The sequence below is a fragment of the Erythrolamprus reginae genome, chromosome Z (assembly GCF_031021105.1).
Source record: "Erythrolamprus reginae isolate rEryReg1 chromosome Z, rEryReg1.hap1, whole genome shotgun sequence".
Lineage (NCBI taxonomy): Eukaryota > Metazoa > Chordata > Lepidosauria > Squamata > Dipsadidae > Erythrolamprus > Erythrolamprus reginae.
Window position 1 is genome coordinate 125,123,437 of NC_091963.1, and position 60,948 is coordinate 125,184,384.

The 60,948-nt window shown below is 40.7% G+C and overlaps 1 protein-coding gene across 7 annotated transcripts; it reads left to right on the forward strand.

Moving 5' to 3' along the window:
• The first annotated feature begins 4,628 nt into the window (after window positions 1–4,628).
• Window positions 4,629–60,149, forward strand: ARHGEF40 (Rho guanine nucleotide exchange factor 40). 7 transcript variants are annotated; one of them, XM_070726584.1, is made up of 20 exons: window positions 9,430–9,489; window positions 14,198–14,395; window positions 15,984–17,751; window positions 29,048–29,168; window positions 32,140–32,245; window positions 32,859–32,957; window positions 34,236–34,352; window positions 34,644–34,742; window positions 41,670–41,797; window positions 46,092–46,209; window positions 47,344–47,942; window positions 51,671–51,917; window positions 53,922–54,008; window positions 54,367–54,591; window positions 55,109–55,270; window positions 55,840–56,002; window positions 56,814–56,966; window positions 57,055–57,161; window positions 57,713–57,766; window positions 58,575–60,149. In XM_070726584.1, the coding sequence occupies exons 1-19, from the start codon at window positions 9,436–9,438 to the stop codon at window positions 57,749–57,751; spliced, it is 4,590 nt and encodes a 1,529-aa protein (XP_070582685.1). In that variant the 5' UTR covers window positions 9,430–9,435; the 3' UTR covers window positions 57,752–57,766; window positions 58,575–60,149. The 7 variants fall into 7 exon arrangements, with proteins under 7 accessions (XP_070582684.1, XP_070582685.1, XP_070582683.1 ...); XM_070726583.1 differs by lacking the exons at window positions 9,430–9,489; window positions 57,713–57,766 and adding an exon at window positions 4,629–4,709; XM_070726582.1 differs by lacking the exon at window positions 57,713–57,766.
• The last annotated feature ends 799 nt before the right edge of the window (window positions 60,150–60,948 follow it).

Here is a 60,948-nt window from a genome sequence, read left to right on the forward strand (position 1 = left end):
TAAATGTTGATTAAACATGAAACTATGGCCTAAATCAGGGTTTTCAAACTTGCGGATATGTTATACAAAAAGATATTAACAAAATTGAACGGGTCCAAAGACGGGCTACAAGAATGGTGGAAGGTCTTAAGCATAAAACGTATCAGGAAAGACTTAATGAACTCAATCTGTATAGTCTGGAGGACAGAAGGAAAAGGGGGGACATGATTGAAACATTTAAATATGTTAAAGGGTTAAATAAGGTTCAGGAGGGAAGTGTTTTTAATAGGAAAGTGAACACAAGAACAAGGGGACACAATCTGAAGTTAGTTGGGGGAAAGATCAAAAGCAACATGAGAAAATATTATTTTACTGAAAGAGTAGTAGATCCTTGGAACAAACTTCCAGCAGACATGGTTGGTAAATCCACAGTAACTGAATTTCAACATGCCTGGGATAAACATATATCCATCCTAAGATAAAAATACAGGAAATAGTATAAGGGCAGACTAGATGGATCATGAGGTCTTTTTCTGCCGTCAGTCTTCTGTGTTTCTATGTTATATGCTGGCCATGCCTACACCCAGTTTAGCAAAGGGAAAATATTGTGAAACATCATGTGACACTGCTGTGATGACATGAGTTTGACACCTCTGATCTAAATAAACATTTAACAAAATTGGGTTTCAGCCCATTGAACACCACCCCACTTTTTGGCCTTTAAGGGTACCCTCCCCAAAATAACTAATGATTATGATTGCCTTTGTGCATTTCTTTCCAATCCTTCAATTTTTAAAGACCCTTTAAAACTGAATCATTCCTTGAAATTGTTTATTTAGTGACTGAATTATTTGTACTTTATGCCATAATAAATGATAACTCTTAACACAGACTTGTTAGCTGCAGTGCAAAAGACCTTGGGGAAGAGATCCTCGTTCCTCATGCAAACCCATTTTTAGATGTCTATCATGATATCTCCTATATTTTCTTTTGAAGATTATTGTACGGGATTACACTTGGGACAACACGTACAGATTCACATTTAAGATCTGCTCAGTACTTCAGTTTTATATCTGTTAATATTTTAACTACTAGCACTGCTCTATTTCAATGAGCCACTTTTAAAACAACGATCCATTTTCCACAAACCCTGGGCGCTTGGGGAAATAGAGACTGAGAGGTCTTTAGGGGTGATCCAAAAATCTACATGGTGATTGCAAATGCACTACTGAATACCACCGGTATGTAGCTAAAAGCAAGGCAGGGCTTTGACTGGAATCTTGTGTTTTTTTGATCCCGACACTCTTGTGAATGGGTCTTATCCAGATGCCTCTTAGCATGTGCAAAGAGTGATGAGTAAAGGAACTAGTGAGCAAGCCAACCATCTGGCTGACTTTCCCTGATCCCTGGTTCCTGATTACTCTCTAGGAATCACTGTTTTCCTTCATTGTCCAAAACTATCTCTTTTTACCCAATGTAGATAAAATGCTTTAAGTCAGTTTAAATGTCCCTGTTATGATTAGGTTTGAATATGATCACCCAAAGGAAATAATCCTTCCCCCCAGTGATGGATAATTTACCCAGATTTGAGAACCACTAGCTTGAAGTATAACAGACAGGCTTAATGCAGGTAGTCAAATTACAACTGCAATTGAGCCCAAAATTTCTGTTGCTAAGTGAGAAATTTGTTAAGTAAGTTTTGCCCCACTTTATGACTTGTAAACTTGTTAAGTGAATTACTGAAGTTGTTAAATTAATAACATGGTTATTGAGCGAATTTGGCTTTCCCATTGACTTTGCTTGTCAGAGGTTGCAAAAGCAGATTGTACGATGCCAAGACATTGCAGCCGTCATAAATATGAATCAAGCATCTGAATGTAAATCATGTGACTATGGGGATGCTACAATGGTCATGTCACATTTTTCAGTGCTGTTGTAACTTTGAATGGTGACTAAATGAACTGTCGTAAATCAAAGACTAGCTATACAGTGATCCCTCGAGTTTCGCGACCTCGATGTTCGCTAAACGCTATATCGCGAGTTTTCAACCCGGAAGTAAACAACACCATCTGCGCATGCGTGGCCTTTTTTTTCTATGGCCACGCATGCGTAGATGGTGGAGTTTCCCCACCGGGCTGAGCGGCTTCCCCTGGGTCTTCCCCCTCTTGCCCCGGTAAGTGGCGCGAGCAAAGGCGTGGGCACGCGCGCGGGGCCCGCTTCCCAGCTGGGAAGCAACAACACGAACCGGGTGGGTGGGGGAAGCCCCGGCGGCGCGCGCGCGAGGCCCGCTTCCCAGCTGGGAAGCAACAACACGAACCGGGTGGGTGGGGGAAGCCCCGGCGGCGCGCGCGCGAGGCCCGCTTCCCAGCTGGGAAGCAACAACACGAACCGGGTGGGTGGGGGAAGCCCCGGCGGCGCGCGCGCGAGGCCCGCTTCCCAGCTGGGAAGCAACAACATGAACCGGGTGGGTGGGGGAAGCCCCGGCGGCGCGCGCGCGGATAAGCGGCAGCAGCGAGGCGGCGGGGAAACCCCAATCTTCGGCTCCTCGCTGCTGCGGTGGAAGTAAAAACACCATCTGCGCATGCGCAGATGGTGTTTTTACTTCCGCACCGCTACTTCGCGAAAAATCGATCATCGCGAGGGGTCCTGGAACGGAACCCTCGCGATGATCGAGGGACCACTGTATTTGAGTTAGGTGAAAAGTCTCTGACTCCAATAGAAATTGAATTAGGGATGTAACTTCCCAAAGTACCCACAAACATTAGTCAGTCCTCAATTTATGACCACAATTGACCCCAAAATTTCTGGTATTAAGTGAAACATTTGTTACATGAATTTTGCTACATTTTACGATCTTTCTTGCCACAATTGTTAAGTGAACCAATGCAGTTGTCAAGTTAATCACATGGTTATTAAGTGAATCTGACTTCCCCTTTGATTGTGCTTGGCAGAAGTTCACAAAAACTGATCACGCCAGGGTCCTGCAACATAAGTATGAGTTAGTTGCCAAATGTTTGAATTTTGGTCACATGACCATGGGGATGCTACAACTGTTATAAGTGTGGAAAACCATCATAAGCCACCTCTTTATTGCCATTGTAACTTTGGACAGTCACTAAATGAATATTTTAACTCGAGGATTAGTTGTATTTGCCCAGTTTTAGTAATGAAAATGATAAATGGGATTAGAGATTAAATAATCCTGGTTGTAGTCATATAACTGATACTGAAGACAAATTATATTGTTGTTTAAGTGGATGTTCCCTAGCATGCATCTTGTTGCTTAGAAGTAAACCCTGGCTTGAACACTCTGGCATGAACCTTATTTAGCATGCGTGTTAAGGTGTTCCTAATTTTGCTTTTACACAACTATTAAAGGTGGAGTAACCTGTCCTTTTTTTACATGCTGCCCAGTCTTCTAACAACGGTAACCAAGGAGACGGCCACCTCTGGCATACAGTAATTCAAACACTACCTAAAAGCAACACGAACCAGCAATTTTCAAAGTAGCTCCACTTAAGAACATTTCTTTATGATTACATTTATATTTCATCTCTCTTTTAAGAACTAAATACAGAGTACACAATTCTGCTCTCTGCTATATCCTCCCAACATCTTTGCAAAATACAATATATTAGATTGAGAGATATTGGTTTTATTACACAATAATCTAAATTATGGTTTTGCTGGTATTCACACACACACACACACACACGGAATATATATATATTCCTTTTCATTTATCAACAAAAATAGGTTACATGATGTGCAGAGATTATATATATGTATATGTGTATGTATATGTACATGTATATGTAATATATATAGAATCTTCACATCACGTATCTTAATAGTAATTTAGAAACCAGAAAGATTGAATTCATAGAAAGGTCCCAATAACAGAATCATAATTTGTCCTCAGGGTTTTGCTCACAATCAGCTGATGTTTCAATTACTAAGGCTAGGTTTGGCTTGAGTTAATTTACCATTCATTGCAGAAATCCACAAAATGAATTAAGTAACTAGGTTAAGTTGTGAGAACCCAATCACTGGCTGCAATAAGGTGGAGATCTGCTTTTTCCTTTTAATTCAATCCTCTAATTACTGTACTGCACCACGCCGACTCTCCAAAGATATGGTTTACTTAACATTTTTAAATATTTCTTTCACAGAGAAAACCAAATTTGGGTTTCAAAAAATTGCCAGAACGTAATCCACTTGTCATGAACCAGGTCTTTGGATCTTGCTTGCCGAACACGGAAGTGTGGATCATAATTTTCTCTGATCTGCGAGAAATGCACTCTGCACGAGCTCAGAGACACACCCCTAACTACTTCCGAGCAACATAAAGTGCCGAGTGAACCGTCTGGAGGGTAGACTCGCAATCGAGCTGAAATCTTTTCGAAGGATTCGCGGCTCTCCTTCTCAAGGGTACTTGGAGGCGGAGAACAGAAGCGACGTCCGAGTCTGGTTCCCCCTCCTCTCCTTTCCCCATTCACTCAGTGCTGCCGCAGTCGCGTCTCCACGTGCCCTTGCCCGGGCTTCGGGAGGGACTGCAGCTGTAGGCAGCCGCGGCGTCGGGGGCCAGGATTTTTGCCAGGGGGTGGCTCCAGGCTGGGCTAGCAGGCTGAGGCGGGGAGGGGGGCGCAACGCGCGGAATCTCGACTGGAGGCGGCAGCCACAGATCAGGCGAGTTCGTCCCGTCTACGCGTCCGCCTGACTGCGCCATGGTGAGTTGATCTTTTGCGCGATTTTCCCGGGCAGAGTGGGAGTACAGGGGGGCGGGTGGGAAGGTAACGCTGTCTGCTGGCTATCGCAAAGGGGTGGGCATTGTGATACCTTGTTGTGGGGAGTGCAGCTATGGGAAAGGAATTCCGCCTGGTCACCTTCAAGGACTGAGGCGAGCCCTGGACAAGAGCTGTGGAACCTCGATGGTGTGGAAAGGAGACCCGGGGCGGGTGTTCTAGGGTCGGGCTGTTGTAAGAAACCTTTAACTCAAGAGAATTGGAGGGAGTTATTATCTTGGCGCAGTATATCGCCGAACATTAATTAATTATGTTTAATCGTAAGTAAAGGCTAATGATAGAACAGACTCAAGCGGATGGTAGCAATTCTGCTCTTTCATCAAAATAGTCAAAGAATTGGGTTCCCCCCTCCCCCCGAACAGGCTTATATGAATGAAAAGATGAAGCCCAGACTGTATTTTGTAGTTCTGAATAGGGAGCTAGAAATGACCACGGAATAATTAACGCAGAATACAAAAGTATAATTTTTGAGCCGGTTTGAAGCTCTTTCTTCACATTCCGGTGATTAGCAACTAATATCTCTTTGTGTTTCTACATCTTAATATCAGATAAAATCTCATATAACTTGTACAGTATTTATTATTTGTCTGTTGCCTCTATATTCTGCCTATACTTTGGAAGCTCAAGATAGCATGCTTTATAGCTTTTCTTCTTTTTACCCACCCCAACAACAACCCTATGAGGTAGATTGAACAGAAAGATAATGACTGGCTTCAGACTGCAGTGAGCTCATGGATCTTGAGCCTGCCCCCCCCCCCTTAAACACCACACTATCTGATTTGATTTAATGCTGGCATTTGCTTTGTTTTTTATTTGGCTTTGTGTTTTTATTGATTACATTCATGAAGGAAAAAATACTTTTCTGTTTTGGAAGAGTGGGGTAAATCAAGCATTTGAAAAGCTGGATTTTACTCTGGTGATCTCACCACCAAGTCTTGACCGGGCTATTATTTTAGTTGAACTAAAGTTTGGATGGTTTAAACAGAATAGTTTTAAGCCCTTCAGGATGTAGATAAAACTCTATATGATTCAGGGGAAGGTGAAAAACTGAAGTTGAAAAAAAAAATACAAGAAGATTGATCCGGAGATGGAGTTAGTTTTCATTCAGTATTTTTAAAAAGAACAAATTGCTGAAAAAGACATACGTATATTGTCTCACATGAATACTTTGGAAGCAAAACAGAAACATTTTTTCTTCCCCCTCATTTCTACTTCTTTATTATAGATCCCCACCAGCTGTTTCCCCAGTTCTGGGAACTGGAATGCATGGGTGAGATAATCTTGGGGCCTAATAGTGATGGGAAAGAAAATATTTTGGGGGGAAAGCTAGAACCCCAGAAATGGTTGGTGTGAATTGGATCAAAAATGTATTTAGGCGGCTTCGTTTCCAGTTTATACTCCTTTCACCTCAATATGCATAGACCAAACTGCCTGACTATTGAAGAAAGGCTTCAAGTTTCTTGCACATGTTTGGTAGAGCTTCAATTGTGGTCTTAACTAGCCAAATTCTTTTTGGTTAACTAGGCACACTGACAGTACGACTATCTATATTGTGACTTCTGTGCTTACGCTGTGCTCATAGACTTTTTTTTTTAAAGGACTGCACCTTTTTTCAATGCTTGAGGTGTCAAAAACAAAACCACAGCTTATGGCAGAGCATAGGTCTTGAAAGGAGAAAGGGCAAAGTTGCAACCAAGGCAAAAAGGAACAGACAATAGCACATAGAAAAAGCAATATGTATAACTGAAGATTGAGAATGCTATTTCAAGTCAGAAAAGACAACACTGAGTAAACTAATAAATAATCTGGGTTAACACATATTTAGCTAAAATGTGATTCGCTTGTTGCATAAGTACAATCATTGGTTTGCTATACCATGATATACTGGAGCCTGTCTATTTTGTAAACCACAGGGACTGAGTTTATCCAGAATGGTATTAAGCCCAAACTAAACAAAACCTATTATGGCTTAGCCTTAGTGTAATGCACGAACCCACTCTATATTTGGCCAAATATAAAATAATTTTCAATAATTTTGTGCATATTTTGTCTGTTATGGTGACAATTCTTAACTTCAACCCAAAGTATCTAAGGGATTAAATTTATTGTGGAGATTCATAAAGGAAAAAAGCACTACAATTATTCAACCAGGCCAGTTCATAGGTAATTTTTCAAGGTTTCTTTTTCACTATGGAAACCACTTCTAGGTATGCAAACGTTTGCAGAAGTGTAATCATGATAACCAATGATGCATGAATATCCCAACCACAATTTTGAGTTTAAGGTGATGCTTTCCAAAGATGAGTGAGCCAGAAATATATTTGGAAAGAAAGAATAATTTAAAGGAAAAATAACAAATCCTGTAACCTAGATTACTGTTGCATTAATAGCAAAGATATTCTTCATTGGGGATATATTTTTGATAATATATTAATAATTAAAAATAAACAGGATTTTAGATTTGTAAAATTTATTGCCTTATAAGAAACATTTGCAAAGCAAATTCATGAAATCAAATATGATTTACCAGCAGTACTTCTAGCATTCGTAAGACTGGAAAGGAATTGTTTTTACCTGGACATCTGTCTGACAGCCTACAGTGTTTTTGAGCTCCAAGCCAGTGGGGATAAGCAATTTAAATAATTTCTGTTTAGAACAGCAGACAGTATTTATGAGTAAGAAGAAAGTTGTCTAAAGTCTGGCCAGGAAGCTAAATCAGCTCTAGTCTGATTTATAAAAAGAGTAGTTTGCAACTTTTAAATTAAATGAAAGATATCCCCCTTTTTTGGTAATAATACAAATAAAAAGTAAGATACCCACTTGCTCATTTTACTGTCACTCACTGGGCTTAAGATCTTATTGCTTTTAAGAACAAAATGCAAGCATTGATTCCTGATCTGATTAAACCAGGCAGTTCTTAGAAAAGATCATGGTTATTGTTCATATCTAAGGAGAAGGGAGCAAAAGATAATCTGAGAAATGAAGGATCATCATGCTTTGAGCAGTTTTGCACCATCCAACAAAGTTTATAATGCTTTGCCCCACTGAAAACTGTTACTGTGCTTGAAAAGACCCTGCGCTTGAGAAATGGGTGGTTGAAATGGACCTATGAGAGAGAATTTCTGATTTGCAGAAACAAAATTGACTCCACGTATAATTTAAACTATAGTGAACAAAGTTGGAAATAATCAGAAACACATTTTTGGGGAGTACGTATCATGTATGTGGAAGGAAGTCAAAGCAAATTCAGTTCTGCAATCAATTTGTGAACACAAAATTCTTTTTAAGTACACGTGATTTGTACTTGGGTCTTGGGTATTTTCTTAAAAAAAACAAGTCCAAAGTAAACTGCAAATCTGAAGTAATCTCTATATTTCTTTAGAAAACAAGCAGTGCAATTTTTCAATGGTTATGTATGTGAGTTTTCATCAGTTTCAAATGAATGCACTATGTGGAGTCACTGAGAGAGGAGATAAAGTGGTGAACGATAATATGTCCATAATTCATGTACCGGTAAGTTCACTAGCAAGCCATTTTAATTAAGAGGCTTTCAGCCTCTCCTCTTTGTGGGTCCTGGGAATAATAATTGAAAAGACTTCTTGTGAAGATTGTTGAGGTAATGAGTTTGAATATTCTGAGAACCACACTAAAGATGTATCCCTCCCCCTTTTAATCTAGTAAAGGGGAAGTTGGTTGCAGTAATCCTTGATTTATGACCACAAGTGGGAGATGAACTCCCATTGCTAAATGAGGTGGCTGTTAAATGAATCACATCTGATTTTATGACTATTTTTTCCTCAGTTGTTAAGTGAATCCAGCTTTCCCCTTTGACTTTGCTTTTGGAAACTGCCTGGGAACATCACAAAGGCAATCCCATGACCCCATGATGGTCATAAGTATATGTTGATAGCCAAGCACCTGAATTTTGATCCCATAACCATGAGAATTGAGTGATAGCTTTAAGTACAGGGATTTGTCATTAGTAAGCTTAATCACCAGTATACAGAGACAGTAATAGTCTACTAACAATTGATAACTTTCATTATTATGGGAAAGATTAGCCCTGATGTCTCGGAATCATTGCTGGAGAAGGACAAAGTATTGGTTAACATTGGTTGGCTAACATTGACTGGTTCAAGGTTGACTCAGCTTTTACGAGTTCGGTAAAATGAGGACCCAGATTGTTGGGACAGTATGCTGACTCTGTAAACTGCTTAGAGAGGGGCTGTTAAACACTGTGAAGTGGCATATAAGTCTAAGTGCTATTATTGTTGTTATTGGGAACTAGTGGCTAGCCAGAAGATACTGAACAGCATCTTTCAATATTTATTACAGTAGATATGTTTCAGTGACATTTGGAAAACAGCAAATATCATACAATGGTTAAGTGCCATATGGTTAGCTGTAACCATTCCATTATAAAAGTATAAAAGACATTGCATTATAGCATTTAGTATAAAATAATTGCATTATAGCATTTAGGTTGGCTTTTAGATTAGAGGAGAACTAGTTTAAAAACATGCTGCTTGGCTTTGGAGCATTTTGTGGCTGTGCATAGCACACTGAGCTGTATAAATACAAAGCATCCATAGTTTAACCTAGCAGATTGTGCAATGACAATCTGTATGATTACTTTCCAGACAAGCATGTTATGGAAATCCGGTCCTTTGAATCGGTGAGCAAAGCATGGATAAGCTCAGCATGGGTAAATATATTGTGCAAACTCAGCGATTGTTTTTCTCTTTAATAAAAGTGCCTCCCAGGATGGCTATCAAAGAATGTCTGTATGTGGAATGAGGAAAATGTCTTTTTGTCCTTCATTTCAAACAGTAAAATGTCTTTGAACAATCTCCCAACAATTAGGAATCAAACTTGCAAGTTAAACTATTTGACTTCAGATCTGTCCTCGTGTCGCAGGGGTGTGTGGAGAAGCTAATTTTACTTACATTAATAATCATACTGACAGAAATATGTATGCCTGTGTGTGGCCATGATTCCAGTATAATTATTCTAAAATAAGACAGTTGCTTTCGGCAAAAGCTTCCCCCCCCCCCATCAATCCTTTCATTTAGTATTTTGTAGCTGCCCGTTTTGTATTTTGTAGTGGCCTTCCTTTCTTCCAGGAAGGTAGACAGGAGGATTCTGTGTCATTCAAAAGCTAGCTGTTACTATGACACTGTGTTACTCTAATAAAAAAATAAAGTTCTGTGTTAGCAAATACTTCAGAAGAAAAGGATTTAGGGGTAGTGATTTCTGACAGTCTCAAAATGGGTGAACAGTGCAGTCAGGCGGTAGGGAAAGCAAGTAGGATGCTTGGCTGCATAGCTAGAGGTATAACAAGCAGGAAGAGGGAGATTATGATCCCGCTATATAGAATGCTGGTGAGACCGCATTTGGAATACAGTACTGTGTTCAGTTCTGGAGACCTCACCTACAAAAAGATATTGACAAAATTGAACGGGTCCAAAGACGGGCTACAAGAATGGTGGAAGGTCTTAAGCATAAAATGTATCAGGAAAGACTTAATGAACTCAATCTGTATAGTCTGGAGGACAGAAGGGAAAGGGGGGACATGATCGAAACATTTAAATACTGTATATTAAAGGGTTAAATAAGGTCCAGGAGGGAAGTGTTTTTAATAGGAAAGTGAACACAAGAACAAGGGGACACAATCTGAAGTTGGGGGAAAGATCAAAAGCAACATGAGAAAATATTATTTTACTGAAAGAGTAGTAGATCCTTGGAACAAACTTCCAGCAGACGTGGTAGATAAATCCACAGTAACTGAATTTAAACATGCCTGGGATAAACACATATCCATCCTAAGATAAAATACAGAAAATAGTATAAGGGCAGACTAGATGGACCAGGAGGTCTTTTTCTGCCGTCAGACTTCTATGTTTCTATGTTTCTAAAGTGAGGTATAGTGGGCTATGTCTTGAGCAACTGCAGAGAAACCCAGGTTCTATTCTCCTTCTCCAACTTTCCGTCTCCTATCAATAATTCACCAACATTTGGGACGACTGAGCATATTTAGTCCTAATATGTTCCCTCCCCACATATACCCTCACCAAAAATTTAATCCCGCACATCTTGGGGTTTCACAGAACTTTTTTCCTCTGCAGGGGTAGCATCTTTTGCCTGCCAAGATATTCACTAGGGGGAATAATCACTGGTAATAGTAGATGGAAATATAAATAATCTGTTTTCTCTGTGTCTGAGTGAATGGGGGCTGGATATTGGCAGTAATGCTTGGGGAAGATCTGTCTGTGTTTCCATCAGCCACGCTTCTCACGTGGATCTGTCTGCCTTGCACACACTCCAGGACCCCTGAGCCAAGAAGGGGCCCCCCCACTCTTCCTGCCAGTGTCTGGGTCTGAAGGGGAGGGGAATTGCCTCTTCCTGTCAGGGATATAAAACTCAAGCTTGGCTGACTTCAAGTCTGTATTTTCCTTCCCCTTTGCCAGAAAGTGGCGAGAGAGAGAGAAGTTTGCGTGTGCATTGGGTTGGGTGGTGGTGATAGAATTTGGGACCTTTGTGCCTCCACCTTTTTTACAAAATAGTTTCTTTCAACTCAAGTTTCAATTAGGGGCGGGAGAGTCCCAGGAAAGCAACCAGATTCTTGACTTTAAACTTCTTTGTGGGAAAAGGACCACTTTCCTCTCTCTCTCTCTGTGTGTGTGTGTGTGTGTGTGTGTGTATGGAGGGGAGGGCTCTTGGGAAAGGACTTCCATCCCCCCAGGGCACAACACCTATTTTGCATGTAAAAGTGCTGGAGTACTGCCTTGCCTTTCAGTTAAACAATCTGAAATAGCAGAAGGTTCTTTAAGAACTTTCTATATGAAGAACTGCGCTGTCTTAATTGGGAACAGCAGTGTCTGCCTCAGGCAAATACAGTGTTGACAAAATACATTCAGTCCCTGACTTAACAACCATTCATTTCGCCATTGTTTGAAGTTTTTACAGTGGCACCAAAAAAAAAAAGACTGGTCCTCATACTTACAACTATGGCAGCATTCTCACAGACACATGATCCCAATTGGGGTCCTTGGCGACCATAATATATTTATGAAGGTTCCAGCATCCCTGGGTTATGTGACTGCCATTTTGAACCTTTCCAAATGGCTTTTGACAAGCAAAGTCAATGGGGGAAGCTGAATTCACTTAATGACCTCATGCTCAGTGGCAGCATGATTCATTTAATTGATCCCAATGGGATTTGTAAGTTAAGGACTGCCTGTAGTGTAGAAATTCTCAGATTCTTCATCATTGTGTTAAAACACAAGGACACCAATAGACACTGGAAGAAAACCTATAGCTGATTATGCTTAATCCATGCCAAAATTAGGTTATTCTCAGGCTGCATTAAATATCTTCCTGTGTAGACATGGTTTAACCATTGGCCATACTGTTACCTCCATTGTTTTTTAATCACTCTGCCCGATGAAAAAGTTCTTGAAGTTTCAAAGCTACCCCATGATTTCCGAACATTGAGTTGGCTCAAACATGCTAGTTTGTACAGATTCAGTTGGTTTAATAATAAAACATTTCTTTATTACAGATTCCCCCCCCCTTACAACCAGCATGACTGCATTTGTTTTTGGAATATTACTGGGTTTTCCAGATATCTGAATTATTGGCTTGAATCCACTAAATGCTGTTTTTATTTCTGTATATCACCGATAATACTGCATATACTTATCTTTAATTTTGTAAGTAGAGGTCTTCAAACTTGGCAACTTTAAGTCTTGTGGACTTCAACTCCCAGAATTCTCCAGCCAGTATAGCTTCAAGTTGAAGTCTACAAGTCTTAAAATTACCAATTTTGAAGATCTCTGTGTTAAGGAGCATCAATTTATCTCTCATAGATGAAAGGGCATTCAGACTGAATTTCAGTTCAACAATCCTTATTTTGGAAAGTGTTGGTATTAAAAAATATTCCAGTCTCTCATACAAGGCTGGACCTTGCAGCCTAAGACATAATAATGTTGCTTTCTCCTTTAACCAAATAGGATGTTTAGTTACCCAAAAGTGGTTGTGTTATTTCTAAAAACATGGCAAAATAATAACAAGCTTTCATTCCTCCCCCAAACAAAACAGTCCATAACAAAAATAAATGAGCTGATTTTAAAAACAAATTTCAAATCAGTTTCTTGAAGTTGCTCTCCTACTATTTCCTAATGGCGAAACTAGTTCTTCTACTAGAATAAAAGTTCTTTTATTTATGTTTTTGTAATTTTTAAAAAAACCTTGCTGATATTATGTAAGGTGTTGAAATAATGGACATAAAGAAAAGACTGCTGCTACAAAATGACTCCATATCTTGCCTTCTATTCACCATCAGGCAGTTTCGCCAGATAGCTGTAAAAAGGACAAAGTAAATTAAGTTTAACAGTGGTTTTGCTTCTCTCTTTCAAATGAGCATTTGGAAGTGTAACTGCTATAAAATACAACCACACATTTTCATGCCCTAAGTTTAATAAGATTTTCTTTGTCTAATCATCACATCAAGGTCCAGGCTAGCCGTAGATTTTGCAGTGTTCAAGAACAAAGAAACAATCAGGAAAGACTAAATAAAATTATTTAATTATTATTACTTATTAAAATAATAGAAGCATGGCAAGGATACACAGATTTCCCTGCAGCGCCTTTCTGTGTGGGAGTTGAATCCAGGGAATGCCTGTGAAAAAAATGCTAGGTTTAAGGCACAATGGTTGTTTCTCTTGCTGTTGCCCCCTTCTTCTTTTACTCTCTCTCTCTCTCTCACACACACACACACTCCCCCTCTGCCTCCCCCCTCCCTCTCTGTATTCCCCCTCTCTCCTCCCCCCAATTTCCTTTGCTGGGTGGAGCTGCGGAAGGAATGAGCTCACAGCTGCTAATGTATTCCAGATGGAACCTCCGCTCTCCATATTCCTTGGCGCCTTTCCAAGCCGTTTTCATTCTTGCTGCCCCCTCATGCCCTCTGCTCTTTTTACACACTGCCGGTCTCTATGCACATTGCCCTGAGCAATTTCCTGGCTGCCCCTTGTTCCTTTTGACACATCACTAGGGGGCAGTGGTCTTCCTCCAGGCATAAAATGTGACCAGCAGTTCCTTGCTGCAGGTAACCATAACAACCTGGCTCTTCCCTTTAATTGGCTGAGCGAGGCAATGAAAGGACATCAAATAGAAAAGGTGGAAGGCAAGAGGTCCTAGTGCTAGGGCAGCATCACGAGGTATGAGATACACAGAAATAACAAAACTACGAGGGGCGTTCATTGCATTGGGGCAAGAAGGGAACAGTTGCAATTATTTAGGCATAGATAAAGGAAACAGCACTTGTTTCATGGCATAGTTTCAGGGAGATTGAGCTGGTAAAAGGCTCCTAAAGGTTCATGCTCCCCCCACTTACATATTCTTTGTTTTTTCAGGAACCTGAGCCTGTGGAAGAATGTGTCCAGAGCACACTGGCCGCCTTGTACCCTCCTTTCGAAGCCACGGCCCCTACCCTTCTGAGTCAAGTCTTCGAAGTGCTGGAGCGGACGTACCAACATGATGCACTGCGCTACACCCTTGACTTCCTTGTTCCTGCCAAGCACATATTGGCCCGCATCCAGAGTGAAGCCTGTGTGAGCTCCTGCTTTGGTTTGGCTCTCTGTTTGTCTGGAGTACTTCTGAACAGGAAATCTAGCTTGCCAGTGTGGGGCAATAGAGAAACAATCCGTGCTGGTGCCAAATCCCATAGTGGCTCTGTGTGAGAGTTAGCTAGGCCATCGGTGGCCCTCCAGAGGGTGTTGAAATTCATCCCCCATCAATTTCCATAAACGTTATCCAATACTTGGAGGGCCACAGCTTCTCTAATCTAAATTTAAGTACAGTATAGGAAAATTTTATTTAATTCCTGGTTATTTTAAAAATTATAGGTATGCTCTATTTATTGCCACAGTTGAGCCCAGAATTTTGTTTTCTAAATTGTGGCCATAACTTGAGTCACCATGCCATTAGATTTGATTTTATGATCATTTTTATGATGGTCAGTAAGTGAGTCACCATAATTGTTACATGACTCAAGTAAATCCAGCTTATCCAACGGTTGCTTTGTTGTTGTTTTTGCTGTAAACAGCAAAAAGAAAAAAATTGGAAAATGTGATCATGTGCCACTGTGACTGGTTGTAAATATGAGCCGATTGCTAAGTGCCTAAAATGAAGTCACAAGAACAGAGGTGGTGTAGCAGTCATAACTGTCAGGACAGTTGTGAATAACATTTTTAGAATTTGTCATAGCTTGCTAAAGGACTGGTAGGAAGTTAAGAACTACCTGTATTATATTCCCACGTTTTCTTACAGTAACTCCTTCATAAGTAAACTTATACGGCAAGCAAGTATTAGCAAAGTGGATTTTGGGTGGCATATAGATGTCAACATTCTTTGATTGGAGAATCTTAAAAAAATGTTATGCAAAGCAGCTTTCCCCCTCTCCCGTATCCCCTTATGCACTCCTGTCCTTCTGTTATTTGGCAATTTTAGTTTCTGTGCAGAATTATAATCGAGTTCCTCATCATGGTGAAAAGGCCAGAAATGAGCTAAGCTAGGAGATGCTTGTTGTTTCTACATGGTGGGAAGAAAAAGAATTATATACTACCCATTAATGCAATATTGGTAATTGTATACAGGCAGTCCTTGACTTATGACCATATTGAGCCCAAAGATTTTGTTGCTAAGTGAGAAATAGGTTAAGTGAGTTTTGGCCTATTTTATGACTTTTGTTTAAGTGAATTACTGCAGTTGCCAAATTACTAATTAGTAATCCGGTTGTTAAGTATATCTGGGTTCCCCATTGACTTGGCTTATCAAAAGGTCACAAAAGATGATCACATGACCCTGGGACACTGCAATCATCATAAACATGAAGCAGTTATCTACCATCCAAATGTAAATCACATGATCCTAGGACACTGCAGTTGTCATATACATCAAGCAATTGTCAATCATCCAAATGTAAATCACGTGACTCTGAGGATGCTGCAACAGTCATAAGTGTGAAAAATGATCATAAGTCATTTTTTTTGGTGCTGTTGTAACTTCGAACGGTCACTAAATGAACTGTTGTAAATCAAGCATTACCTGTACAGTATATAGATTCCTGGATTCTGTATTTCTTAATGTAACATCTAGCTGACTTCCTTTTCTCCTCTTCTCTCTTTCTCTCTTCCTCAGGCTCAGTATAGTGGCTTTGTCTTTTGCCACGAAGGTTGGCCCCTGTGCCTTCATGAAAAAGTCCTTGTCCAGCTGGGCTCCTTGCCATGGCAACACTTGAGTCCCGGGGATTTCTACTTGCAAGTGGTGCCTCACCGGGAATGTGCTCCTCGCCTTGTCCTGAAATGCCTCTCGCTGGAGGGCCGGGGAGTGCAGGAGTTGCCTGTGTCTCCTGACTCCTATCGATTCCTGTTCACCATTGAATGGCTTAATGGCATCAACAAAGAACGTAGAGTAGGGCGTCTGGAACGCTGCTTGCTGGCAGCTGGAGAAAAAGTGCTGAGCTTGCCCTGGGCTGAGCTTGTGTATCCTCAGTTTGTGCACAAAGATGGATTTATCGTGGGGCATCACTGCCCTGCAGATTTGACTCCCGAGGTCCTGGGGGCAAGGAGTCCTGGTGACGGACGTCATTCTGGTGGAGAGAACCGGGAATCTGAGGGAGAGTACGTTCATCTCTTGGACGTCAGCCCTACCTTGCATCAAGCACCTAGAATCCCACAACCTTGTACTGCCCAGATTCAGACAATGCCTGCTCGAAAGGGACATAACAAAAATAGGAACCGGCGCCACCGAGCCTGGCTCCATCATAAGTCAGGCTGTGGGGAAAACTTCGCTTTGCGACATGCTTGCAAAACTGAGGAGGCAGAGAAGTCTAGCCAGGAGAAAGGAATCCAGGATGAGAAGGTAGCTCAGCTTACATCAAATCCTAGCCCAGCTTTGGACCCAGTCTTAGAAAGTCCCGGAGCAGTTGGGAATTTGTTTCCTAAACAACTGGAGGAAAACCTAGATCCCATTGAAACAAAACCATCACCCATTCTGATTAGTAGTGATGCCGTTGCTGAAGATACAGTTCTAGGGAAAGAAGAATTGCTTGAATCCATTCACCAAGATCCAACTCCTCCTAAGGAGGACAGCAAGGAAAGCCATTGTCCAGCTTTAGCAACTCCAAAACGTACCGGCAAGGGAAACCGGAGGAAAAAGAAAGGGGCTGGGAAAGGGGCTGGTGGTCGGATTAAACAGGGGTCAGATTCTGCTAACCAAGAAATAGAAAGTTCTGATCTTAAAACAGGTGCTGAAAAGGAGGAGGCCTGCACTGGTCCAGGAGAACAGGATTCTGGGACCAGAAGTGTTTATATTGGTACCACAGATCCAGACAACATTGAAGTATCCTGTGTTGATATCACAGAGTGCGACAATGCTCCAAATGGCGATGACACCCAAGAGAAAGGTAGAATCGCAGGAGACCAAAGCTTTGAAACTGGAGGGGAAGGAGCCAACAATGCTGACTTAGCTGCCAGCACCGGAGACTGTATTGCTAGTGCTACAGAGCAAGAAGACAGCACAGAAAAATGTACCATTGGTGACAATGAAGGCAGCTGTGGAGAAGGAAACATGGAAGGCCCAAAATGTAACAATGAAGAGCCAAATGCTAAACCCGACACTAGTGAACCAAGAATTGGTACGGAGGAGGTGAGTGTCCAAGAAAAAGAAGTGGAGATTTCTGAAGACCAATGTATCGTGGAACAGGGTCTCGACAGCAAAGAACCAGGACTTACTGACTTGCCAAGTAACAATGAATTAGCAAGTGTCGATAGGAAAGAAGAGGCCGTAGGCATAGCAGCTGATCAGGGTCCTGGGGAAATACAAAATTCCCTTTTACCCACGGTGGCTCGTCTTGGGGAATCTGTAAACTGGAATCTTCTTCAATCGGGAGTTTTTGCTCTGACAGGTAAGTCATCAAGTGATAATCATCTGGAGATGTTGAAGTTGATTTGTTTTCCCCTTCTAATAAATCTTCAAAAAGAAGTATTAGAAAATTGAATCTCTAATCTGGCATTCCCTGATCTGGATGTCTCAATTGTTGGATTACTCTCCCAAAAGAGTATTTCTAACCAATGTGGCCAATAATTATCTGATTAGGAATTCTCAAAATCCAATACACATGGAGAGCTGCAGATTGATTAATGCTTTTCTAGTGCTTTGATGGTTATCCACAACAGTATGGCAATGTAGAATCAGAGTAAATTAACTTGATTTCATTGAGGGTTGTGTTTGACCTAGGGGGGCTGGGATGGGCGTGACTGGGTTGAGTGTGGCAAGCTCACTCATGTCGGGGGCACCTGTAGTGGCCTGAGCACTCTGGCAGTGAAAATGGACTCACGAGCTCCGTTTTTGGCTGCGGTGGCCGACTGCAACCCTCTGCCAGCGAAAATGGATCTTGGAAGGGCCGTATGAGGTTTCCAGGGTGGCTCTGCAGGCAAAATCGAAGCACCCAGCAGACTCATCCGGCCCATGGACCTTGAATTTGACATCCCTGGTCTAGAGCATCTCTACTCTAAATAGCACAGTATTTGCATTTGCTGTTTAGAAAATATTAACTGCCTCTTCCTAAAAAGTATCTGCACTTTTTTCGTTATATTTTTCCCACTTTGGATTTTGTGTATTTCAAAATACTGAGGTTGGAATAACCTTTGTCCCCAACATGCTTATTTTCTTTGACTTTTCAAGGCAAAGCAGCTCTTTGCTGCCTGCCCCTCTGCTCCACTACGTAGGATTGAACTAGATGTCACAATTAAGAAACATTGACCAGCTGGAGTGAAGTTAGTGGGATAACTTCATGAGATAATGGGTAAAGACAATGGAGAAAAAGATTTTGGATGCCATTAATCATAGATGGTTTGCTTTTGGAGAAGGGGCATAAAATGGCACTGATAGAAATATATTTTACTGATACTGTATTATGAAGGCTGATGGGTAAATGCATTATTCAGTTTTAATTCCTGTCAGTGGAGTTTGTGCAGGATGACACTCTAATGGATTGTTCATTTTATTCCTGGGGATGTTGTGAGCAGTGACTCCAAACAGCATAACCAGAAGTGAAGGATGTTGGGAATTATAGTTCAGGTACATCATATAGAGGGTAATTATTTATTTAGTGGTGCAGTCAACCTTTTGTACTTGTGAGCAGTAAAATAACTTGGGGCAATCCAGATTGCAATTCCAGCAACACGACTTAACTGAAAAATTACATATATAGTTTATGTAACTATATATTTATATATATATATATATATAGTTTATATAAACTTTACGAATTGTGTATTTAGCTCAACAAACCATAGCTTCAGATTGCAGCCCAAAACTTTCCTGTGAATATCAACATTATAAAATGAGTCTCTGCAGGCTCTTCCAACAACTTGTCCTTTAACCAACATTTTTGCCATCTTACTAAACATCACGAGGACTGAGTGAGGCAAGCCTGGGTCCTCGCCACATCACAACAGTCTGCAGAAACCACTCTCTTGCCTCAAGCACCAAATACAACCCAGAATGACACCAGGGCCTGATCATGTTACTGAAGGCCTCTGGCTTTCAAAACAGGAGGCAGGCCTCCCTGAGGGGGTACTGCATAGAAAGTGTAAACAAAGAGAGATTTGGAAATAAGGGGAAAATAAACAAGAATGAAGAAAACTTGAAAAGGAAGCACCAGACTGATGACTCCATTTCCCAAAAAGTCAATTAATGTCACTTACTAGAATCCTTTAGTTTTGTGAACATCACCCTAAAACCTGGATATACATGTGGTCCTCACTTCAAGAACAGTAATTGAGGTCAGAATTTCCATCCCTAAGTGACAGAATCATAAAGAGTAACAACATTGCCATGCTGCTTGGCTGTGGAAATTCTAGCACTTCTGATTGGCATCATTAAGCAAATATTTAAGTTGTTATGCAATGATGTTAAGATTTTTGTAATTTCTTACTGGCATCCCCATTGACTCTGCTTGTAAGAAGTTGGCAAAGACCATTGCAAATGTGAGCAGGTAACCATGGGGTTCACCATGGCATAAATATGAAGATTGGTTGTAACTACCACTCTTTCAACACTGTTCTGAGTTCAGATGTGGTTGTTAAATAAAGATAATCTGTAGTAACATTCAGTATGTCATCCCTAGATGGTCCGCAAACAAGAGTTGAACAGATAGCCATTCATGTTCATTGCTCCCTCAACCAACTTGCCAGAGAGGCCATGCTTTTTAAATAAGGAGATTTTTTTAAATAAGTTTTTTTTTTAACAAACGTATCAATGTGTGAACATTTTAATACAAATAAAATAGATTCTAATAGCCGTTATGTTCTGCAGAATTTTCCAATTTTCATCCTATCAATTTTGGTCTGGGAGATGCTGCAGTAATACTAAAAACAGCCCAGTTGGAGCAAACTAATACTTGATTTGGTTCAGTGTCCTGTTGCCAGTATTCCAATCATATGGATGCCTCATTAACTAGTGGAATGACTTTTCTTCAGAAGTTGTGGATGCTTCGTCATTGGAGGTTTTTAAGAGACTGGACAGAAACATAGAAACATAGAAGTCTGACGGCAGAAAAAGACCTCATGGTCCATCTAGTCTGCCCTTATACTATTTTCTGTATTTTATCTTAGGATGGATATATGTTTATCCCAGGCATGCTTAAATTCAGTTACTGTGGATTTATCTACCACGTCTGCTGGAAGTTTGTTCCAAGGATCCACTACTCTTTCAGTAAAATAATATTTTCTCATGTTGCTTTTGATCTTTCCCCCAACTAACTTCAGATTGGTTGTCTGGAACAATACAGGATCTACTTGTCTGGAACAATACAGGATCTACTGCATCAGCAGAGGGTTGGACTAGAAGACTTTCCAACTCTGTTATTCTGTTAAGTCAGTGATGGCGAACCTTTTTCCCCTCGGGTGCCAAAAGGGCATGTGTACGCACTGTTGAGAATGCGCTAGTGTCCACGCCCATAATTCAATGCCTGGGGAAGGTGGAAACCGTTTCCTCTACCCCCCAGAGGCCATCTGGAGACTGGAAACAGCCTGTTTCCCAACTTCTGGTGGGCTCAGTAGGCTTGTGTTTCGCCCTCCCCTGGCTCCAAAGGCATCCCTGGAGCTGGGGGAGGGTAAAATGTCCTCTCCCATCCCCCTGGAAGCCAAAAACACCTTCCCAGAGCCTCTATGCAAGCCAAAAATCTGCTGGCTGTCAAACACATGCACATTGGAGCCAAGCTAGGGCAACCCCTACCATATTTATTTACTTGGAGTATAAGACACATCTTTCCCCCCTCTAAAAGAGGGGGGAAATGTTAGTGCGTCTTGTACACCGAATACAGCCATTTTTGCTGTCTCAAAGCCCCGGCCCCTGCCTGCAGAGAGCTTTTAGGGAATGGCAAAAATGCCCCTTTTTAAAAAAACAAATGGGCCATTTTTCACAAAAATGGGGTGGGCAAAGGCTCTGGGGAGCCTGCAGAGAGGTCCTGGGGAGTGGGGGAAGGCAAAAATGCCTCCTCTTTTGCAAAAAAACAGGTAAAATCCACCTTGTTTATCACAAAAATGGGGGCATTTTTGCCATTTTCCAGCGCCCAGGAACTCCCTGCAGGATTCGCAGATCCTTTGCCCACGCAAATTTTGCAAAAAAAAAAAAAAAAGGGTGAAGAATGACCATTTTTTTGCAAAAATGGGGCTGTTTTTGCTTTCTAATTGCTCCGTCTAACATGACTAGAAAAAGAATTCTGGGAGCTGAAGTCTACTACTCTTAAAACTGTCAAGTTTGAAGACCCTTGAGTTAAGAATTAGACATGCTATGGTATTCAAAGTTTAAGACTTGTGGACTTCAACTCCCATTCCTGAGCTAGCATGACTAGAGGAGGAATTCTGAGAGTTGAAGTCCACAAGTCTTAAAGCTGTCAAGTATGAAGTTTTAAAAAGTGTACATGGTTGTAAAAAGTATATATGTTTGTACACTGGTATTTTATTAAATAATGGATTACTACACCATTTGGTTCAGAATACTTTTCCCTTTGTTTTCTACCTCTAAAATCTAGGTGCGTCTTATACTCCTTAAAACATGATATTTAGTGCTTGCATAGGTGGATATAACAGAGTTGGAAGGGACCTTAGAGGTCTTCTAGTCCAACCCCCTGCTTGGGCAGGAAACCCTATATTATTTCAGACGGATGGTTATCTAATGTCTTAAAAACTTCCAGTGTCGAAGCATTCACAACTTCTGGAGGCAAGCCATTCCAATGATCAATTGTTCTAACTGTCAGGAATTTTCTCCTTAGTTCTAAGTTGTTTATCTCCTTGATTAGTTTCCATCCATTGCCTCTTGTCCTACCCTCAGGTGCTTTGAAGAATAGCCTGACTTTCTCTTCTTTGTGGCAACCCCTGAGATATTGGAATATTGCTATCATGTCTCCCCTAGTCCTTTTCATTAAACTAGATATACCCAGTTCCTGTAACCGTTCTTCATGTTTTAACCTCCAGCCCCCTAATCATCTTTGTTGTTCTCTGCACTCTTTCTAAAGTCTCGACATCCTTTTTACATTGCGGGGACCAAAACTGAATGAAGTATTCCAAGTGTGGTCTTACCAAGGTATTATATAGTGGTATTAACACTTCACGTGATCTTGACTGTATACCTCTGTTAATGCAGCCTAGAACTGTGTTGGCTTTTTTGGCAGCTGCTGCACACTGCTGGCTTATATTTAAATGGTTGTCCACTAGGACTCCAAGATCCCTCTCACAGTTACTACTGTTGAGCAAGTTACCACATATACTGTATCTGTGCATTTTAGCTTTGTTGCCTAAATGTAGAACCTTACCTTTTTCACCATTGATTTTCGTTTTGTTTCATAGCGCCCAATGTTTAAGTATGTCAAGATCCTTCTGCATCTTGAGCCTATCTTCTGGAGAGTTGGCTATTCCTGCCAGTTTGGTGTTATCTGCAAATTTGATGCTTCCTCTGGTCCACTAATTTTGTCACTTTGTCAAATAATGCAATAAGATTAGTTTGGCATGATCTGTTTTTGACAAATCCATGTTGGCTTTTGGTTTGCTTCTAGGTGTTTGTTGATTTATTGCTTGATAATCTTTTCCAGAATCTTCCCTGGTATTGAGGTCAGGCTGATAGGTCTGTAGTTTCCTGGATCTATTTCCCCCCACTTTTTTGAAGATGGGAACTACATCAGCTCTTTTCTGTCCTCTGGAGTCCCCCGGTCCTCCTCCTCTTTGAAAGATATAGTTCAATGGTTCTGAGATCCCATTTGCTAGTTCCTTTGAAACTTTTGAGTATAATGCATCTGGTCCTGGTGATTTGAACTCCAGGGTAGACAGGTGTTCTCTTACCATTTTCTTCCCTATTTTAACTTGTGTTCCTGATGTGTTTTTTGTGCTGTTGTTTTTGATAGGTTGGGTTGTGTATTCCCTTTGTGTAAAGACAGATGCAAAAAACAAGTTAAGTAGCTCCGCTTTCTCCTTGTTGCTTGTCACCTTTTTACCACTTTCTCCCAGTTGGAGAATGGACCAATTGTTTCCTTGACCTTTTTCTTGTTTTTAATATGTTCAAAGAAACTTTTTTTTGTTACTTTTTAGTTTTGTTGCAAGCATAGCTATATAGATATATGTATAGAATACATGTATACAGTGGTACCTTTACCTAAGAACGCCTCTACTTAAGAACTTTTTCTAGATAAGAACTGGGTGTTCAAGATTTTTTTGCCTCTTCTTAAGAACCATTTTCTACTTAAGAACCCAAGCCCATAAAAATTTTCCAGGAAATTTGAGAGCGGCATGAATCCCAGCCATCTTGGGCTTTTCTGGGCTGCCAGAGGAGCCTTTCAGTGGCGCTTAAGGGGGCTTTGGCAGTCCAGAGTGAACAAAGTATTTTCCTTTCTCTGGGCGCTTGGAGAGGGAATAAACTACTTTGCTGTAGTAACTCCCTCGCGCTGCCTCCCATACACCCAGCGTGAGGTTGCCTCCCAGAGCATCTGGGCACGGAAAGGCAAAAGGAGACGCTTTGCCCTGGCCGTATCAACTCGGCTAAGCTAAACAGAGGAGTCACCACAGTGAAGGAAAGGCGCCAGCTACAAAGCAATCGAATGAGAGGAGAGGGGAGCCCTTCAGCATGGGATGGAAGAGGAAGCAGGAAGCAGCAGCAGCCGCCTTTTGGTCAAAGGAATGGGAGGTTCTCCCCTCTCGTTCGCCTGGGTTTCTCTCTCTGGCGCAGTGTTTGGGAGACTGCCTCACACCGGGTGTATGAGAGACACGTGCTCCTCCACGCTGCCTCAGAGTCATTCTCTTTTTTTTAAGCCTTAAAATTTTGGATTTTTTTAAATTCCCCTCACCTTGCCTTCTTCCTTCAGCAGCGACTGTCCTCCTCCTCTTCCTCGTCCTCCTCCTCCCACCCAAATTCCGAGCTTTTATTTCTTTCCTACTGGGTTTGCATGCATTATTTGTTTTTACATTGATTCCTATGGGAAAAATTGCTTCTATTTACAATCTTTTCTACTTAAGAACCTGGTCACGGAACAAATTAAGTTCTTAAGTAGAGGTACCACTGTATATGTATAGATATATGTATAGAACCAGATTTAGAAGAAACTATAGTTTATATGGATATACCACATCCTACTGCACTACTAGATATTAGGTCGGTTTCGGCTTGGGCGCCAAAAGGGTGCATGCACACAGCTTCGCCCATAATGGAATGCCCTGCACACGCACACTACCAGCACCCCATGCTGCCCCCCCATGCATACACACAGACCTCTCTGAAGCCTCTGGACTTCTAGTAGGACCGATGGACCATTTTTTGCTCTCCCCAGGATTCAGGAAAGCTTCCTGAAGCCAGGGGATAGGGGGAAATGGCTCAGGGAGCCAATTGGAAGTTCAGAAATGAAAGGAAGTGGAGCTGCCCTACTACTTACCTTCATATAGTTGTACCTGGGCCTTGCATACTTCGACCCATTTCTTCTGCAGCTGGGAAGGCTTTCCTGAAGGCCTGTGTAGCTGATAACAGAGCTCCAGATCGACCCAGAGCTCTGATATCAGCAACACAGGCCTTCAGGATAACCTTCCCAGCTGCAGAAGAAATGGGCTGAGATGTGAGAGGGCTGGCTGCAACTGTCCAAAGCAGAAGAAATTCCTGACAGTGAAAAGCAAGTGAGGGTGAGCACACAAGTGAATTTCCAGTTAGCTCATTGGGCCATTTTTGCCGTAGGGAGAGCGAAAATCAGCTGGCTACTGCGCACTGGAGCTAACATAGGACAAGGCTCAGTGCCCCCAGATATGGCTCCGCATGTCACCTGTAGCATGCTTTAGGTTTGCCATCACTGCATTAGGTGATTTATGCTTTATATTTCTTATGTCTAGAAATCAACAGTTGACATTAGCTAACTTTTTCACACAGATCTTCTTTCTGATAGAACAGTGTTTTCATGTCTTCCAGATGTATATGGGCTACCTCCCCTAGAATTTCCTTTGCAGTTGAAGGATACCTGCTTGGAAAGGGTTCACATGCTGGTGATGATTAGATAAATGGAAGATCTAAATTAGAAGTCAAAGTTAACATTAATCCCCACAATATACTACACAAAAGAATAGCACATAATGGAGATCACGTTTAGTTACCAATGGTTATAACCCCCGATTGACCTTTTTTCCATAATACCTTTTAAGAACCTTCTAAATTGGACAGGGAAATGCCATTTCCTTTTAACTGAAGTGTTTGAGACATTTGGGATTAAATCCAAAAGTTGACTTCCTCTGACTTTTGGATCTTTTTCTATCAGTGGAAGACTCTTTCCATTGGAGGAAGGAACCTTTGAATATAATTCTTGGATTCCCCTGTGAATGTATCTCTTTTTTTTTTTGCTCCCTGTGAAATATGGAAGTCATTTGAAAAGAGTTGATGTATACTGTTTATATAGATCTGTTGTTTTCAATTGTTTTAAAATTTAGTTCCCCATTTGTTGTAACCTACATGTTCAATTGCAAAAGGATTATGGCTGGTTGCTTCTTCCAGCATAGAGTAATTTTAGCACAGACTAAAGAAAAAAGGATAGTGTGCAATTCCAGTGGCACATGAAACTACTGAGGCATTATTTTAAAAAAAACACTTGTAAAATTCATCACACGAACAAAAGGGCTATGCCATTTCTCCATAAATCACAGCTGTGATTAGAAATGATATCGGTGTACTGTATCTCAGGAGCTTTTTAAAAAGGCAACTAGGCTGTTGTTTTCCTTGAGAACACTTCTCATCCAAGAAGCTTTTAAAATTCTGATGGAATGGTAGAGAATGGGTTTATATTCCTTGCAGTCATCTGGTCATTAGCACTCTTTCTGAGAGTAGTTGAGACCACTTGGAGGTTTATCTGTGCCCCAAGTGGCCTCAACAACTCTAAAAAAATGTTAATGACCAAATGACTACAAAGAATATAAATCCTTCCATTCTCCACCATTCAGTCAGAACTGAAGAAGCTTTTTGAATGAGAAGTGAAACATTTTCCTCAAGGGAAAAAACAACAGTCCAGATGCATTTTGAAAAAACACCTTTGAAACAACTATGACCTGGATGTCTGAGATTCTCCACAGATATCTCTGTATATAGTGTACTGTAGAGTATGTACTGTACAGTGCTGTACATGTATTGTAGTGTACTGTATATAGAGTATGCTGTAGAGATCATTGTATTCAGGTACATATGTGCTGCTTTGCTTGCAAGCCTGAAATTGTGCAATCAGAGTTTAGGCTTAGGTAGTGCCAAAGTACAACACACCTGTAAATGTGAAGATTTACTATCTTTAGTTTGTCATTAGAAACCCAACCTGTGCAGAGATTAGTGGACCTTTCTGTTATTTATATGGAGAATTCCACACATTTTAGATGGATCTCAAATTCACAAGATGCTTATCCTGAATATCAGATTAATTCACAAAATCCTGAATCATAGAACACATAAACATGGTAGGCTGTACAACATTCGTAGCTATTAAATTTTGTTCAGATTAACACTAATTAAATTTTGAGTTAAGCTTGCTTTGTGGTGACTACATGAACATACAGCATTTTCTTAGTAATAATATATAAGTGTTTTTGCTTTCTTTCTAAATGTTTTCTACTTGTCATTGTCTTGTTTATAGCCTTGCAGTGCCCATCCATATATAAATACATACTGTATATAAATACTTTATTTATACAGTAATTGCGCATATATTTAACCTGGTTAAGAATTCATATATCATTATGGGTATCTGAACTGAGATTGCATTTATTTATTTAATTGGTTTCTGTTGAGATGAAGTTTGTATGTCAACAGTAGGTGAAGTTGATGTCAACTGTGGTGGAATGTTAGTTTTCTGTCTTATTTGCAATGAAGAAAAGAATTGCTGTTGTTAAATCTGAATGCTGTTAAAAAGTTAATTTTAAAGATTAAGATTAAACCAAGGACAAATGCAGTCCTGAAGGGGTTGGGAAAGAAGAAGAAATGATGTATCTGGTCAACAGCCTTAATTTTAATCAAATGATCATGATATGACTGCCTCGCAATCCAATTACAAATGACAAGAATAGTACATAAACAATACTTGCAAGTAATCTTTCCAGATAACCACTCTTTCCTTTGCCCCCCAATCCTACACAAACATGTCTATAAACAGATTTGTGTTTTAATCATTGAATCTGCTGACTTGGAATGATGTAAACTAATCCACCACAATGGGAAAATACCAATTGAGATAAAACAGCAGTCTCCGATATATATTGTTTCTTTCATATGTTTCATAAGCAGCCTGAGTCCTTGAAGAGGGACGGCATATAAATCCAATAAACCTAAACTTATGACAGTTAATGGGAAGATGCCCTCCACACTATAACTCATCTTCCCACAAAAACTTGGTAACAAAACTTTCATCTATATTGTTGAGCTACTTTAGCATAAAATGGGATTCTGATTCAGGGTATTTCAGGCTTTCTAGCAAGTCCCTTCCCTTCCTTATCCCTGATTGTTCCTCATCTTCTCCTGAAACTTTTAGGATTCACAATAGGCAGAAGGAGAAGATGGAGAATTTTCCCTTAGTAAATGACCTTATGTTAACTTCTCCCAGATGCCAAATTTATGTATTTTGTATTTGCTGCAACATGATATGTTATAGGAAATGGAATACTGGATCTGTGGGGGAAGTTACAGCGTTTTTCCAGCAACATACCATTTGGAAGATGAAGCAGTTGTTTTTTTTTAATGGAGAAAATGAGCTCAGATGTTCTTCCTGTAGAACACACACATATGCAGACATAATCTATTTTGGTCCGATAGGTTGTTCTAGCTTATGAACTCCAGTGGTCTGTCCTCAGATCTGCCTTCCACATCTGGTTTGTATCTGCGTAAATAAAAATTCCAATCTCTGTTTCTTTTTTAAAGTAATTTCCATATGCTTATAAAATGCTGGTGCTGCAATTAGTATTGACTTTGTAAGGAAACCAGGGGTTTGTAGTATTCACATAATAATACATACTTTTAAGACAGATGTACAATAGTACCTAATGTCAGAATGTCATGGGTTATTCACGTTGATCATATTCCATTCCACAAATTTTGGAAGTCACTCTGTTTCACTTTTCCAGCCAAGGCAGAGGAACAAATAAAGAGAAATGTTAAATTATGAAAGTTGCATAAAAACTTCAATGGAATTCATTGGGGTTTTTTTTTTTTTGCGAGAGAGTTCAGCCATGTTATTAATGGAGTATGATAGATTTGCATTACACTTTTTATAGGGTGGTATAAAGTCATATAAATAAATGGCATGTGGTGCTGTTCCATTTGGTGTGCAATTCTTTTTGTGGTTTTCAGCAGTTTGATGAAATTGTAGATGCACCCTGCAAAAACAATTTCTGGAGAATTTGTAGAAAATCCTACAAGTGGTTTAAATCTTATAATATAAAGCACTACAGATCATAATTCATCAAGTGTGGTTGGTAGGAATGTGGTTCTGTTCATGCACCCTTTTGTTGCTAACTCTGGATGTCTGGGACTGGTCATGTAAATAGCGGCTTAACTCAGACTCTTTTGGCCCTATCTATGAGATTTGGTAGCTGGGAAGTCAACTCATATTTTGTGTTTATTGAAGCAGATGCCAGAAGCATTGCAATGTGGGATAAAGTTATGACGTATAGCTTATATTTTCCTTCTGTTTCTTTCCATGCCAGGAGGAATAGACAAGGCAGGCCATTCCTTGCTGACCATAGTGCCCCAGCCTCTTCAGGATGAGTTGCCGCCAGGACAAGAGGATCTGGTTAACACCTTAAGATACATGCATTCACTTCTCAGGTAACCTATTATTTAGACAAAATAAGATAATAGCCTCAAGGAACAATTACTGAGATGCTGTGTCAGTCTTCCTCCAAAGTTGCTCCTCCTGAGTCTTAGTGCCAGTGACTGTATTGCAATCTGGCTTCACTAACTTCTCTTGTCATCATTACCTATGTCAGAATTTAGAGACGAAAGTAGTTCAAGCCACACATATCACTGACAAGACACTCCTGAAATAGTTCAATCTGCTTCTGCTATGTTCTAGCATTTCCTAAGCTACAGATGACAGTGTGGTAAATGAGTAATGCCCAGATATATAAAGTAAGAGTCTGCTACTGTGTATTACCTAGTTGCTTGTCTTAAAGCTTTTAACTGTAACTTGTAGCTAAGAAATATACTTACCGGTAGTTCCTTGCTTAATCAGAATGCTGTTTGTCCCTTGTCTCAGGAAGCAAAATTGACTAGTTTAATTAAAGAAAATGCCTTGCCAAAATTCAGCCTAACTGATGCAATAGCTCTACTATATATCAAAGTGCCTTTAGAATTTAGATGAAGCAGTCAAGGCTCCCTTCCAAAAGACTGAAATAATTCATTGAGGCAAGTGAAAAATTCAGGAAATTCTTCTCATAAAATCAGAACTGTCAGGAAGCTGCTATGGGAAGTCATTAAGAATCTAATTAACTTAAAAGCATGGTGGTTTTGATCCCAAATACTAAACATGTATTTAAACTTTCTTGTTTGGAAGAGGTTTTTCATAAGCTAGTAGAATATAGCAATAATGGAAATGAGCTAATCTCTCTCTGCATAGGTTGCCCCACTATTTTTAATTAATTAAAATAAACTGGAGTTTTAATTTTTATTTATGTGTTTCTTAGCACACTATGTTGCATAATATAATACACTATAATAGTCATTTAATTTTTCAAATGAACAACACAGGATTATTAATATCCACAGTATAGATATAATATTATTATTATTATTATTATTATTATTATTATTCAAGGGTATTGTAAATGTTAGGGAGTATACTGGCTATTGTATTTGTTACTGGAGTAAAAATTCTGATTTGTTATGATTTACCTCATATTTGTTATATTTATTATCACCCTTGTTATAATTCTATATCAAACTATTGATTTTGAACTTTGTAACAGGTTTGATAATTACACACACTTCCTATTTAGTGACCTACCTCAGTTAGTGGCCATTTACAATTACAGTGGTAATAAATGGTAATAAAAATTCATTTTCTGACTATTGTATGCATTTATGATAAAATTTTATACATCTGACAAAATGTGAGAATCATGCTATCATAGCTGATAAGATAATTTTGCTTGACAACAACAACAACAACAATAATAATAATAATTTATTAGATTTGTATGCCGCCCCTCTCCGCAGACTTGGAATGGCTCACAACAGTGATAAACAATATGACAAATCCAAAACATCTGAAAACCCGTATCATTAAAATCATACAACTCAGTCATACCATACATAAACTATATTAGCCTGGGGATACCTCAATTACCCCATGCCTGGTGTCATAGGTGGGTCTTCAGTAACTTATGAAGGGCAAGAAGGGTGGGGGCAGTTCTAATCTCCGGGGAGAGTTGATTCCAGAGGGCTGGGGCTGCCACAGAGAAGGCTCTTTCCCTGGGGCCCACTAGACGACATTGTTTAGTCGATAGGACCCGGAGAAGGCCATCTCTGTGGGACGTTATTGGCTGCTGAGATTTGTGCAGCAGAAGACATTTCCGAAGGTATTCTGGTCCGATGCCATGTAGGGGTTTATAGGTCATTACCAACACTTTGAATTGTGACCGGAAACTAATTGGCAGCCAATGCAGGCCGCTGAGTGTTGACAAGACGTGGGCGAATCTAGGAAGCCCCACAATTGCTCTTGCGGCTGCATTCTGCACGATCTGAAGTTTCCGAACATTTCTCAGAGGTAGCCCCATGTAGAGAGTGTTGCAGTAGTCGAACCTCGAGGTGATGAGGGCATGAGTGACTGTGGGTAATGACTCCGTGTCCAAATAGGGTCGCAACTGGTGCACAAGGTGAACCTGTGCAAACGCCCTCCTCGCCACAACCGAAAGATGGTGCTCTAATGTTAGCTGTGGATCGAGGAGGACACCCAAGCTGTGAACCCTCTCCGAGGGGGTCAGCAATTCCCCCCACCCCCAGGGGAATGGATGGACAGATGGAATTGTCCTTGGGAGGCAAAACCCACAGCCAGTCAGGGTTGAGTTTGAGCCTGTTGACACCCATCCAGACCCCAACAGCCTCCAGGCACCGGCACATCACTCCCACTGCTTCACTGACTGGACATGGGGTGGAGATGTATAACTGGGTATCATCAGCATATTGATGATACTTCACCCCATGCCCTTGGATGATCTCACCCAGCGGTTTCATGTACATGTTAAATAGTAAGGGGGAGAGGACTGACCCCTGAGGCACCCCACCAGGGAGAGACCTAGAGGTCGACCTCTGACCCCCCCACTAACACCGACTGCGACCGACCAGAGTGGCTTTATTTACCACCAACCTGGCATTGAGTAGCAGCAGCTTGAGCCCAGGGCCCGGACTATGATGGTAGCAAGCAGTATCTTCATAGAATCTCCACAGTATCTCTCAATTTCTCTTCTCCTCCCCCTTCCCCTTCCCTCTCCTCTCTCTCTGCCATATGTTTGCTTAGCAACAATTTTTAAAATGATCTAATAGTTGGGACAGAACTCTGTCAAGTGAGAAGTGGGTATACAAATTGTGTTCTATCAGTTTATCATTAGAACTAAAATTGCAGCTTAAAACATTAAGCAACCTTAAGAAATGTTTAGATCTTTATAGAATGGTACAGTTACGGCCTACTGTGGGATTGTTGTGAAGCAATCACAAACAGAAGCTCTTAGAGATGCCTCCAATCAATCAATAAATAAAACTCTACATGTCTTGTTTCCCCCCTCCCTCCCCTATGTTCTAGGCAAGAGCTAAAGATTCTTGGGCTGACAGTGCTATTGGACCTAAGCCATGTGGATGACTGGGCCTTCCAGGCCCCCGTATTGCTGCCAGCATTAAGAGCATTTCAGGTATCATCCTGACTAAGCTGCCTTTCCCACTCCCTGGGAATGATGGGAGATGCAACCCAATGCATATGAATGACACCAAAGTTGGGAACCTGAAGGTTTTTTTCCTTGGTCCTTAGTAAGCAGCCAAAAGATATATTTACCCTTTTAATAAAATAGTACATTTGTAATAACTTCAAAATATGAACAAGAGCAAGATTTATGCACATTGTCACTAAATCTCATATTCAGGAGGGATGGGATATAAACTGAATACATTAGAGTGATTTTGTTACAATTTATATCATCAAAATAAGCAACAAAATGGTAGCTGAAATAAAACGCAAAAGTTGTCATTGTTTTATAATGGAAATCATGGCTAAGGCTTAGATCAGTGGTCCCCAATCTTTGCAACGTGGCAGCCTAGCTGTGTAGAAAGAGGGGAACTGAACTTACATGAGTGGTGGGCCAGAACAAGGTATGGGAAAACAAACTACATTCCCATGCCTCACTTTCTGGACTGAAGAACAAAAATCCCTCCCTTTTGCTTCTGACTATTGTATGCAACTTTTATGAGCCTGTGAAGCAAAACCTTTTATCCTTTTTTATTATTATTTTATTATTATTATTTATTTAGGAGACTACACCAACTCCCATCAGTCAGCTGCTGGTGATCTTACCATCTGATAATCGTTTTGTACCCCATGAAGAGGAATTGACGTTAGAACCTGCTGTGGTAAGAGCTCTGGGCTTCTATTGAAAACACTTTCCTTGAAGGAATGTTTGCTAAAGAAGAAGAAAAAATAGGGGCAGGGGTAGATATCTAGGTCATGGTTAGAGGCATGAGGGACTCCTGATCAAAATCAAGATGGCAGTCACAACTGAGTGATTGACACTTTGCTCCTTTTTGTACATGTATCAATGTCCCATGGGATGGCCGTTTGATAACGATCCTTGGAGAGGGGCGGCATATAAATCCAATAAATAATAATAATGACAACAACTTTGGGTGGGATTACACATTTTGCTAAACTATATGATTTGATTGGATTTTAGTTTAGAATTTGATACAAACAGTGGCTTAAGGTTTATTACAGCGATGCCCAACCTTTCTCGCTTTGCAGATTAATGATGGCGGCATTACAAATGTGTGCACTTGCTTGCCACCTCTGCAACCTGGTGCCGTATGGGCTGTGTCCCGGTACTGGATCATGGCATAAGGGTTGGGTACCCCTGGTTTAGTATGTTGTACAGTCCAACTAATTATTTTTTTCAATAATTCTGGTTAATACATGCTTTGGCATGGTGTAAATCAATCTAACATATTAACTGGTGGCAAGTTCACTATTGAAAAACTGGGTTGATAAGAGAAACTTATAAACTTTTGGCCATCTGAGATGCCATTTATTGTTTAATTTAGTTCTACCTTTCTATCCAGTTGAGACATTAGTCAGTAATGCTTTTATCTGATAATAAAGAAAAAACTATATAATGCATTGTTTTCTGATATAGGGCAGGTACGTTTTTGGCTGAAATCACACTGAAATCTTAATGATATGGGAAGGAGATAGCTTATCATCACGTAGTTACATAAACCTCTGGGCATTCTCTAGTGTGCTGGGTGTTATTAGCCAAATTTAGCTCATAGGGTCCCTGTGTATAATTTATTTAATACATGCCTTAGATAAAATCAATTTGGAGGATATATCAAAAAACGTATGCATGCTAATAATATTAGAATATTAAGAGTTGGGGTGAGGAGAAAAAAAGTGTTGTTTCTATTATGCAAGTTACTGCACAAAGAAGAAAGCCATTTTCCCCTAGACAAAATAAACATTTGTGTATTTTTGTCCTTCAAAGATTATGATGGGTAACTATTTCTAACATCACTTTAGATTTAGCTTTGACCTAGTGTTCATGGCTGAGATAAGGAAAGCGTGATGACATGATATTGGATATTATTGAAAATAATTTGAGAATTCTTTGTATTTGATTCAGTCTCCTTATCCTGCAGGAAATCCGGCTTCTTTTGCTTCATGAACTTCCACATTATGTGGCCTTGGATCAATTGACCCCAGCACTAGGTGGGCTACTGAGCTACTTGCCACCCAAATGGGTTAGAGAACATCAGGTATGGAGAAAATAGTAATCAGTGGACCTTATATTGACACAGCGAACTAAAGCAGCATTTATTCATTTCCTGCAAGAAACCTTTCCTTCCTTTTTCCTTCAAGTAGTTAATGTTTCTGTCTTCCATAGATAGCTTTTATATTATGGATGCTTTAAATGTCAGTAGATATCATCCACTTCAGATCTAGTTCTAACTTAGACATATTTATAATGTTGGTTTTTTTATTAAAAAATATTGTAACTCTCTGCTTCCATAACATGATTGGCTCTTCCTGTCTGTGTGTCTACCCAGGCTCTTGAACAACTACAAGATCTCTGCTGTGGTGTTCTCCAGACTGTGTGTGAAGCCAGTGACCACCTCAACGCAGTGGGAACAGCATCAAGTCAGGAGGTAAATGCATATGATATTTATACAGAAGCTATGAGGTTATGCAATTGAATTATGCAATGAGAAATAGCCTTTCCTCTTGCTAGTACTTGGAATAGATTTGCAGCAATAATCCTCATGGGATAACAGTTGTCACTCTTACTTTTGTATCTGATTAATCCCCCAGTTGAAGGTGTTCATTAGAGCAGTGTTTCCCAACCTTTTTTGAGCCGCGGCACATTATTCATATTTTCAAAATCCTGGGGAACACTGAACGGGGGGGTGGGGGGTGGCGGCTAAAGAAAAGTTTTGACAAAAAAAATCTTCCTCCATTTCGCTCTATTTCTCCCTCACTCTTTCTCTCTCTCTCTTCCTTCCTTCCCTTCTTTCTCTCTCTCCATCCCTTTCTTTCTTCCTCTCTTTTTTGCTCTCTTTCTCTCTCCCTCCTTCCTCCCTATATGTCTTTCTCTCTCCCTTGCTCTCTCTGCCTCTCTTGCTATCTCTGTTTCATTCTCTCTCTCTCTTTCTCTCTCTTTCTCTCTCTCTGTCTCTCTTTCTCTCTCTCTCTTTCTCTCTGCCTCTCTTGCTATGTCTCTCTTGCTCTCTCTCTCTTTCTCTCTCTTCCTTTCTTCTCTGCGGAGGCCGGCGAAGGTTTTTCTTATTTTAAATGTTCCGGTTGGCAGGGGGATGTGGAGCCCGCACGCACACACCCCTGACATTCCAAATCCTGCCTCAGCTGTGAGAAGAACGCCTGCCCCGCCTGTGCTGTAGCCCTTTCGCTGACAGCCTGGGACAAAAGCGCTCGGTGAAGGGACTGCAAGAGGGGCCGGGTGAGGGGAATGAGAAGCCGCTGCAGCCACCCCCAATCCCCCCCCCTTCCCTGGGTGCCTTCCAAAGGCCCCTGGAAAAAGGCAGGAGGCGCGAGGACAAGCAGGCAGCTTGGCGGAGGGGAAGCGCTGAGGGGCTCTCCTCCTTCCCCACCCCCGCGCTTCTCTCCCGCCCTGGCTTTTGCTTCGCCCGCAGATTTCCCCGCAGTTCAAAAGGAGGCAAGAGGTGGCCTGGATGAAATTGCAGGGAAATCATGGGGCGAAGCGAAAGCCAGGGCGGACTCGCAAAGGCGGGCTCAGGCTGCATGAGGAGAAAGAGGCGGAGGGAAAGAAGGCGACGGCAGCGGGACCTGCAGCTCGGTGGGCGTCTCCTCGTGGGATGGAATCCTCTCTTTCTCATGATGCTCCCACCATGGCTGCGCGCGGTCCCGGTGCAGCACACCTGGCCATATCTCGCGGCACACTACTGTGCCGCGGCACACCGGTTGGGAAACACTGCATTAGAGACTAATAGTAAAAGTAAGGTCTAGAGGACTGAAGTCAGTTGCTCTGAACTAATGTACCATATTTTTCGGAGTATAAGATGCACCTTATACACAAAGTGCACAAGGAAAAAAGACCTCTGCCTCCCAGCAATTTGCCAAACAGCAAACAGCACAGAAGATATACACTGTTTGCTGTGTATTTCTGTGCATGTGAGCCTGACCCATAGATATAGCAAAGAATTGGAGAAATGTACATTATGGCATTATATTAATCCCAGAAAGTTTTCATAAATGTAATCATACTAACTCCTCCCAATTATTTAAATAGATCTACTCCAAACATGATTAAGTCAGAATTTAACTCTGCTGCCTTATCTTAATACTAATACTTAAAACAGGACATTTCAGATTATACTTTTACAGATCTTTAAAATTGTTGTGGCTTTCTGGAAGTATTCTCTGCTATTTAAAAGAAGATACAATAGCACTGGGCCTCTTAAGACCAAGCATTTATTTTAAAAAGCTTCTTAATTTTGTTAAATTGTATAGAACAATAATAAAATAGTCTTTAAAAAATAAGTCTCATAATTTGAATATTTTATAGACATTTATAGTTATTGACTCACCTCCTTGGAGAAAAAGATAAATAGCCAGTTTTGGCCTTTCCCTCTCCCTTCAGCAATTTGCCTCCGGGAAGCTTCAGTTTCACTTTCATTTAAGCATGTTGGCTTGCTGGCAAGTTCAATCAATCAGCTGAGTGTCAGGAGGTGAAATAATCAATGGCTTGTGCTAATCAGGCTCTGCTGCTTTGGCTGCAAGGAGGTAAATTGTTGGAAGGCAGAGACCAAAGAGTGGGTGTGGCTGGATGGGACTACATTCGGTATATAAGATTCACCCAAGTTTTCACCCTGTTTTGGGGTGTAAAAAGGTGCTTCTTATACTCCAAAAAATATGTTACATTTAAAAAGTGGACAAAAAGCACCTCCCAGCACCGGGATATTTACCAACAGTCTAAATAGCTTATGGAATACCTAGAAATTCAAAGAAAACAATACAATTTTAAAATTTACTGAAATACCATTAAGTATTTTCACATCTCATATGAGACTACTATTATTTCCCAAAATGTTGCTCCAAATGGTATGAGATTTGGGCACGTATACCTTTAGAAGCAGCTTAAGATAGATTCTTCTGTTTTATTATCCAATATACTGTATGAAAATACATATGTAATGAAAGATTGTTTTAATTCTCTTTACAGTGACACAATAATTAAGTATCTGAATAGTTGATTTTTAAACAAAGATACTAGCAGAAGTTTGGGTTATCATTTGACATTAGCAATATGTGTACTATAAACCCCTACATGGCTTAGGACAGTGATGGCGATCCTTTTTTTCCTCAGGTGCTGAAAGAGCATAAGTGCCCGATATCGCGTATGCACGAGTGCCCACACCCATAATTCAATGCCTGGGGAGGGTGAAAACAGCTTCCCCCACCCCGCGGAGACCCCTGGAGGCCAGAAATGGCCTGTTTCCCAACTTGTGGTGAATCCAGTAGGCTCGTGTTTCGCCCTCCCCAGGCTCCAAAGGCTTCCCTGTAACTGGAGGAGAGTAAAAATGCCTTGCCCCATCTCCTGGAGGCTCTCTGGAAGCCAAAAACGCCCTCACAGAGCCTCTGTGCAAGCCATAAAACAGCTGGCCGGCACACACATGCACGTTGGAGCTAAGCTAGGGCAACAGCTCGCATGCCAGCAGATATGGCTCCACGTGCCACCTGTGGCACCCATGCCATAGGTTCGCCATCACTGGCTTAGACTTATGGGACTGTCTTCTTTCTCATAAATCCCAGCGGATGGTTAGGTCCCACAGAATTGGCCTTCTCAAAGTCCTATCAGCTAAGCAATGGCGTCTGGCAGGACTTAGGGGTAGAGTCTTCTTTGTGGCAGCTCTGGCCCTTTGGAATCAACTCCCTCCAGAGATTCATACCGTAAGGTTTTTATAACTCACCTCTGCTGGCAAGCTTAGGGCAATTGAGCATTGGCAACCTGCTTTGGCCGTATGTATGATTGTGTTGGAATGAATGGTAGATTATTGTTTTTTAACAATCGGGGTTTTTAGATTAGATTTAGAGTTTTAATGTTTGGATTTCTTACATCTTCTTATTTGTATTTATTCTTATTCTGTAAGTCGCCCTGAGTCTAAGAGAAGGGTGGTCTAGAAGTCCAAATAATAAATAAATAAATAAATTTGTGGTAGGCTGTGTTTTTCACTAAAGGTAAATGTATGAAAAATTAGAAACAGTACAAGTACTCATTTTAATGATGCACAATAAGTTGTATGGATTTCTGAATGTATACATGTATCTGCTTATGACTTTATGATAAATACCAATAGAAGAGAATATTTGTAAATGAGGGTTGAATTGTGGGTCCTTGAGCATTTTTGAGCTTGGGTCTTTTCATTACCAAACTAGGTAACATCATCAGTGCTAGTAGAGAGTAGAGTTTGCTCTTACAAATTCATAAATGTATCGTAAATTTTTGATCTTGCAACCAGATTTATATTACCATAAAGCAAATCATGCTGAACATAGTGCTCATTTCTGAATAAAATTGTACTGTAGCCTACTATAAATCATTTACATTCAATAGTGCTGCCAGATATGAAGTCCTAGAGAAACTGCTCTTGGGTCTCATACATATACTCCTTAGAGCAGCGGTCCCCAACCGTTTTGGTGCAGGGACAAGTTTTATGGGAGACAATTTTTCCACAGATGGGAATGGGGAATAGTTTCATCTGCAACCTAAATCCTTCATATGAGCAGATGAAGCTTTGCTTTCTCGCTTATTGGTGCACAACTCGGGTTCCTAACAGGCCATGGACCAGAACTGTTCCACCATCTGAGGATGGAGAACCCTTTTCTTAGACAACACCTTTCTTTTGCACATTTTATACTTTTATACTTTTCTTTTCTCCTTCCTACTATTTTATCTATTATCCAATTCCTTTTCTTATCAAACTGGTAAATGATATACTGTCTGTGTTGCAGATGGTATACTTTTATTAGCTTGTCATGTCCTATCAGCCTGGCTACTCGCATGATAGTTGTAATGAGCATACAAAACTGGACAGAGCAGATAATTGGAATAATTCCTAATAATTGTGCATGTACTTCACTTATTCTGGATTGAATCCCAATAAAATTCTGATGACTCTAAAGAAACTCCATCTGCCCCACTAGGAAAAAAAATCTTTCTAAGATCTTCTGTAACTAGTCCCTGTAGAGCCTCACCAATATATTTCCACATTCATAAGTTCAAACCAGTTCTCACAGAAGTAGTAAGAGAGTTGCTGAGCTGTACCACTTTAGGCTACAAGATTTATTTATTCCTGCACTTATTTATTGTACTCTACCTTTATTATTTCTACAAATGACTCAAGGTAGCAAATATATCCAACACAACTTTCTCTTCCTATTTTCCCCAAAACAATCTTGTAAGTTTGGGTTGGACTGAAAGAGAATGAGAGTGGGGCCAAAGTTACCAGGCTGGCTTTTATGGTTAAGAATCATGCAGTACATTCTTTAGAGAAACAGAATAATGATGTCTGGCATATAAAATTGTAGACTTTCAGGTTTCTTAAAAAAAGGACTATTTTTACTTATAGTGAAGAGGCAGTCAGTACTAAGAGCCACGTTTTCAATTAGAAGTGCTACAAATCAACTAATGTTTACCATCTCAGTGAAAAATAAGTCTTTATTCCTAAGAACTACCGTATTTTTCGCTCTATAAGACGCACCTGCTGATAAGACGCACCTAGATTTTAGAGGAGGAAAATAGAAAAAAAATATTTTGAGCCAAAAAGGGGAGAGGAAGAGAGGAAGGAGTGAAAGAAGGGAGTGAGGGAGGGAAGAAGGGAGGAAGGGAGGAAGGAAAAGGAAAGCAAGAAATGGAGGGAGGAAAGGAAGGAAGGAAGGAAAGAAAGAAAGAAAGAAAGAAAGGGGGAAGGGACAGGAACAGAGGAAGGAAGCAAGGAAACTTATGAAAGGGGAGAGTAAGAGAGGAAGGACTGAAGGGAGGGAGGGAAGAAGGTAGGAAGGAGAAAGAAAAGAAGAAATAGAGGAAGGGAAGGTAAAAGAGAGAAAGAAAAAGAGCAAGAAAGAAAGCAAGAAAGAGAGAAAGAAAGAAAATGAAAGAGAAATAAAAATAGAGAGGGGGAATGAAAGAAATGGAATGAGGGAAGGAAGGAGAGAAAGAAAGCAAGAGAAAGAAAAAAGAATGAAAGAGCAAGAGAGCAAGAGAGAAAAAGAAAGAAGGAAAGAAAGAAAGAAAGAAAGAAAGGCAACTTCAAAGAAAGGCTCACTGAGCATCTCTCTCTCTCTCTCTTTCTATCCCTCTTTCTTTCTTTCTCTTCCTTTCTCTCTCTCCTCTTTCTTTATCTCCTCTCTCCCTCCCTCTCTCTTTCTCTCCCCCCTCTCTCCCCCTTTCCCTCTCTCTTTCTCTCTCTCTCTTGCTATCTCTCCCCCCTCTCCCACTCTCTTTCTCCCTCTCCCTCTCTTTCTCTCTCTCCCCCTCTCTCTTTCTCTCTCTCCCCCCCTCTTTCTCTCTCTTCTTCTCACTTTCTCTCTCTTGTTTCCTTTCTGTCTGGGCAGATGGCTGCCTTCTGCCTTGGGGCGCGATTCGCCCCCTCTCCTCCGCCGCCGCCGCCTTCTGCCTTGGGGCGCGATCCGCCCCCTCTCCTCCGCCGCCGCTTCCTGCCTTGGGCGAGCAATCCCGGAGTCCGGGACTGTGTGGCTTTGCGCCATGAAGAGGAAACGGCTCCGGCAGCAGGGAAAAGTCGGCCGTTTTCTCTTCATGGCGTAAAGCCACCCTGTCCCGGATTGCTCACCCAAGGCAGGGGGCGGCGGAGGAGGAGAGGGGGCGAATCGCGCCCCAAGGCAGAAGGCGGCGGCGGCGGAGGAGGAGAGGGGGCGAATCGCGCCCCAAGGCAGAAGGCAGCGACGTTGGAGAGGAGGCAGATCGCGCCCAAACGCAGGAGGTGGCAGAGGAGGCGGTTCGGGCGGGCAATAGGGCAGCGTGGAGAAGCCCGCCCCCGCCCACCTCCCCGCGGGCTGGCAGGGGGATGGGGAGCACGCGCCCGTGGAAAAGGGCGCTCGGGTGTATTTGGGGGTGCACGCCTGCTCACGGGCGTAGCTTACGGGGAACGGTGGGTCAGGCAGCAGCTAGCCAGCCAGCCGGCGGGATGGCGCTTCCGAATTCGCAGCCTCCCCCCCCCTCCCTGCCTGCATCTTCGCTCCATAAGACGAGGCTGATTTTTCATCCTACTTTGGGAGGAAAAAACTGCGTCTTATGGAGCGAAAAATACGGTAGGTCGTTCATTGGAAATAGTTTTTCAAGTGGAATTTGTATAGACTTCTGCTGTTCCCTGTGACCAAAAGAAAAAAAGGTAAATAATACAGCTGCGGCAAGTTCATTAATCTTTAAAACATAGAATGTACAAAGCAGTGGAAATTTTTTATATAATTTTGTATAAGGCTTATTAATTTTCCCTGTTAGTCTTTGTGGGAGCATACTCATTTTGTTGGCCCTTCCTATTACCTTTTGCTGTGTTATCAGCTGTAGCTTTTTATCTTTGTAGGAACTGTCAACTCAAATCACCTTGCACCAGGACACTATGCAAAAATTGCTTTCAGAGCCTCGTTTACTGGAACTCCAGCGCCGCGGAGGCTCCCTGCTGGCACGGCTACCTCCAGCGGGACCCTGCAGGTGAGGACCAGTTTAGAAGATAATACAGGTAGTCCATGATGTGCAACAGTTCATTTAGTGACTGTTCAAAGTTACAATGGCACTGAAAAACGTGACTTATGATCATTTTTCACACTTGTAGCATCCCCATGGTCACATGACCAAAACTTGGTTGCTCGGCAACTGTTTCATATTAATATGACCGTTGCTGTGGCCCAGGATTATGTGATCAACTTTTGTGACCTCTGACAAGCAAAGTCAATAGGGAAGCCAGATTCACTTAACAACAATGTTCCTAACTTTACAACTATAATAATTCACTTAACAACTGTAGCAAGAAAGGTCACAAATGGAGCAGTACTCACTTTGCAAATGTTTCACTTAGCAGCATAAATTTGATGGTAAGATAAGGACTACTTGTACAGTAATAGTGCAAATGTTCATGCTCTTTGCCTTCATTTCCAAAACATTCCACATTCCTTTTGGTTATCTAAGGTATATAAAATTACCTGTGGATGAAAAAATCCTAAGAACTCTTAAGTACTCTTCACTGTTCTACAGTCAGCTCTCCTGTGCAATGTATAATTTGTATAATAAAGTGACACCAGGAGGTGATTATATTTGGTGCTTTATGTGTAGGCTGGCATAACAGTTTGACAACTTGCCATTATAATGAAAACAATTTCTGGGTATATTCACCATAGTAAGTCGGCTTACTATATTATCTGAATATTTCTCCATCAAAATCTCTGTTGTAGGTTATATTCCTTTGCCTTTTGCTTTTCATCTTAAAAGAGCAGTCACAGGAAGTATTTGCCTATGAAAAACCAGGTGGTTTTGGGTTTTTTTGAAAGTCCATTACGAAGGTATTATGTCCATTAGCAGATGACTGCAGTTTGTTTCTAAAGCATAAGAAAGGAGGTGGAGAGGCAACATTTGCCTTGTTTTAAGCCACCAGGAAAACAACAACAACAAGAACAAATAAAACACCTTTGTCAGTACCCCAGCCTAGAAATATGTTGAATTTCAAGCCAATTCCCTCTCCTGGGCCTTTGTTCTTCATAGATAATGAAGAATTATTTAGATAACTCTCGCTAGATATTTATCTAAATCAGTGGTTCCCAATCTTTATTTGGCCAAGCCTCACGTAAACATCTCTAAAATCCTGATCCCACGCCCCTGACATATAATTCTTATTATTCAAAAACTAAATTCCTACTCATGTGGAGAAAGGCTAAAAGTCTGTTAACTTGGTTTAAAGAAGTGTGCAAAGAACATAGCATCCATGAAAAAGAAAGATAAAAGAATGAAAGACAGAAATAGAAGTACCAAGGGATTTAAAAAATAATAGTATGAAGGGATATGAAAAAGCAGCAAATAAAGTTTCAAAACATATAATAGAGAACTGAAATGAAAAATATAAAATAATTTTAATGAAAGTTTTTTGTGTTATACTTGGATCATATTAATTACAACACAATCTTATGCATATCTACTCAGAAGTACCATTGTCTACTCATGGGAAAATGTTGTAGGATTGCATCTTTAGTCTACTTAAGTTAGTGAGATCCTTGGGCTTGATGCCTGCTGCAGAGATTGTGTATTTGGCTCCAATTTAGTCAGCGTCATTCTCAAGTCTTCTTGTTCAGTGATATCCAGTCAATTTCTTTTCTTCAGTAGCAAATCATTTACAGCACTAAAGAAACATTCAGCTAAATATCAAGATGAGAACAGTAACAGCAATTTTCTTGCAAAGTAGATTGAATTTGGGTATTTCTGTCTCATCACAAAGCCATGCCATCGTTCCTTTTATATTAAATAAAGTTTTTAAGTGTCTCATCATTTTACATTTCCGGGAATTCTTCTTGGTACTGCACTGAAACATTAAAGAGATCCATCAGTACTAACTGCATTCCCCATGTTTGAAAATCAATTTGTTCTAAATGAGAAAATATTTATTTCAAATCAGGGCCCAATATTCAGATGATCCACAATGACAAGAACAGCAGCATCAGTTAGCTCACGTTTTTTAACCAATGAAACATGTCAACATTTTTGTCCGAAATATGTTTTTGACATAACTATATAAATGTAATGAAGCCAAATATCTTCGCCTTTGCACCAACAAATGTTTTATTTGTTCCTTGAAGATGTTTATTCAACATATTCAGTTTTTCAAAGCTATCTGCTTAATAACTCACAAATGTTTTACCATCAATAGCAGGTGCATCATTCTAGGCTTGTCATTTAAAAAGTCACTAAGAACATCAAATAGTTTCATGAATCTTTTCAAACAACTTCTCTTTGAGACCCACCTTACCTCAGCATGAAATACAAGTCTCACATGGTCAGCATTTTTATCTTCACAGAATTGCTTGAAGAGATGCTCACATTTGGCATTAGCTTTGATAGCATTGATACATTTTATATTTGATTTTAATACCTCATTAAGAACAGGGGATATATTTTTGGACACTAAATTTTCCCTATGAGTCACACAATTCACAAGAAGCGTTTCTGGATTCTCATCTTTCATCAATTTTAAGCAGCCATTTCTCTTGCCCATCATAACAGGAGCACCATTGGCAGTACAAGCTGTTATGTTTTCTATTGATATATTATTGACATCTAAGCAATTTTTTAAGTTTATCTACAGTATATGAGCAGTTGTGGTGGTTTCTAATGATTTGCAGAATAACATTTCTTCAGCAAATTCACCTTTTTACTATATCTTGCATAGGTTAGCGATACGGCTTCATTATCTCTCAGAGTTGATTAATCCATTTGTACTGAGAATTTTGTTGTTTTCATCCTTCCAATGTGGTGTTTCAATATCTTCACTTATTTAATCTATTCCTCTGCTAGCAGTATTGTTACTAAGTGGCTGTGGCTTTCACATCTTTGTGATCTTTTTCCAGAACTGTTTTAAGAAATGCTGATATTGATGGTTTAATTAAATCCTCCCCTTAGTATGATTTTTCTCCAGATTTAGCATTAAGTAAAGAAATTTCATAACTAGTCTCAAGAGTACAACTGACAGTAAGACTTTGTGCAGTGAACAGAGACTTTATTGTTGATCTTTTTTCAAACTTTTCCTTTAAAGACTTGAAGTAATTTAAATCTGAATTTATGTACACACTATGTTTCACCTTCAAATGTGCTTCAAGATGACCTCATGTCATTGATTTGTTGGTCAAACATTGTTGGCAAAAAGATGACTGTTCATCGTGGATAGCAGGTATCAAGCCAAGTTTTAAATATTCTTGTGAATACTGAAGAATTTATTTTCCTCCTTGCACTACTCGTTTTATGCATAGGGTTTGTGACTAAAAGAAATAAATGTGAGAAAAACCTATGAAATGATGCAAATTATTAAAAGAAATAACTATTAAAAGAAGATGATGCAGAAAGAGGTAACATTCTTAGCTTAATTTGTAAATAACTTGGTTTGAATCTGTAACTTAGTGGGGGAATGCTTTGGTAGTTCAGTAGGTGAAAGTGAAGGTGAATCATACATGCCTAGCAAAGTCTACGCATGTGTGGCCTAGCCTCACATTGCTGTGAGAATAAAAGTCTTGTAAAACAAAACGTGGAAAAACAGAGACTAAAAATAAATGTAAATCTAATAATTTCTTACTTAACTTTGGGGCTTGGTTCTGTATATTCACTGCTGGGCATCTCCCAGCAGCCATCCATTCTGTTTCCCCACAGAACAAATCTTTCAGCAACGACCCATCAGCAAAGCCCACAGGAAAGTGTGTGTGTGTGGGGGGGGGGGGACACTCTGCCAGTCCCATGATCCTTAGTGGGAACACATCTGAACCCCCCCCCACCAAACTGGAATATCTTTTCAGACCAGGCCCTAGGAAATGCACTTTAACAAAGATAACAATAGATAAATGAAACATAGTTGTTTCATCACAAATATATAAGAATGATTACTGGGCTTTCAAAAATTCAGATAATATTTAATTTTCAAATTGTTCCCATTCAAAATCAAGTTGCCCCCCTGTGGGGCATGGCTCCCACTTTGGGAATCAGTGATCTAAATGCTTTTCTAAAAACATTCTTCTCACATTTGCCCTTTTAAAAAACAAGCAATGGGCAGTTGGTGTCCTTCCACCAACTGTTTGTGAACTGTAATTTCTAGAATACATTGGAGACTCTGGTGAGAACTATTGGGAATTGCAGTTTATTGTGATTTGGAAATCAATTCATTATGTCCAGGTGGATTCTCTCTAGGATTAATTTGTACCTTTTGAGCAAATGCTTTTATGTTGTGTTGCCCCAAAGTAATGTTTTTCACATCTTGTAGTAATCAAGCTGTGGATACCACAAGACTTTATCAAGAGGTGGATGAAGCCCTTCATGGACTTGTCCAACTCAGCAACCGGTGTCTTGAGTTATTGCAGCAGGAGAAGAAAAACATACAGGTAAGTTCTAAGATTAGTTTCTCTGGGAAGAATTGGCTGTAGTGAATGTCATTAAGCAAAGAAAGCAATTAGACCTAAAGTTTGTACTCACTACAGGAGCTTTAAAAAAAAAATTAAGCTAGGCAGTTGTCCTCCCCGAATGGAATAGACAAATTCTAAGATCAAAGCTTTCTTTTCCTCCTTATTTTTTTATCTTGGTAATACACTCATGAATCAAGACTTATGACTTACAGTGTTCCCTCGATTTCCACGGGGGATGTGTTCCGAGACCGCTCGCGAAAGTCGAATTTCCGCGAAGTAGAAATGCGGAAGTAAATACAACATTTTTGGCTATGGACAGTATCACAAGCCTTCGCTTAACACTTTAAACCTCTAAATTACTATTTCCCATTCCTTTAACAACCATTTACTCACCAGTATTACTGGTACTCACCATTGAATAAGACACTTAGTGACCCTGATATTTATAAACATAATTATTTATTAACAATTATTATTATTATTTTTTTGTTATTTATTTGCAAAAATTATTAGTTTGGCGATGACATATGATGTCATCGGGTGGGAAAAACCGTGGTATAGGGGGAAAAAACGCGAAGTATTTTTTAATTAATATTTTTTGAAAAACCGTGGTATAGGCTATTCACGAAGTTCGAACCCGCGAAAATCGAGGGAATACTGTATTGAAATCCTGAGCCTTCTTGCTAGGGATTGTTGAATGAGATGAATGGCTGTGGAGACTGTTATCTCAAAAGCCTAATTTTCTTTAGACTTGAGATGAGTGGTAGGTGAAGCGGCTCTGAGGAGTTGAGAGTTAGCCGACTGAGGAAAAAAGCTTATGTAGGAGTTATGAATGAGGATAGGTGCCCCAATGATGGCAGAAATGCCACAGTGATAGAATGTAATGAATTCAGCCTTCCTCAAAAGCTGAAAAAAAGTTTAAATTAGCCTTTCCTAGTTCTAGCCATTGCTAGCTATCCTGGAAAATGCAGACCACAAAGCTAGAAGGCTCTTGGTTCAAGAAAGGACACCTTATATATTTCAGTGGATTAGTAAAATGGTTTAAAAAAGGCAACATCTGGGATTGACCAAGTTTGCCTTTTCCTTTTTCCCCTAATCTCTCTTTCCCAATAGGTTCAGCAAGAAGGTAAAACATGTATTCAGTCTGATAACGGCAATGTTAAAAAGAAGAGAGAGAATGAGAGACCAGCTGAGGGGCTAGCTGAAAGAACATCCTTGGAGAAAAAACTGTTACAAAACCCTAAATCTTCAGGGAAGTCACAAGTCACGCCCGAAGACAGTTCTGTTCCCATAGCTCGAGCCCGTGCATGCAGCATCAGTGCTTCTTCTTCACCTAAGCATGGCTTGTTGCTTGGGGCCAAGTTTGGTTCCTCTTGCAGTTTAACTTCTCTCTTCCAGCCACTTACCAGCCCCAAGGGCTCACCCTGTTGTTCTCCTGGCCGAAACAATGCCCTAGACAAAAGGAAGAAAAGCCAGGGGCCTCTCAACACTTCCAAAACACCTGCATCTCCAGTTAATAACCTGGCATTACGAGCCTTGAGTGATCCGGGTCGCCCTAGCGTGCATATACGTGGTCTGGAAGTAAGCAGCCGAGAACTGGCAGACAGGAGCTGTTCTCCCCGTGAACATGTGCTGCTGGGACGCAGTAGAACTCATGTTGCTGAAGCACCATGGGGGGCCACACCTCGAATGGAAAGAAGGCGTTGCCTTGGGTGAGTAAGGGAGCAACAGAATTTGTGGCTATCTTTTGCTTCGCTGTTCCACAACAGAATGGTAGGATTTAAAAGTTGCTGATTGCCCAGAGGCTTCATTTTAAAAATATTTTAGAAGGTTTGATTCAAGACATTCTGATACCAGAACATAAACTTTAAATGGCTTCTTCCCTTAAGGACCTGTTCTTTGTCACCTCAGAGGGTAGTATAATAATGTCTTTTAAGCTGCAGGGAGCAAGATTTCGACTGAATATTAGGGAATTCTTAAACAATAAGAGCAATTCCACAGCAGTGCCAATTGCCTAGAGAGCTTCATTGTGCTGGATGTTCTTAAACATAAGCTTGATAAATATCTGTTGGGGAGGTTTTACTTGGATTCCTTCACTGAGCACTGGAATTGACATTGGTGGGATTAATGGTTCTTTCCACTTTAAAATGAACGTCATTTTGCTTTGTGTTAGTCAGATTTTGGGCACCACGCTTTAAGAAACAGACACATTGGAACACCTTCAGATAAGAGCAATGAGGTTGTTCATGGAATTCAAATAAAATCTTATGAAGAGACGGTGAAAGAATTGGAAATGTTTAGCTTTAAGAAATGTGAGGGGGGAGAGTAGAATAGCATGAAATAATAACTTGAAACAATTATCACACCAAAGAAAACTTAAGACCTATTCTCCCATCAGTCCTGAATGCAGGATACCAAATAATGAATTCAACTCATAAGGCAAATTCCGATTGAATGTTAAAGAAAAACTATCTAATAGAACAATTCAAGCAGCAACAATTGCCCAGAAAAATGATGAATTCCCCTTCACTAAACATATTCAAGCAAATTCTAGACTTTCAGAGAGGTTTAAATTTGGATTCTAGTACAAGTAGGGAGTTGGGTTTCATGGCCTAAGTTATTTCTTGCACCCTGGTTACTCTGCCATTTACATGCAGCCTAGTCCTCTAAAAAACTCATCATAGATTCGGTTATTAGCTCATGTTTTCGTGGAAGCTTGCTCTGCAGAGTTGATACTGAGCTGTCTTGAGATACAAGATAAGCTATCCTTCCCTCTGCCAACTCTGTGGTGAATAAAATCCATTGTCAATAGTTAATCTACTAGCACACTAGTCAGCTACATCATAACGGCATAAACATTTTACAGTACTATCCTTTATTCTACTTCCTGGTCTACTTGTGTGCTCCTATTCTGCATTAGGATTGTATATACCGTATTTTTCGGTGTATAAGACCTCAAAAAAGTGCATCAAAAACTCGGTGTGTCTTAAGCACCAAATGTTGCACCGGGGGAATTGGTCAGCGCTCAGCGGTGGCGGCAGCAGCCTTCCCATAGTCCTGTGGCAGCAGCTTTTCATGTAATTTGGTGGCTGCCTGCCAAAACATGAGAAAGTTGCAGAGAAAGAGCTGCTGCCATCACCATTCCAGCTGCCACTGCCAAACTCTGCGAGAAGCCACCACTGCCGGACTATTGGAAGGCTGCTGCTGCTAACCACAGCCACCGAATCACATGAGAAGCTACCACCGCCAGACTAGGAAAGGCTGCTGCCGCCGTTGCTGACCTTTACGAGATACCGGCTTCTCTCAGCGGTCAGCAGCAGTGGTAGTGGCTTTCCTGTAGTCCGGCAGCGGCGGACAATCTTCAAAGAACGTTGAGAAACATCCACGAACTGGAGGACAAGGCAAGCCGAGCCTTCCCCGTTTCCACCAGCGGGGACTCTGGTTCTCCTTTCCCTACCGTGGCAGAAAGCACCCTTTCAAGCCGTGCGTCCACACGCCAGAAAAGACATGCTCGGATGGGGTGAGGGGGGGAAAGGGAAAGGAATTGCCCTTCCATTTGTTCTGCGCTGAAGGGACCGGAGAGATGCCCATGATCCCCCCCTCATCTACAGGCTGCTGCTGACTAGTCCCCAGAGAGACAGAGGAGGCAGAGAAAGGAGAGGTAGAGAGAGGGGGGAAGTGAGAGGGGGCGGCAATGTGAGAGAGAGAAAAAGAGAAAGAAAAATGAGAAAATGATGGAGGGAAATACAGTGGTACCTCTACTTAAAAACTTAATTTGTTCTGTGACCAGGTTCTTAAGTAGAAATGTTTGTAAGTAGAAGCAATTTTTCCCATAGGAATCAATATAAAAGCAAATAATGCGTGCAAAATTATTAGGAAAGAAATAAAATCTCGGAATTTGGGTGAGCAGAGGAGGAGGAAGAAGAGGAGGAGGACAATCGCCACCCAGAGCGAAGGGAATGTTTCTTTTCTCAGGGCGCTGGCAAAGGTTTATTTTTTCTCCAAGCAAGCAGAAAAAGGAAAATGCTTTGTTCACTCTGGACTGCCAAAGCCTCCTTAAGCATCACCAAAAGGCTCCTTTGGCAGCCCAGAAAAGCCTGAGATGGTCGGGATTAAATGGGGAATGGCAGGAAACTGTCCGGGCCTTCATGACGCTTTCAAATTTCCTGGAAAATTTTTCCAGGCTCAAGTTCTTAAGTAGAAAATGGTTCTTAAGAAGAAGCAAAAAAATCTTGAACACCCGGTTCTTATCTAGAAAAGTTCTTAAGGAGAGGCGTTCTTAAGTAGAGGTACCACTGTAATGAGGTAAATAGAGGTAAATGAGAGAGAAGGGATAGAGAAATGAGAGAAAGATATATATATATAGAGAGAGAATGAGAGAAGGAGAAGAGGGAAACAAAAGAGAGAGAAGGAGAGAGAAAGAAAAAGGGAGAGGGAGAGGAAAGAGAAACAAATGAAAGTGAGAGAAATGAGAGCAAAAGGGGAGAGAAACAAATGAGAGAGAAAAGAGGGAGGGAGAGGAAGAAGTACACAGAAATGAGAGCGATCTGGAGAGAGAGAATGAGAGGGAAAAGAGAGAGAGAAGTGGAGAGAAAGAAAGAAAAGGGAAAGGGAGGGAAAGAGAGAAGTGGAGAGGAAGGGAGGGAGGGAAGAAGGAAGGGAGGGAGGGAGGCATTTCCCACAGAAAACACCAGGAGCCACAAAACCCACCCACTTGTGGCTGGAGAGGTTACAATTTGGTTCGGAATACTTTTCTCCTTCTTTTCCTTCTCTAAAATCTAGGTGGGTCTTATACAACAGTGTCTCTTATACACAGAAAAATACAGTATTTATAAAAGTATTGATGAACCTCTCTGCTATTCTTTAAAGCAACTTGCTGCATTTTAGATTTCTACACAAACCTAAAAAAATATATGCTGCTATCTTAAAGAGCTGACTCATTACTAATCTTAAAGCTACTATATCTTTTCTCAATCCTGGCACAGAAATTTCAAAAATGATGAGCTGCTTTAATGAATAGCAGTGAGATATTATACTTGTGCAAGATTTGAAGTCTCTTTTCTGAATGCACTGCTTTATTATGTAAATGCATTTTAAATTTTGCCTAATGCTTGGAGAAACATTGTACGGAATAGCTTAGGACAGGTGATATAGTACATAAATATTCTAAACACATCTGGAGGCACCTTGAACTATAATCACCAATTAAAATGAAATTATACATTTATAGATCTGCAGCATGGTTCAAATTACTGATTGCAAAATGTTTTTGGTGGGAGAAGGAGCATTCTGGGACAGAAACATTTGATAACCCTTGTACTGATGTTTTGTTGCCAGATGTGTTGTAACATTCCTTGCTTCACAGACTTGACTGTCACCGGATTGTTCAAGTACAGCTGAGTGACTTTGAATGTGACCATTCCTCCCTCTTTCTCCTCAGGGTCCAACAACAGCTTTTGGTTGAGCTGCTGGAGTGTGAGCGGGAGTACGTGGGTGCCCTTACCCAGCCCCTTTCTCTATCTCAGGAACTCAGGGGACAAGCTTGGACAGCTGAGTTAAGATGCTTGGGCAGTGCCCTCCGGGCCACACGAGACCGCCTGTTGGCCTTCCATTCTAGCTGCCTCCTGAGCGAGTTGGAAGGGTGCATGAGCCACCCGTCACGCACTGGCAGCTGCTTCCTGCGCCACGTGAGTGCTTTCTTTCCTGCGCTGCTACTCCACCTGCAGCATGCTGGGACCCATTTCCTGTGTCAGAATTCCACCCCCTTCTTTCCTTCCTTTCTCACCCATCCACTGACAAAGCTTCCTTAACTACATGACCATCTCTTGGTTCTGAAAGACTTTTTAAAAAATGTTCTGGCATATGGGAAGTAGCAGTGAAGGAGAGATTTCCTCTGAGCATGTAATTTCCTTTTCTCATCACTATAACTTAGTCTGTCGGTGTGATACCAAAATTTAGGGAAGAGTGCATAGCTTCCCAATAGCTTTTGTGTATAGAGCCACATCTTTTAAAAATCAACAATATTTATTTATTTCTTAATTTATATCCCTCTTTGCATAGAAGCTAAAAACAATATAGCATTGCCTGCTCCTATTTTCCCCACAATCACTGGTGTAGATTGGATTGAGAAGAGTGATTCATCCAAAGTCACACAATGAATGTTAGTAGCTCAGGGGGGATCTGGCACCAGTCCAGTGAATCAACTTGGCTTTCAAAATGTCCATACATAAGTCTTTAATAACAGGTAAAATCTCTTTTGAGTAGAGCATGACTCCCAACAGTCCTTGACTTACAATCATTGTGACCGTTTCAAGTTACATTGGCACTAGAAAGTATCTTGCAACAGTTATTTTACATGACCGTTGCAACATCCCTGTGGTCACATGATAAAAATTTGGATGGTTGGCAAGTGGTTAATATTTATGATGGTTGCAGTGTCCCGGAGTCATGTGATCATCAGTGGGCAAGCCAGATCTACTTAATAACTGTTACTAATTTAACAACTGCAGTGTTCACTTAACAGCTGTGACATGAAAGGTTGTAAAATGAGACAAAGCTCACTTAATAACTTTTTTTTTGCTTAGCAACGGAAGTTTAGGGCTCAGTTGTGGTTGTAAATCAAGGACTACATGTATATAAGTAGTTTGCCAATATCACAATGTTCTGTCATTGCTCTCAACTTTTAGTCTTCCATCTCTGGTCTCCCTTCCCCCCCCCCCCCCCCCCCCCCCCCCCCCCCAACTTCCATCTTTAACCTTTTGATGGGGTTCCAGATCTGGGCTGCAAAGCTGTAGACAATCACTAGATGGTTGCAAAGAAGTACAGAAGACTCTCTCTTCTCTGCCATATAGTGGCGATGATTTGTATCCAAGATATTATAGCTCCAACCTTTGGTTGTTTTCTATATCTAGAGGGAGTTGCTAGGATAAATGATCTCAAACTGATAAAAGTAAACAACCTCAATCTTCAATATAGCAGTAGGATAGATAGCCACTGTTCCTGGAAATACTGTATATCAGTCTGATTCAAAGCAAACGCAGGGCTGTCCGTCTTTAAAAAGCTAAGTGAAAGCTCCCTCCTTTAGTTTAAAAATTGGGGGTTTTATCTTCATTTTTAAAGGCTATTCAGAAAGCACAATAATGGCCAAACTGTCTTTCTTCTGGTCAGTTGTTTGGAAAAGTCTCTTTCAATTCAAAATGTTGCCCTTTTGTTTTGTCAGAATTATACATTGCCTTAGTTCTTGTGTTCTCCATGTTCTTTGTTTTCATGTTCTACAGGAAGTCTTCACCTACATGCCTGCTATAAGGTGCTTGCTTATTAATAAAAAGACCTATTTTTTTCCAAAGAGCCCATCACCTTATTAAAATGTTTTTTCTCCTGTGCCTTTAAAAGAATACAAATTATCAGAGCATGCTTTACTTAGCATGGAAATGTGTAATGCATGGAATTCAAAAGCACCAAAGAGATGGCAGTCCTTGTTTTGAGCTTTCTTGGGGGTAACATTTATTCTGTTATACAGAATGGGAGGAATGAGGGAAAAACAAGCTTATGCTATACCCCAAGCTAAAGAGATGATCTTGCTGTGTTCAAATAGCCAGTTTTCCTAGAATTTTCCTGACTGTTGCTCCATTGATGAATGAGAGAGTCTCTGTCTGTCTCTCTCCCTCTCTCTCTCTCTTTCCTACCTTCAGAGAGAAGAGCTGCAACTGTATGCAATCTATGCCAAAGATCACCACAAGTTCCAGGCTGCCCTGGCTTTGCTTCGAAGCACTGGCAAGGTAAATGAGCTGCGGCCACGTGGCAGACAGAGATGGAATTTCCCTTTTTACCTCGAAAGGCCAGATGAATCACTCAATTGCTAAAGAAACTGCTTCTGTTCATAAGAGACCCTTTTTACTCATTAGTTCAGGTGTCCCTGAGGTTGGCATATTTATAGTTGCATTGAAAGTTTGATGTTGCACAGCCTGCTGGCTATCCCCAAAAAAGCTTGACTTTGAGACATTTGTATAGTTTCATTCACTGTAGAGATCTGGATTATGAGATTTCCAGGAAATGATGGTATAACAGGTAATACCCGAGTGGTTTGTTCCTAGTGTTTCATTCTAGCCTTTTGCTTTTACCCTCTCCTTCCTACAGAAAGGTCTGATGGAGCCACGTGAGGATGGACAAATAACACACACTTTGCAGGTGCCTCTGGAGCAACTGGAGCGGTATCGGCGCTTCCTGGGTGAACTTCTACATGAATGTGAGCTTGAGCAGGGGCCTGACCGCCAAGCCCTACAGGAGGCCCAGCAACTGCTGGAGGCACAGGAGCAACGAGGCAGAGACCTGCTGGCCATAGAGCAAATTCGAGGCTGCGAGGTGAGCCCCAGGGGTGGGTTCCTACCAGTGCACTGCATGTGCATCAAAACATTTAGGTATGTGTTCCCTAGTATGATTTGGCTTCTGTGCATGTGCAGAGGGATGATTTTACTTCTGCACATGCGCAGAGAGCCGAATAATCACTGAAAATTAAAAACAAAAAGATGGTGGTGTGCACGGAGCAGCAAAAACAGTACTGAAGCCGTCATGCCAAAATTACATCATTAGCTGGCCATTACCGGGGTGGTTCTGCATTTTTCCTGCTGCTTACTATGCCTGTGCTGTTTCCTCCCGTGCCACTTGTCTACACACACACCCTTAATCTTTTCTGACACGTGCAAAGTTCTGTGATGTTGTCAAACTCTTGATCTTCTTAGACGGTGCATTGCTCTAAGTACTTAATAGTAAACACAAAAATTCTGATGGGCAAATTGGGGGAACTGACAGTCGCCCCACTCTTCTGAGCACTGGAGGGAATGGCAATCTTAGTTTCACATGTGTTCCTGCTTCTTTGCAGATGAAACTGCCAGAACAAGGGACATTGCTTCAGCGTGGTGAACTCATTGTGTTGTCTGGACGCCGTAAATGCCAGCGGCACGTTTTCCTATTTGAACAGTTGCTACTCTTTACCAAATGTAAAGGAGCTGAGGGTGGCTATGTCTGCAAACAGGCCCTGCAGGTAGGTAAAGTGATTATCTCAAATAATTTCCCAGGCTTTAGGGCTAGAACTATCATTTGGGGCTATTTTAATCCATACTGATTATATTATTGTCTGGAATGAGAAGGCTTTAATTATCCATTCAATAAATAAACATGATTGTCAGACTTGCACATGACAAATAGCTGGGATCCACTGCAAATACAGTGTGGAAAAAAGGAGTGGGGAGAAAAATACAAAGCGGGGCAAAGGAAGTGGCTGATTAAGTCACCAATAGTTCATCTGACATCAGGGAATAAAATTACAATTCTTGGTGAAATATTTTTCCAGCCAGAAGGGTCCCTTCTCTCCAGGATCATGCCTCTCAGCTTTGTATGTAGATTTACTTCCTGTTGCAGAAGGTGCCACGATATTTACTCAGAGACCTGGTTCATTATATTGAAGTGAGAAATGTGTTTAATAATTATTTACTGCATAGGTTATAACTGATTGAAGGTGCAGAACAGTTAAACGAAAATCAAATTACATTGCATCTGACTATGAGCTGTGAACACTGCCACATTTCTATGGTTTTCTCTGTCTTCATATAGACGGCTTCCATGGGGCTGACGGAAAGTGTGGGTTCTAGTGGGTTACGTTTTGAGCTTTGGTTCGGAAGGGGATCGTCGCGACAGGTCTATACCTTGCAAGCAGCCTCTGCTGAAGTCAAGCATCAGTGGACAAATATTATAGCCCAACTGCTCTGGAGACAAGGTATGAACATGCCTAACTGAGGTTGGTGAGTTAAATAGGGGAATGTTTTGCTAGGCGGGGAGGGTCCGGGTTCTTAAAATCTTTTATTCTTGAAAGAAAAGAAGGTGGTAAAAAGTTGCATAAAATCAATTCCAAAGATTAACAATATTATTTTGACAGACAATCAGTGCAGTTTTCTAGTATCATTATCACTATAAGTTTAAAGAACTAGATATATCAGACAAAACAAATGCTACTGTGTGATCATGGGAGTTTGAAACAAAGGTACACTTTCGATTGTCATTTGATCCCCAGCATCATCATGACGGGTTTCTAATTACGCCCAATCTTGATACATTCCCATTGGGGGTTTTTAGGGGTGGGAGTTGCATGTGGTCTTACATTTCAGGCAGTTGGCTACTTCAGAACTGATTTTTTAAAAAAACAGTAACAAGCAGACTGGAACAGACAGTGCAGTGATGCATTAACTCTAAGTTAATCTACCTTATTGCCTTTACTATATACAAAAGAACAATTGCAGGGAAGAAGAAAGTGGAAATAGATCTGTAAACAGTAAAAACTGGCAGATCAATCTCAGAACTTTTATCTGCAATCAGAAAGCAAAAAGTGGACCAAAAAAATCTACCCCGCCTTATTTGGACCACAGGAATTGGAGATGGAGAAAGGCCACAAAAATGTGGTTGACATAATATTTTCTGTTAATGAGATGGGAACAAACACTAGAGGGAGAGGTCTTCTTAAGACAAGGGTGCTGAATCAAAATGCCTTGGATATTTGTCTCTCCCCCCTCCCTCCTTTCACTTCTCTTCAGCTGCCCAGCCAAGTGTCTCAATGAGCTTGTCCTCCTGCCCTTCTCAGCGCTTAGCTCCTCTGGGTCTTAGCCCTGGTCCCCCTCCTGGTTTGTCACTCCCTGGCCACTTTGAGGAAGAGGAATGGGACTTAGATGTCAAGCCCATCCCGAGAGGTAGCATCACTTTTCTTCTATCAATCCTCTCAAAGTGACTAGTATTTGCTTCTGCTGGTGCTTTAACTATTTTCTGTGTTCCTCTCAGCTCACACCTCTGGATCAGAGGGAGCCTCCCCAAGCCACCATGAACCACTCAGGCAGGGGAGAGGTTCACTGCCTGGCAGCAGCTCTGCTTTAGGACACCATCAGTCGGTGAGTTTATTCAGTGTTGAAGTGTCTTTTGGTGATGGGATTTTTGAGTTCTTTCATTAATCTGAGGGTGCCTTTTTTTGACTGTATTATTTAAGGCTTTATGTGGGGAAAGGGAAATTGTGCTGGACTGACATTCTAGTTGAATTTGCGTTCAAAGACATTCAGAGACATCAATCCGGACATCTCATTATTATAACCAACATCCCCTAGAAGTGACCCCCTCTTTCCCTGGGGAGGAAGTTCCTGCGACCTGAAATGCTGTGAATCAGAGAAATTATTAGCAGTTAATCTGTTGATTATAGAGATTGTTACTAAGAATGTAACCTGCCCTGAATGAAGCAGTGCCTCAAGTCTTTTCACCTACCATTGCATTTTTGTCTTTTCACAAAGTTATGAAACACCATCTTTCAGTTACTGGTACCTTTCCGGCTATTTGAAAAGTTATGTGTTTTGTGTGCCAAATAATACGATTCAGCTATTCCACCCCTTCCTCTCCAGGGTTCAGTAGGCCATCCCTGATGGCTTCTGTTTTTTTTTTCTTTATTTGCCAGAGCTTTGGCATTGCCGGTGAACCAGTGACCCCACTCTGAGGTTGGGGCGGTCAGGTACAGCCACCCTGCCAAACTTTTCTGCCTTTGTGCAACCTCCCACTCGTTCCTGTATCTGCTCCCTGCCATCCCCATTCCCCTAAGCTGCAAGCACATAATATTCCCAAGAGCCTTTCTTTCAGTCTATATTACAGGGATAATTCAGGATGTCTGCTTCATCCCTTTTAAATGAGTGATTCTGTGTCCAGGTGCTCTTCCTTTTGTGTTCCATTGTCTTACAGCTTCTCTGTCCTGTGTGCCACTGCCATGCAGTTGTCCTTATATCACTATTGCTATTTAAAATTCCTCTAATATCTATGCAGCTGGCTAACATAAATGGCTAACGGTGTGAGCTGAGTTTTCTAGCCCTCCATCTGGATAATGAAATAACAACCAATCTTGCAGAGTTGTTGTAACATAGTGAACAACTTGATGCCTTCCAATATTGTAGACTGCGAATTTCATCATCTCTTGCTGATGCTGATTGGAGCTGATGAGAGTAGAAATGGAATACATCTGTAGGAGATCAAGTTAGAAAGCAATTTGCCCCAAGCTGAAATACTATGAAAATGATACTTTTTAAAATGTGCTATAAAGTCCTGCTTTCTAATTGCATGTTTGTTAGTGCTATGTACTATTTAATGCATAATGGTATTAAGGATTATGCTTCATATTAAATTTTACAAGGTCAGAATGGATTTTAAAGATTGAAATACAAAGTAAGATCTGTGGATTGAATAGTTAAGAGAGGGAAGAATATGTGTTCCACAGACATATTTTTAAATGTTGATGAATTTCTAGAGTCTGATTTATTTCTTCTTTTTAGCGTTGGGTGTGGAGCCTGCATCGGAAACTCTTTTCTCCAGGAAGCCACGGACAACAAGATTCAGTTCCTAAGGACTCTGGGAACAGGACAGTTTAAGATCCTTGCAGAAACTTGGGGATTGGGATACAAACAATGGTCATATTCAACAATATTGTGACTTGCTCCTACCCATTTCCTGCTGGTTATTCTACCACTTCACCGAAGCATCTAGATCGGTTATACAGTATCCTACTGTGGGATTTCCATGTCCTGCTTGATTACTACTCTTTGAGTGCCTTTTCCTGGAGAGTTCTGATCAAATTCCCACTATTAATAGTAAGAGACTACCAAACAAGGAAGCTCAACTGGCGAACTCCCAGGTTCACACAAATTAAAAGTTGCTGGGAAAGAGGGAACTTGGTGGGATGAATTATCTTCTGTTGAGGATCAAATCATATCCAGAGTGTATGGATCTGTGCATTTATTAGTTACCCTATCTCCAGTCACACCTTCAGTCTTAAAATTGATTGGTATTTTGCTCTCTCCAGTGGGTGTTGGAAAGAAAGAATCTAGGCTGCAATTGTTAGGCAACTACAGCATCCATTTCCTGAACTTTCTCCAAGGTAATTCTAGAATAAAAGGAAGAAAGAGGGCATCTGGGCTAAAGGGGTATGTGATTGCCATATACCGAAATACTTCTAAAATAGGATCAGATATATTTTAGATGAGTTACTCAAGATCAGAAGATTAGTAACAACAGTATGAGAATGATGTTCAGTATGCACAGTGTCATAGACTTCTCAATGTAACATTTTTTCTGGGACTCTGCCACTTTGGAATGCAAAGAAGGTGCTTGTCAATTTAATATTAGGATTTTTATTTTTTTTATTTTGCATCTTATTTTGTAGAGTAACTGGCATGGCAAAGAAATGCCAATAGATGTGTTAGATATCTATTTTATGTTAATATTCTATGCAGGGAGTTTTGATGAACGGTTCTTGGTTAAAGCTCTACTCCAACATTCTTGCAGTTTGTAGAAATCGGAGAATCATTGTTCCATGATTATCCTGAACATAAGAGATCATTGAACTTCAAACATTCACCTTTAATTTCCAAGATTATTTTTGAGATTATTAAATAATATAACCAAAATGGCTGATTTAAGGAACAAGATCTGTACAAAACTAATTTCCATGTGAAAAACTATTGTAATGCGAGTGAAAATATCAAAGACGGGGAGAAGAGGAATGGTTGATTTTCCCTGTAGCATAAAGTTGGCTTACTTGTTTGGTTTTTTACATGCAGTTTACTGTAATTCTGATTGGGGGAAAATAATCTATAAAGTACAAATGGTGCTATATTTAGAATTGACCAAGAGTTTCTAATTTTGGGGGTTGGGGAAAGAGAAATGTGGCTGTACTACAGGATACAGATTTATTTTTTGGAATTTTTTTTGGGGGGGGATAAGTTCAGTTATTTGGCATCTCTACTTTTTATGTATCCTCTAGGAATTTAATATAGGACTTTCTTCTATGCCCACATAGGAAAAGTGATCAAAATCTCTGAGGTAAATCCATATTAAAATACTGTACTTGCGCTTGTCTTAATAATTTTCAGTGGGAACAAAGAGCAATTCAATATTGGTCATATGTACTGAGATTATTTCTTCAAAAGCAAACAAATTGTAAGAAAATGCAAGAAGTAATGTAGAATATAAATTCATAACTTTGGTATAATTCACTGAGACTGAACAGTGGACATATATTTATTCCCATAAATGCCACTAAATATGTTGTGCCATGACTTTTCTACTTTTTAAAAATACTGAGCTATCAGTTCCCCCAACTGAAAGGATTGCAATACTGTATATGTAAGTACTTCTTTTGCTATTCATTTAATTAGGTGGACCTTCTTTCGTCTGGGCCTGGTGTTTATTTATGCTTGACCACATAAATTAATGGTGCTGAATTTAAACCTTGTTAAAGAGGCATCAATGAAGTTTAATTTCTCAATGTCCATAAAGTTGTAAAATATTATTTTTGTTTTAAACTGTAGATCTAGCTGACAATAGTAACCTAAGCTAATTCAGATCTAGTTAGAAAACCTGGAAAGGGACTACTAGGAAATATCAGGGATATAGGTAAGCCTGGGAAGTCAAAATACATTCTGGAAGACAGTGGGAAATCACTTTTGTGTTGCCCTGGTCAAAGCCCTAAACAGACCGGTTTAGGAATAGGAAACAAGGACATATTTTTATTGTGTATACATCCACCTAGTCAATAGGACCAACATGAAGGAGATTTCATGAGCTATAATCTCAATGAAAATAATTATTTCTCCAATTATAGAGACACGTTTAATTTATACATGGTATGCTTGTGTGTGTGTCTGTTAG

Coding starts and splice junctions, on each gene's coding strand:
- ARHGEF40 (XM_070726582.1), top strand. CDS start 9,436: ATGGAAATCCGGTCCTTTGAATCGGTGAGCAAAGCATGGATAAGCTCA. Junction 14,396..15,983: donor GCATCCAGAGTGAAGCCTGT/GTGAGCTCCTGC, acceptor TCTCTTCCTCAG/GCTCAGTATAGTGGCTTTGT. Junction 32,246..32,858: donor CAGCATTAAGAGCATTTCAG/GTATCATCCTGA, acceptor TTATTTATTTAG/GAGACTACACCAACTCCCAT.